The sequence below is a fragment of the Muscardinus avellanarius genome (genome assembly GCF_963383645.1).
Source record: "Muscardinus avellanarius genome assembly, chromosome: 16".
In the NCBI taxonomy this organism is placed as follows: domain Eukaryota; kingdom Metazoa; phylum Chordata; class Mammalia; order Rodentia; family Gliridae; genus Muscardinus; species Muscardinus avellanarius.
In genome coordinates this window covers 61129893-61190840 of record NC_137802.1, presented here as the reverse complement: position 1 = coordinate 61190840, position 60948 = coordinate 61129893, and the positions used below count along the sequence as shown (strand labels likewise).

Below are 60948 nucleotides of genomic sequence, written 5' to 3'. Positions count from 1 at the left end.
CACCGTGTATGTACACACGACCATAGCACTTAGCAACAAAAAGGAATGGATACTGATGGACAAGGACAACATGAGTCAACCACAAGGTTCCCCCCAACGCAGGGAGCCATTCCCAAAAGGCTCTAGATGAATCCCATGTGTATGACATTCTAGGAGAGGCCAAAAAATTTCGGCATAGAGAACAGGTCCAGGGCTCAGGGGGTCACCAGCGGGAGAGAGGACAAATACAGAACAGGGACCAGAGGAAAGTCCTGTGGACACTGAACTGTCCTGGAGGCCGCCTGTGGAGAATGCAGAACCTATCTACATATGTACAAAAACTTGTCAAGCCATGTATCAAAAGATGAATCGGCCGTAACTTAAAATTCTGAACTCCCTTTAAAAATCTTAAATCATTCATCTTCATATTTCTTCCAATTAACAAAACAAACAAGAAAATACTGAATATAAAGAGGGTGAATCATAAATATCAGAAACATGGCTGGATGTGGTGGCGCACGCTTGTAATTCCCGCCCTTGGCAGGCGAGACAGGAGGATCACGCAGGTTCAAAGCCAGCAGCACTGGCTTAAGAGACCCTGTTTCCAAATAAAAAAGTATAAAAATAGGTCTGGGAGTGTAGCCCCAAGGTAGAAGGGCTTCCAGGAACCCCAGTACCACACACACACACAAAAAAAAAAAAAAAAAAAAAAACAGAGGTTATGAAGCCGGGCGTGGTGGCACACACTTGTAATCCCAGCATTCAGGAGGCTGAGACCAGAGGATCGCGGTTTGCGGACAGCCTCAGCTACTTAGCGAGGCCCTTCACAACTCAATGAGACCCTGTTTCAAAAATAAAAAAAGACTAAAATATAGGGCTGGGGGTATAGCTCAGAGGTACAATGCTCCTGGGTTCCACCCCCAATACTGCAAAAGAAAGAAAGAAAGAAAGAAAGAAAGAAAGAAAGAAAGGTAGGTAGGTTATGGCAAAATTTCTTATGTTCAAAATATATCTATCTTCTACATGTTCCTTTAAGTTGTGAAAAGTCTCGGTAGGGGTGTGAACTATCTCTACATGATATGCAATGCCTAATTTGTCAAGCATTCAGTTTACAAATTGGTGACATGGGGAAGCTCTGTTCTACCTCACAGCTGTCTTGTCCACAGTGCCCTCTACCTGCTTGTTATGGTTCGGATTTAGAAAGTCCCCCAAGGCCTCCCCTAGACCAGGCAGCCCCCTTGGATGTGGGGCTTGGTTGCTAAGGAGGGGATCCCTGGAGGCTACTTATGGCCTCTCCTCCCTTGGCATTCTGCTTCCAGCTTCTGTGACGAGAGCAGAGCCCGCACACTCTTCTCTGTTCCCTGCGCCATTCCCTGAGCTCCGCAGAATTCATCCAGCCTGACATGGACCAACCCCTGAAATTACAGAACTCTGAGAAAGTAAACCTTCCTCTAAGGCGCTGTTGTCAGGCCCGGGGGCTCACAGGCAGCGGCGGTGCTGAGTGAAACACTGCTAAGCCAGCTCTAGCACGGACCACAGTGTCCAGCGGGCATTATCAACAGCCTCTTCTGGAAACGTCTCTCTACGCTGTCTCATAGGGAGGCTCCAGCTCTCACTGACTTTACTTCATGCTTAGCCATGAGAGATCCAGTGTGTATGCCTTTCTCACACACGTGCTATCTGAGGCCTCTCATTCCCTCCGTCCAACCTTGCCCAGGGAAGAAGACACTGCCCGAGACCCGTGAGGCCACTTCCCAACTGCTGCTCTCCCAACCCTCACCCCAGAGGTCCACTCTTAGGAGGCTTCACTCATCCCACTCTATCATGCACTCAACCATGTCATCTCCAAAGCAACCGCCCCACCGATCAGTCCTTCAGCGTATTAGGCCTTCCCTCTCTCTTTTTCTCTCTCCTTCCCTTCCTCCCTCCTTATTCCACTAGATTTTTCTTTCTATTGAGCAAGACGACAGCCCCTTGATTCCTCCCTACCATGTCCCATCTTTAACAAAGGGCTGGAGACAGACGGCACTGCCTTCAGGTCTGCTGATGCCACCTGAACCCTCGAGAATCCTTTTCTACTTCCTTCTCCACAAGCAGCTTTTGAAGATTTTACCAGTTATCTTCAAGTCCCTTAGACAACGCCAGCCTCTCCTCACTCTCGGTTCTAACCATCTTAACTCCTGCATCACGAAAAAGTAACAGGAGGCAACCAACACCCTACAAAAATGGTACTCCTCCACCTCCCAAATTACTCCTTGGAGAAGACATGCCCACCCCCCGATTCAGAAGCAGCAGCAACTATCCCCTCTGCCTCAGGTCCCTTCATCTATCAATCACCAGGCTCCTCCTTCCTGTTCCAAATCCTCCATTATCTGCTGACTCCTCTGCCAGCCTGTACTCTACCCGGTCCACTTTCCCTCCTTCCCTTCACCGACTTTCACCCAGGCCTCCTCCCCTATCAACCACCTCTCCCCTCCCCATCTTGCTACTCAGAATCTTTTCTCACAGTTCAAGGACCCACCAGTCACCAAGTCCAAAGGGCTGGCTTCAGTCTACATCCTCTTCCAGGTCTCCGCAGACTCTCGCCCTGACGTCAGCAGTTCCATCCACTCCCAGTCCCCGCTGTCTCTCTGATCTTTCCTTCTCAGTCTCTCAAGCTTCTCCCGCTCTCTCCTTGGCCCCCTCTTGATCCGACTTGACACACTCCCCCGGGGCTACCACTCTCAGCCCTGTATCTTCAAGTGTTCTCTTCATGTCATTCACTCTTATATTTTATTTTTAGCTGGATGTGGTGGTGCACACCTGTAATCCCGCTACTTGTGAGGCTGAGACAGGAAGATAGAAAGTTCAAGGCCAGCCTCAGCAATTTAGTGAGGCTCTCTGCAACTTAGTGAGATGTCGTTTCAACTTAAAAACTAAAAGAGGGCCAGGCGTGGTGGCACACACTTGTAATCTTAGTACTTATGAGGTGGAGGCAGGAAGAGCGCAGGTTCGAGGACAGCCTCAGCAAGTAGTGAGACTCTCATCAAGCTAGTGAGACCCTGTTTCCACACAAGAAATAAAATTGATCTGGGGGTGTAGCTCAGAGGTAGAATGCCACTGGGTCCAATTCTCAGTACCACAAAAAAATAAATAAATAAATAAGAGCTGAAGGTGTAGCTCAGAGTTTGAATGCCCCTCAGTCCAGTCCCTAGTACCACAAAATATATATAATAAGTTATATATGTATAATAAATTTATATATAATAATAAATCTATATAGTTTTTCCTCACTCTCTCTTTGCAACAGCGATATTTACATCAGTCTCCTGGACTTATTCAATAATATCTTTGTTAACCTGGATTAATGTGTCCCAAAGAAAATTTTTTCGTGATTTTCCCCATACACCTGTTCTACCTATGACATCCTCATCTTCATCTCCCACACAAGAAGCTGCAGTGCTCCCACTCTCTGAACTCCACAAACCCACACACTGACAAATACTCAGTCTCAAAATGTCAGCTTCTCTGGTACACTTTCTCTACTTGGTTTTGCTTTCTTTCTTTCTTTCTTTTCTTTTCTTTTTTTTTTTTTTTTTTTTTGTTGTTGTTGTTGTACTGGGGAGTGGAACCTCCGGGCTATACTCCCAGACCTATTTTATACTTTATTTGGAAACAGGGTCTCACTAAGTTGCTGAGAGCCTCACTCAGTAGCTGAGGCTGGCTTCGAACCTACGGGATCCTCCTGTCTCAGCCTCCCAAGCGCGGGGATTACAAGCGTGTGCCACCAACGCCCGGCTACACCTTCTTTCCTCAGGATAAAAGCTAACCTTAGCACTGACTTTGCCTGCCTGCTGCAATAACATACTGTACAAGCCAAAAGTTAGGTATACAAGTGCCTATACATTTCGGTCTTGCCACACACAATCTTTACCCACTGCACCACCCAACACTGACACTTTCCTCTCGACTCAATGAGCTCCTCACCCTTCTTCAGTATCTGATTCCACTTCCTTCTGCGTGGAGTCAGGTAAATGCAGCCCCAGTGTCACCTGAGTGGCGCCAGCCCCACTCACCTAGACTGCTGGCTGACGCTAGGCGGCTGCTGCATTCTGTGTTGACTGTTCACATCTGTGTCATTATTTATCGGGCTGTGATTTTTTTTACACATTTGTGTATTATTTACATATCTTCTACCATCTAAGATGCTCCCGGAAGGTAGGGATCGTGATTTACTCACCTCAGTAAGTACCCGGCGTGTTATCCGATACATATTGGGAACTGAAGAAATGCTAGCTAAGCAAATGCTAATTAAACAGACTGGTGTCCACTTTTAGATGACTGACTGTTTTACTTGGTACTGGGGATTAAACCCAGAAGCATTCTCCCTCAGAGCTACACCCTCAGTCTTTTTCAAATGTTTTGTTTCAAAGCAAGGTCTTACTAAGTTGCTGACACTCTCCTCAAACCTGTGACCTTCCTGTCTCTGCCTCCCACCACGCCCGGTCCAACTGCTCTTGAGTGCTATTCTGAGTACCAAGTAGTTCTTCCAGAATAGGAATACTATATACCCCTAATTCCACTGATCAAAATTGGTCATCCTACCTAAATGTATTAGAAGTACATTTTCAAATTCAAAATTGGTTTAAAATTTTTTATTTCGGTCTGGGGATATAGCTCAGTCATAGAATTACTTGCCTAGCCATATGCAAGGCCCTGGGTTTTATCCCCAGCGCTGCATAAATAAATAAATAAATTTGATTTAAATAATTTAAATAATTTAAATTTGATTTGATTCTGATTAGCTGATGGGAGGAGCTTTTCTGTGTATATTTGGTTGTTGATTTCATTCTAAATTCCTACAATATATTCCATCAGTTATGCACTTGGCAAAAGAAAGGTGTAATACTGCTGCTGTTCTATCATAAAGCTGAAAAGCAACTATTCAAATGAATAAACAAATGAATAGACACTCAAAAGCCCAGAATTTTAAACATCACTCTGGCCTAGATGGACTTTCACACTTAAACAGTGCATCCTACCCATATCCTCAAACATCTGCCTAAGAGCAGCGTTACCCACAGCCAAAGTAGAAGGATGCCTCATCATCACTAATTCTCAATAAATCCTTTGACACTGGCAGGAAATGTTAGTGTTTAATGTTAAAGGAAACTAAAACATAATAGTTAGATGGCTTACCAAAATCATGAAGTTAAACACAAAGCTCAGATTTAAATTCTAAAATCCCTGGCTCTCAGATCCATTATATCTGACCACCTGGCCATTTACATAGAAGCCAGCAGTATCTCCAACTGATAAGAGTATTTTGAAAAATAGAAAGGCAATCTGAATTGCTGTAATGACACGCAATACCAGAATACATATTTGTTTAAAAAAACAAGATCAAAGCATCTGAGGGGTATTTAGTAAAAGCTAAAAATCTGCTTTCCCTTATCCCTTATTCATTCTCCAACAAAATTAATGGAAAAAAATTAACATTTCAAACCTTCAAAGAATTCCTGGTACACAGATTGCCTGTTACACATAAATTATATCCAGCTAACCAAAAGGATTTATGCGATTTACCAGAATTGCATAAATTGTTAAAAACTGCAAAATAAATAAAACGACATCTTGGTCTTAAAGTATACGATTTACCATAATTGCATATTTAACTTGTTAAAAACTGCAAAATAACTAAAACTACATCGTGGTCACACTATAGTGTGCCACTAGCTATATAAACTATTTGAAAGTAAAAAAGAAGCAAATTGAGTGGCCCTCGTTTATATCTATAATCTTTAGTATGTATATTTTATATGGGCTACACTCCCAGACCTTTTTTTTTATATTTTTATTTGGAAACAGGGTCTCCTAAGCCAGCGCGCGTGGCTGGCTTCGAACCTGCGATCCTCCTGTCTCCGCCTCCCAAGCGCGGGGATTACAAGCGTGCGCCACCACGCCCGGGTATAATCTATATTTGTATTGTCTCTTTCATTAAGCTCACTCGCATGGTCTTTTTTTTTTACACCTGTTTCTCTGTGAATAGCTACAAAATGGGCTAAGACCTATTCAAGGTGCTTAGCTAGCACAGGAGTGAGCAAAACGTAAGCAAGCCACAAATATTAAACGTCCTGAGAGAAAGGTTAAGCCAAGAATACACCTGACACTTCTCAAACCTCTTGCCAAACACAACAAACATGTTCCTGAACGCTGTGTAAAATCCACTTAGCTCCGTCAAGTCGTATTTTAAGTATATCGTGGGTCAGTACACTTGAAATGTAAGTCAAAAGGTTTACAGGTGCACGTTTTATCTGCCTTAGTCTGCATGCTCTGACAGTAGCCCCCCCCCGTCCTGCGCACCCCACCAGATGCGCACCGTTTGCACCCCCACTTTCTGGGATTAGGAAGCTGAGGCTTAGGGGGTTAACTGACCCAGGGTCCTACGGAAAAGTCAACTGGACCTGCACGCTGCGCACAAACCATCTGCGCCCCACGGCTGCGGGGAGGCTCCGGGCTCCCCACCCCCCGCATCCCGACTTAGCGACGCCAAATAAAAACAACCCCGCACTGATCAGAATCAAAGTCGGACGGTGACTCTCGAGCACTTTAAAACTCAGAAACACCGCCTTCCAACAGGCCGGACGGCGGGGGACAGGGCCTTTCCTAGCGGGCGGCTTTCGTAGGATTGTTTCTGCAAACAACCGCACTCCGGTCCTGCCCCAAGTCCAGCATCCACGGACGCGGATGCAGGAAGCCGACACTGATTTGAAAAGTCCTGCGACCGGGTTCCCGGCGCCCTCCCCGGCCCGCGGCCGCTCTCCGCCCTCCGCCTGTCCCCGCGCTGGCCCCGGGTCCTCTGCTGGGCCCCGCCAGCTGACCAGCACCCCCAGCCCAAACCCGGCTGATGGAACGCTCCTGGGACCTCGGGGCCCGGCCTGGACGCCCCCTGCAGGTGGCGCTCGCGGGCCTGGAGCCCCGGCCGCCGGGCCCGCACGAGCCGCTCTGCCGCCCCCCGCCCGCGACACTTGCACTGAGAACCCGGGGAGAGGGGCGGGACGGGGGGATCGCGGAGAAACCAGGACCCGGCGCCCCTACACGCACGCTCTCCGCCCGGCAGCCAACGCCCGAGCCGCCGCCGCCAACGCCGACGCCGCCAAACGGTTTCAAATCCGTGCGGGCCGCCGCCTCGCAGGCCGGGGGCGGGGACTACCGGCCTCGCCTTTCCCCGCCCCCGGCCCCACCCTTCGGGTGGCGGCCCGTGCGCCTGCGCCGTTGCCGTGGCGACGCCTGGGTAGCGTCTCCTACCGCCCTCTCCTTTCCCCGCCTTCCTGACGTCGCCGTCGTCATGGCGACGCGCGGGGCGGTGGCTACTTCTGCCTGACTGGCTGAGGGCGGAGAGCTATTTTGCATTTCGCCGCCCTCCCGACGGCGACGTGCGTGCGTAGAGCGCTGTTGCCAAGGCGACGCTCCAGCCCGCCCCGCCGAGGTCAGGCTCGCCTTTTAGAAGTGCTGTCTCCCCAGTAACTAGACTGCTTGTATAAACTCTTCTGCTCTCGAGCATCTGACTCGGAGAGGAGCTTGCGAGCATTTTAGGGGCCGTGGAGAAATAACAATAGGAAGAAAATGAGATTGCTGGTGAACGTTCACAGAACGTTGTGTTCATTATTTTGACAGACATCACACTTCTGTGAGTCGAAAAAAGTGAGAATATATCCCTAATAGCTCACAGCTCAGAGGTGACTGAGGGTGGATTATACAGAAAAAAAATGATTGTTTTTAAAGAGGGGGCTTTGGAGCTATCAGAAGTCTGAAAAAATGGCCTCAAGTTCTGAAAACCTTAAAATAAAATTAAAAGGCTTTGTGTTTACAACTTCTGTGCAGAATAGTAACATCAAGGGGAAATGTATTTTTGGTCTTCCCAGGAAGTCTCATTCACCTCAAGGCAGTGCCCGTGTCCGCACCACTATGTTGTGGTGTTCTTTGTTCTTTTACATCTCTTGAAGCTCTGAACTAGATATATTTTAAAAACCAAGCAGACGCAATTTAAATGGTGAAAACACTCAAATTCGGTTCACCACTGGTTTTCATCTAATTTCACAACAGGATTCCTTCTGCAGAATCTTAGCAATGCACTCAATGTGATGCTAAACCTAACATTAAGCACAGCTTGAAGCATCTTTTCAATTTTCCATAAAGCAAATAGAAGATCCATTCGTCTGTAAGCAGTGAAGTCGAGCTTCCAGAAGGAAGTCATATTCCTTTCGAAGTGCTCTTTCAAACCCATCTCACTGGAAGTAAACACCAACCAGTCTTCGTTGTTTCAGAGACACTTCATGCTAAGGAAAAGAACGGTACAGAATGCTTTCAGAAATCTTGTCTCCAAAAAACAAATTTGAGCATGTTTATAGTTAAGAAATAATCTATAATCCAGGTTGTTTGCCTTGAGAATCAAGATCCCAAGTGTGCGATGTCAAGAATGAGACCAGTGGCCCGCATTCAAGACGCATAAGGGTACGGGAGCTTATTCAAGATGCATTAAGGGGCTAGGGTCCTTATCTGTCAAAGGATACAAAATTTTAATTAGCTAGGAAGAAGAAATTCAAGAGTTCAACATAGTGACTATAGATCATCGCAATGCATATTATTCTAGAAAATCCCCACGAGATTCCTTTTTGAGTATTCTCATCACTAAATTGATAAGTACATTAAGGAACCTGTATGTTAACTAGCTTGAATTAGCCATGCAACAATATATAAAAATGCAAGATGCCGTGCCGTACAGAATACAGTGCAGTATTTTACCCGTTAAGAAATAGATGAGCGGCATAGTGCCCACCTGTATTTTCCGGACTCGAGAGGCTAAAACACGAGGATCACGGATGTGAAAACAGCCTCAACAACTTAGCAAGACTCTCGGCAGCTTAGCAATAGCCTACTTAAAAAAAAAAAAAAAAAAAAAAAAAAAAAAAAAAAAAACGAAATAGTGCTGAGGATGTAGCTCAAAGGTAGAATGCCCCTGGGTCTGTTAGAAACTGATTCTAGGGAAGACACATATAAGAACTCACTAAATCTAAAGTAACTCGGAAGGCAAATTACTTCCGCAGAAATATATAAAACCAGCAAAAGTCTGGTCAGCAAGCACACAGGGCAGGCAGTCTCTTTGGTTTTTACTTCTCAAGTCAGGGGTTGGGTCCACAACTCTGTGCAGTTGGCTACCTGTCTAAGACAGTTTAAAACAAAGGTTAACATTCTGAAAGTTATATAAGGCAAGATAGACTCAGGTCAAACAAAAGTCATCTGAGTTAAGATGGCTGACATTTTAGAAGACTCGTGTCAACCAAAAGTGATACGAGCTAAGATGCCTAAAAGATTGAGGGAATGGAGAACACAGATTCAAGTACTTTTACGAAACGAATGCCCAAGTTACAGTTGCACAATGGAAAGTAGTGTACTTCTATGTAATTTGCAACTTTGATAGAAAAGATTGTCTTTACCCCTCACCATTCCCCCATTTTAATATATTTTTACTCTTCTAACTTTTCAAATAAGTTGACTTTCTTCATCTGCACTTATAAGTAGAAAAAGGTTCTTTTTGTACCGGGTTTAAGCTGTTTGGTAATGGCTACCTCTGTAAGTCTCTGAACTAAACCTCATATGCAGAGGATTATGCAGCATCCTACTCAAAACATCACTTCAATAACAATGATAAGGGAGGTCAAGCTGATGTCATTATTCCTTTCAATTTACCAAAACTTTGTTCTTATTATATTAGTGAAAGGGTCATCTATTTCTAAATTTCCAGTGATTTCATTCAGTAGGGTTGCTAATACTTGTAAAGCTTTATTCTAATTTCATCTGAAGCCATATTATTGGGAACAAAAGTATAACATTGCTTTCCAATAATGACATACACAGCACCATTGTCAGCTAGGATCATATCTAACACATATTTTCCCATGACATTCAACTCGTGGCATATAATTGTCCAGCTATTTATTTTACAGTGTTCCTAGTATAGTTGATAAATCTTTGTTGGTTGTAATTGATGATTAGGAAAGGTTCAAATCCTGTTGCAAATGTGGTGTCTAGCTTTAAAACCATTAGGGACCTCTCATGGGACTTCAATGAAGCCGATACAGATGAGCCACCAGGAGATGAAACTGCTCTTTTAGTTCAAGAGAGGACTTGTGATGATGATGTGCCAGGATGAACGGAGTGGCCAAGTAGACCAAAGCACAGATGCCACCCCAGTTGGCAGGTAAGGCTTCAACTATCGGCCCCCTCCCACGGTGTACCACCAGATAGCAGCAGGGACCACCGCTGGAGTGGACTGATGAGCTGTCTCATTCCAACCGTGGCTCTCTGCAACCAGATACATTTCCCAAGAAGAACAAATCCCCTTCCTACCGTGTATCATGAGACACAGGATGTATAGCTGGTCTTAGAGTCTGACCAGTCCTAGGAGATTTTGGTCACTGCCCTTTTTATCTGAGAAAAATAATAAGATCTGGCAGGACTCATCTTCCCAAGTCGTTTTGCTCTGGAAGAGAGCTATCCTGTAGTTCAGGCCTGTGGGGTCCGATGTCCAACCCAAGAGAAAGCACACCACTTGAAACCTCTGGCCGCCCTGCTGGAAAAGCAAAACACTCGCTTTTATTTAAACTACCGGACTGACTATTTAACCCATTCCAGCCAGGCATCCCCCCCACCCTCCAACTGCAAGAGTCTATTGTGGATCCTTAACATCTACAAACTTAATTTCTTACAGTATGAAGATGGGGCTGCTATATTAATTGTAATCATTTAGTTATATCGATTACAAAGTTGCCAGAAGTCCCTTGAATCAAGGAAATAACCCATGTGGTGAGAACACTTAATGCCTTTCTTTTAAACTTCACTTTGTTTATTATATCTATTTATGTATCTATGTGTCTATCTATCTCATGTCAAAAAAATGAACAAAGGGCAAAGGGGTATTACAGGAGAATAAAAAGAAAGGGCTAAGAAGGATATTCAACAATTTCTAATTAGAATGATATGTTACTTTTAAAAATACAGTTAACACAGATCTAAAAAGTTGTTCATGTGAGCCAGCCACTTTCACACACTATTGAGAGGGATCAGAGATTTTTCTTTTTCTTTAAACATTCTCATACTTTTATTGCAATTATTTGCATTATAATGATACATCGCAGTTCAATTTCTTCACTGTTAAAAAGAGCCACTGCCTTTAGCAGTGATGCTGATCCCTTCCTCATGCCAGAGCTAAGCAATATTCCTACTTCTGTTTATCTTTCCTTCTCGAGGAAATGCATGCTAAAGGTTATTATCTGAGACAAGCAGGCTCTTCTCTTTCTCCTTTAATAATATCCAGTTTCCCCAGCCAGTGTCCCTACAAACCAAGAACCAATTACTGGAGCACTTCCCAGTCTTATCTATACAGCGATCTCCCCTACCAGCCGGTTCAAAAACTAGGCTGTAAAAACTCAACTTTATAGTGCAGTTATTTCCTGCAAGCCACTGGCGAACATCTTTGCTTATTAGCCGTGTGAGAATGGTACAGGAGACATGGGTCTCACATTTGGTGTTGTCATTTCTTAGCGGTGTGATGTGGACGTGCCACGTTATATAACTTCTCTGAGTTTCCATTTCTTTATCTTCTTTATGAGACAACTGAGGAGACTGAATTAACATAGGCGAGGTACTTGCCTGACATCAGATTTCAGTATTCATATGCAATAACTGCCACTAGGGGGCAGCAATAACACACAAAGAACCAATTGTCCTAGCATGGAGGGGCACCTCTGTAATTGCTTAACTGGGGAAGCCAAGAGGTTGAGGCCAGCCTTAGCAACTTAGCGAGTCCCTCAGCAATTCAGTGAGACCCTGTTTCAAAATAAAAAATAGAAAGTAGGTCTGGGGGTGTAGCTTGGAGGTAGAAAGCCCCAGTATCATCCCCCCTCCAAATTCATTGGCTTTTATAATTTACTGTTAATATCCTAAACATTTTTTTTGGAAATTTTCTATATCTCTTGCAGAAGGAAAAACACAGAAGTTTATTCAGTTGCCCATTACCAGGCACAATTTGTCTTATACAATTTCATTCTTCATATAACTAAAACCATATGCCCAGTGTGTGAAAAGCTCATGGCTCAACAGAGCCCATTTGCAACTATTAACACATTTTAGGTGCTGGGTACATTTCTCCTTAATAAAACATAAAAATACAATACCTGTGCCATTTCTATTTAGTGTTGGCTTTAGTAGGTGTGCTTTATTTTGATGTTATACGTGCCCTTTCGACATGAAGTGTGTCACTCAGCTCTCTTAAACCTTGAGAAAATACCTGAAGTAGATCAATTTCTGAGCCCTGGCCACATGGTCCCATCACTGTGGGCCTGTGGTAAGGCATAATGTCCCAGTAGGGAGCATGCAGTGAAGCAAAGCTGGTCTCCTCATGGCATCCAGGAAGAAGAGAGAGAGAGGAGAGAGAGGTTCCCATATCCCCTTCAAGGGCAAGCCCCCAGTGACCTCCTTCTTCCAGCTAAGTACACTTCCTAGGGTTCTCACCAGCTAGGGACCAAGACCTTTACCCCATGGTCCTTGGGAGACATTTAAAAGCCAAACCATAACATTAAGCTTTTCCACATCTTTTTAAAAAGAAGACATGGTGGGTGTTACAGTTAGATATAAAATAAAATAACCCCTAAAGAGCTTGTTTATTGATGTTTGGAGCTGATATGAGTCATGAGGGTTGCAATCCCGGAAGTGGATAACGGCTTTACCTGAGTGGTACCCAGTAAACTGACAGGGTGTGGTTGGAGGAAGTGGTGCTTAGGAGTGTGGCCTTGAGGATTATATATGATTCTCCCCCCTCCCCACCCAGCTCTGTCTCTTCCCATCCCCATGATGTGAGTACAGCCCATGCATTCTCCCCATCTCTGCTTCCTGCCACCATGCCTAGAAATCCATGATCCCAGGCCTTACATGGACTGAACTCAAAGCCATAAGAAAATAAGTATTCTTTCCTCTAAGTTACACGGTCGGGTCTTTAGACTATAGCTGTAGGAATGCTGGCCAGAACAGTAAGGCATACCAATAAGACCATCCAGGCTATTACAGTGTTGAAAAGCTCCTATTCCAGCTGGTAAATAGCTGTTGCCCAAGAGTTGGGGGAACCAACTACCAGACCACCAACTCTCTCATGAGACTCCTCCCTCACTTTCTCATGGTCTAGCAAATAAAGGAGAACCCTGTCAGGCAGGCACATCAGGGGACTTTCAGCCCTGATCCTTCATTACCAACCCCCAACCCAATGGCTATCCATTCTGAATGGTACATGCCAGACTAGTTATAGCCTTGAGATAGATCATAAATAATAATTTTTAAATCCTCCATCCAGTATGTCCTTCATCGGCTGTGAGCTGGGATAGAGGACTTTAAAAATTCTATTTAAGCATTTGGGAGGCTGAGACAATAGGAGCACAGTTCGAGGACAGCCTCAGCTATTTACTGAGGCCCTTTGCAACTCAATGAGACCCTGTTTCAAAACAAAGAATAGAGCCAGGCGTGGTGGCGCATGCTTGTAATCCCAGAGCTTGGGAGGCGGAGACAGGAGGATCACACAGGTTCGAAGCCAGCCGCACTGGCTTAAGAGACCCTGTTTCAAAATAAAAAGGTATAAAAATGACTCTGTGAGTGTAGCCCAGAGGTAGAAGGGTTTCCAGGAATCCTGGTACCACCAAAAAAAAAAAAAAAAAATAGAAAATAGGGCTTGGGGTGTAGCTTGGTGGTAGAATGCCCCTGGGTTTCATCCCCAGTATGGCAAAAAATAAATAAATAAATAAATCTGAATTAATATGTCTTGGCTGATCCAAGTGGAAGATGGTCATTGCCAAGGAAGAGAAAAATCTGGTCAAGAGAGATTTATTTGTTGAGAGGACCTCGGAGATTAAGCAGAAAGTCTGGAGCTCAGGTGTGTAGTAGACAGCTCCAGTAATCACCCACAAGGTGCCAAAGAAAAGCCTCAGTATATATCTTTACTGCCTCACAGTTCAGCCTGTGGCTAGCCTGGTCAATTCCCTCCCGGTGAGTGAGGAGCCAGCAGGTAGGCAGCTGCTGAAGGAGGGCTGAGAAGAGAAAACAGCCACTTTGGAGAGTGGAGGGAGTGAGCAAACTGGACGAGTGTGATGGACTTGCTGGACAGAGCTGAAGGCCCATGTAAGGTTTGTGTTCACGAATTTAAAGTAAGACCTAGGCTAGGCGTGGGGACACAGGCCTATGACGCCAGTACTTGGGAGGCTGAGACAGGAGGATGGCAGGTTCAAGAACAGCCGCAGCAACTTAGTGAGAACTTCAGCCACCCAGTGAGACTCTGTTTCAAAAGAAACAATTTAAAAAGGGCTGGGATTGTATCTTGAAGGTAGAATGCCCCTGGGTCCAATCCCAAGAACCACAAGAAATAAATAAACAAACAAATGAGACCCAGAAGCATGAGTATGAGTTTTTCCTTCTCTTTCAGCAACATTCAGCTCCTCTGGTTCAGGAATGAGGAAGCCAGGCGGAGCCTTGGGAGGGCTGGGTCAACACATACTACAAAAGGGGAGAGGAGAGAGGGAGCTAAAGCTGCGTAGAGAATCTTGGGACCTCAGAAAGTAAAAGAGGAATTTTTTGGAATTGTATAAATTCAACATTAAGAATTCCAGTTTGGTTCTCTTGACCTGGAAGCCCAGGCCTGTTCTTTTATTGTGGCTCACGTCACACTTGAAGAAGCACAAGCATTATCACGGCATCTGTGGCACGAATGAGGATTTCGTCGGTATGGAGCTTCAAAGTACTGGGAATGGAACCGCCATCCGATTCAGCGATACCACTCCTTGGTATTTTACCAAGAGAATTAAAGCCAGCATACTATAGGGATACATGCCGGCCCATGTATTTATTTGTGGGGTTTTGTTGTCAGTTGGGTTTGGGTTTTGTTTTGGGACTGGAGGTTGAATCCACAGGGGGAATCTATCAATGACATCCCGAGTCCTTTTTATTTTTTATTTTGAGACAGAGTCTTGCTAAATTACCCAGGTTGGCAGAGTAAAGTAAAGCAATCAGAGGAGGGAAGAGGGAAAGAAAAAAAAGAAGCACTGGGGAACAAAATGGACCAAATTATGTTATGCATGTACACAAATATATAACAGCAAATCCCGCTTTTATGTATAATTATAACGTACCAATGGCATTTTTAAAATAATTAATAAAATAATGCAGATCTCTGGGACCTCAGAAATTCTGGGACACAGAATTTTTCCTTTGCAGTCAGCTGACAGGTAATGCCAATTTGGGGGGGGGGGGGTTTGTGAACCAGTCCATAAAAAATATTGTATCGCAGATGTTTCAGGTGAACGTGTACAGGAGTAGGATCAGGCAGGCAGGAACTGGGTTACCCAGGTAATTGTTAGCACTTTCCTCTATCACAGTCATGAAATAATGATGCTCCTAAGGTTAGGGTTTCTTAACCAGATTATATAACTAAAAGCTGCAATGAGCAGTAACATTACAATGACGGAGGCAAAACACTCTGTGACTTTATTTCCCCACGTCCATCAGGTTCCTTGAAAAACACAGATACAAGTGGAACGTGCCATTTGGGCTCTGAAGAGGATGTCAGCAAGGCTTGACCTCTGACGCATCTGTTTTCCAGAAAGCCAAAGAACTGTGTTCTGTTAGGGAGAAAAAGATAGACATTCTAAGAGGAATGGCTAATTTCTTGAATTTGTTAAATAGCTCAGCCAAATCAAATACATTTTTAAATGGGTAGAAGAGACTTAATTATAGGTATAAATCCATTGAGTGTGAGGTTTAAGTGATGGGGGCGAACTTAGAAGAAATGATAAGGCACTCGTTTCCAAGAGAGAAAATAAAAGGTTTTATATAACTCTGACAGTCAAGATTAAAAGGGAAAAAAAAAAAAACTCCAACAGTATCAGCCCTTTATTTATTCTCTGGTGCACTAATAGCGCCGCATCTATCTTAAGATCGTAAGAAAGAACGGCCTGAAGAAATACCTCAACAAAGCTCTGAATTATTTTTTAATTATCCTCTTCCAGTCTTTTTTTCTACCGACTTGCCCTAGCCTTGTTTTAGAATTTGCACTTTGTCAGTTTTAGAATTTAACACTTCACTGGGTCTCTGTTTACTTTTGAACAATAGCAATTTATTTGGTTCAGATCTAACCATTTGTAGTTATATTATGTCATGCATAATATTTCCGGGGATTGTACTAGGGAGTGTATCCAGGGGCCTTCTCCCTCTGATCTACACCTCCAAACCTCCTCTTTATTTTTATTTTGAAACAGTCTCACTTGCTAAATTGCTAGGGCTGGCCTCAAACCTGTGATCTTCCTGTCTCAGCCTCTCAAGTACTGGGATTACAGGAGTGTGCCACCACTCCTGGATGCATAATATTTCTTGTAATCAAACCAACCCTACGAGGTAGTATTAGTTATCATTTCCTTTTCTTCCTCTAACTGGCCACTTCACAGATCCTACTTTTCTTATTTCCGCCTGCCCCCACGTCCTCTCCCAGCTGCCAATATAGGGTTAGAAACATTCCTGGAACCTTTCTAAATCCAGACCTAGAACAGCTTCAGTCTCTGGCTGGATCTTTCTTCTTAGCAACAAAGATACTTACGCCCTACACCTGAAAACTTATAAGGTGGCATTTAGTTCAAGATGCTATCTGTTATACACTTCCCTATCTCAAACAAATATCTTCCTTAAAATAAAATGTCTTGCTCCCTCATTTTCAAAGGAGGCATTGTTGAATGAAGGGGGAACTTTTTTTTAGAAGCGCCATAGTCCAGTAACTATCACCATGAGTTCTTCAATGTTCAGGACCAAGAGTTATTCGATATTTGATTTGATATTGCTATTTAGGGTCAACTCAGAATCCTGCAACGTAGGATAATTCACTTCCACATTTAGCGAATAAAACTACAACCTTGAATTTTAAAAAACTACAACCTTGAATTTTAAAAAAGAGAATTACAAAGGAAAATGTTTGTGTGCACGGGGACACTATAAGCAGCTCCCTGCCTTATCTGATTATTTCTCCCTGTCATCCCTCTTTTTAAAATATCCAGCAGCCAAATGGATATGGTTTCATCCATTCGTTAAGCAACAAAAGTGCCCACTGAGGCGAGGGCCAGGTGAAGTCCTAGCCGACCGTTCCAGTGTGAACTCACCCTTGAAGCATTTTGGGATGTCGATGGCGCCATCGACACACTGGGTCTCTTCTGTGTAGCTGCATTTCTTTTCCTTATTTTTGCAGAAGAAAGAAATCTTTTCGCCATGCAGCATTCCGTTCTTAAATCTTTCCTGCAGCTTTACTCTCTCCCCTTGGTAGAGCACAGTGGCTTTTTTGACAGATAATGTACAAGATGCTGAAAGAGAATATTCCTAGTCAAGACTCAGAGAAAATAGCATTTGAACCAGTAGTTGAGTATACCTGGAACAAATGGGTCAAGACAGGAGGGTTCCAGGAAGGTACGAACTGTTTCATGTAAATCTATGCTGCCCCACTCACATCTCATTGGCCGATTGGTGCATCCATTGGCCAGCCACTAAGTGTGGGCTACAACAGCTCATAGATGACTCTTTCTCTCAAAAACAAACAAAAATCAAACCTGCCTGCAGACATAGGAGAACCACCTCTCCAAAAAGGTTATGCAGCCACCCCCAGAGTCAGGAAAAGGAGCAGCCCATGGCCAACAACTAACAGATCAGGGCATACACAAAGCAGGTTCCTTTGCCTCTTGACAGGCTTAGCTCCAGGGTTTCATGTTTCAGAGTCCCTAGTGAAATCAATATAAAGCTATACTCTAGCTGAAAGTACATTCTTGTTTTTGTCTGTTTGGGTTGTTGTTGTTGTTGTTGTTGTTGTTGTTGTTGTTGTTGTTATTGTTGTTGTTTTGGTTGTTTTGTACTGGGGATTGAATCCAGAGGCATTCTACCCCCGAGCTTTCTAGTTCCTTTTTAAATATTTTTTCAGTACTGGGGATTGAAACCCCCATAACCTTCTATCATATTATCAATGCTTCCAAAAGAGTTGTCCATTTTCTGCGGCTTTATCTCAAGCAAGCTTCGTAGGAAGGACGATCTCCCATGGCCACCAGTCTTTCATGCCCAAGCTGCCAAGCAAGTCTAAGCAACAGGTAGCAAATGAGTAAACAAGCAAAGGGGAAGTCGTGGCGATCCACTGGACAGGTTCCCACCCGTCAGACCTCACCCACGCCTGCATACCTTTACAGCTGGGCTGCGCAGACCAGTTTCCCAGTTTGGTACACTCAACTTCTTCTGGGCCATCCAGGGTATATGTATCATGGCACCCATACGTGGCTTTATCCTTGTACATAAGGGCTTGCTTTGCAGGATAGTTCACAAATCCATTGTCTGGTCTTGTTGGGAATGGACATTTTACTTCTGAAAAGTTTATTCAATAAGACATATTAGTAATAAGTAGTGGTGTTGTCCAGGAGTTATGGAATGGTTACATTCCTGTCTCCCACACACCATTGAATCACTGGGTATTCCGTGACCGGAACATAATTTCTAGTCACCTGTTGCTTAATTCTGTCTCTATTCTCTTATGCTTATGGAGCCCTGGGTATTTAAAAAAATAAACAATGGCCGGGTGTGGTGGCACATGCTTGTAATCCCCGCGCTTGGGAGGCGGAAACAGGAGGATTGCGCAGGTTCGATGCCAGCCACGCTGGCTTAAAAGACCCCGTTTCCAAATTTAAGAAAGTATAAAAATAGGTCTGGGAGTGTAGCCCAGAGGCAGAAGTGTTTCCAGGAACCCCAGTACCACCAAAAATAATAATAATAAAAAAAACAATGCTTTGTACATAAAATAATGACATTCTACTAAGTTCTTTGGGCTTTCACATATAATCATAAGGTATTTATCTCTTGCACATTCCCACATAGTCTTCTAAGATGGCAGGTTTGAAAGAAGAGGGAAAGAATCTCTCTTTCAATCAGCAAACCATGCGAGTAAAAACACAAAGACCCCATGCACGTTTCACACACCATTTGTTTTGACATAGTAAACGCCATTGTTATTATTGTCTTCAGACTATGGAAGATGGCAGTGTGAAGTGTGTCCAGGAAAGCAGTGCTACTTGCTGGTTGACTGAAGATCCTCCACGGTGAGGCCCCAGCCCATCCCCCGAGTGGGGCAGCACAGTGGGGCAGGAGCACAGTGTTTTGGGGAGGCAGGTAAATGAGTCAGTAAGAGTGCAGACTCCAGAGACCGACCACTCAGCTCCATGTTGGCTTTGCCACACATTGAATAAAAATAGGACCCACGAGTCTATAAGAATACTGCAAATACAGTGGGCACAAGAGAGTGCCTCTCTACAGAGGAAAGCCAGGTAATACATGGAGAAGACAAGAGAATTAGAGTCACCATTTTACAGCCACCAGTGTCTTAACTGATCGAGTCAAGGATCATCAGTGGATTCAGCAAGGACTGCTAGCGAGTGACCCGTGACACAGTCTCAAAGCATCACCCACTGGCGGCTTACTAATTTCAAAGAATAAGACTACGCATCACCTTAACCAAGGGTTCGGACTATCGTAGACTTTGAGATCCTTTTAGATTATTTATAACTATTCAAATCATTGTGAGTAACTCCAAACATATTGAATGGCTTGGGAACTTTGATAAGATAAAATGTCTTTTTTCTTAAGTGCATTCCAGCTGAGATATTTACGGGCAAGAGTCATGATGTATGCAATTTCTTTTCAGATGATTTGAGGGGTGGGGGGGGAAAGATAGATCTATGGAGAAAGAGGGAAGTAATGTCACACATGTTAACAGTGGGTCCATCTAGGGTTGAATCAAAGGGAATACAGACTCTACTGTTTAGAATTTTGAAAAATTAAAACGACATTTAATGTAGCAGGAAACCAGTGCCATGCCAGATCCATAGTTTAGTGTCCCCAGAAGTGCTAGTTTTTACTGTTATTGGTAATTCCCCCATACTAAAAACCATTTATGGGTTTTGGATCATTCAACAGTTACATGTGCTATCTACCACCAGAGAAGTTAATGGTCCTTAGAATAAATCTTCCATGGGCGATAAATTCTATAACTTGTCTATTTGTTTTGCAGGTGACAAACCCAAAGAGAGGATTACAGATCAAGTTCAAGGAAGAAGAATTTTCACAATTATTTTTTTTAAAAAGAACACCAAATATTTCTGCAATTCTTTAATGTAGGTAAAGATGGACAGGACATAACCACTGGACTGCAACTCTTGGGGTTTTTTGTTTTGTTTTATTTTGTTTTGTTGGTACTGGGGGTGGAACCCAGGGACTTTCTACCTCCAGGCTATACTCCCATACATATTTTATATTTTATATGGAAACAGGGTCCCACTAAGTTGCTGAGAGCCTCACTAAGTAGCTGAGGCTGGCTTCAAACCTGTGCGATCCTCCTGTCTCAGCCTCCGACGCGTGGGGATTACAAGCGTGCGCCAACACGCCCGGCAACTCTCGGATTTTATGTTCATCTCCATCCAGATTTCCCTTTGGTAGCCTCGGGAAATAGCTGTCGATGGCTACACCTGTCCTTGCATGCCTCTGACGTCACGGCGCTGTGTTCTGCACCACATGCCTGTTCCCCATTTCCCACTCCTCCTCTAAGACCCATATCAAGCATCGCCGCCTCTAGGAGGCTTTTCCAGGCAGCTCTAGATACTCGGTTGCATGGTATTTAATTCGCTTCAGGTCAAAAGTAGATCTCATTCACCTGGCATCCCTGGCGCATGGTAAATGCTCAATAAACATTTGTCCAAGGACATAAATTGAAATACTCCATCCGAGTTGGAATTTTCAGTCCTTTTCAGTCTTGGGATCCTAGACTCCCATCCCACTGTTACCATATCATTCACTTACCCTTGCATTCTGGTAATTCAGTCCAATTTCCATGCGCTGTGCAGGTAATTGTGTTATTTCCAAACATGGCATGGTGTGGCAAACATTCAAAGGCTGCCGTGTCCCGATACAGGGAGTTGTTTCCTGCCGATGGCTTATGAACACTGAGTTTTGCAAATTTAGGTACTGGGGGTGGAGGGCAGGTTATGGCTGGGAAAAGAAACAACCATTATTTCTATGAAAATAATTGAAGTTCTTAAATGCACTCTTTCCAGGGGAAAAAAATAAAGAAAATCCAAAAATGAATTTGAGCAGATGCAAAATTTGATACAATAATAGTGCAATAGTAATTATAGAGGCTAAATAAGAAAACATGATTCCCGAACCAGATATCCATATAAGTCAAAAAACTAAAAAATGAGCTGGGCGTGGCGGTGCACACTTGTAATCCCAGTATGTGGGAGGCTGAGACAGAAGGATCACAGGTTCGTGGCCAGCCTCAGCAACTTAGCGAGGCCCTCTGCAATATAGTGAGACCCTGTTTCAAAAATAAAATAAAATAAACTGAAATAAGGATGGGCTCTTAGTTTACTGTGAAAGTGACTTATCAAGACTCTCTTATGGGGTACAGCGCTGTCTCCCTCAGCCTTACAGAGCTGAAAGCAGGATTTGGAATATCCTAGACCCTCAACTTATGTGTATAAAAGGTGGAAATAAATGCATGAATGATCAAGATTCCAGATTGGGAAGGAGATGTTGGAGCTCATTGCTTACAGAAGTTCTTCTGACCCCATGGTGGCAGTCCCTCATAGACCCATGCCAAAGAGACCCAAGGCCTTGCCAAAACACTGTGGGAGCTTTGGGGCCAACAAACCCAGCAATTACTGGCTCCACCAGGTAGAGGGTCCAAAATGGTGTTCATGAGTAAAACACTTCCCTCCTGTCTTCCCAGAGTGGTTGGTCATTCTCCAAAGCAGGACAATGCCAGGATAAGCATTCTCCATAAGGGAACAGCCAACCGTCTTGTTGAGACAGGAAGGAGGGATTTCCTGGAACCAAGGAGTTCCTGGGATGTGGAACTCTCAGTGCTAAAACCAAGAAATCTGAGGACAAACCAACTGGTCACCCTGCCCATACGTGGGACCCAGAGACTCACCAGCACAGTTAGGAAGCTGTGGACTCCAGTTTCCTTCTTCAGTGCATTTAGCAGAATTCGTTCCATTCAGGTAATACCTGCAAAAGGAAAATTTCATCTGTTGAGTGGCGAAATAAGCTATCAGTGGCATCTCAAGTGTTCTGGAGATCGAACCTAGAGGCTAGTGCCTGCTAAGCTTGCGTTCCATCGCTGAGCTACTGCCTGTTTCTCTATTGCTGTATTTGAGGTGGGGAGGCAGAGTCTATGTTACCCAGGCTGGCCTCAAACTCCTGGGCTCAAGTGATTTTCTTGTCCTAGCCTCCCAGGTAGCTGGGACTATAGGTTCATACCACCACACCCAGCAATTCTGTCAACCTCTTTCCCGGTGTTCTATGCTGTTTTTCTGGAGATCTTAATATTCATCTTAGGGCTTAAGGAGTGTCCAGCCAACGTGGCAGGTGAATTATTGGAGGTTTCCATACCTGGTGAGTGAAGAAGCCATACCCCTAAGTCTCTCATCCCCAACCATTCATCTAAGTTGGGTGCTTCTTGCAAAAGCCAAAACAAAAATAAAAACAACCATCTTTTTTTTTCAGGATGACAAAATTCAATCAAATTGAGTGATCTCCACTATTCCTTATCTTAGAGTGTACTGGACACAAATGTATAAAAGCAATGTAATATATTTCCTATAAAAAGGTAACATTCTGTCCCTGCCGCCAATTATATTCAAAGGTCATTTATCCTCAGACTCACCAGTATATTGGTGTTTCTGATAAAGTAACTATTTCTCTTTCATACACTGTGTGTGTGTGTGTGTGTGTGTGTGTGTGTTACTGGGGATTGAACCAGAGGCATTCTATCTTTGAGCTATACCTCTGGCCCGACTTTACTTCTTATTTGGAAACAGGGCCTCGCTACGTTGATTGAGTCTCACTACTTGCTGAGGCTGTCCTCGAACCTACAATCCTCCTGTCTCAGTCTCCAAAGTGCTGGGATTACAGGAATGCGCCACCATGCCCGGCCAAGTTCAGTCATTTTAATGTACCTCCTCAGAGAAGTAAATCATCAGGCCAAATAACTAGATACAGAGATGATTTCATTAGTGAATTTGCTCTCATCCCTGACCACACCCTCAACATCATTGTAGTACACATTAAACGGAGGACTAAAATTGACTGGTGTTCAGCAGGGACATCTAACATCTAGAGATAAAGTACAGACTACTCTTGATGTTTAGCTCAAGAACACAGAAAGTTCTGGGTCAGCCCCTCAACGCCATGCAAGTCCTTACCCTGTGTTACAGGTAAAACTGATCGTGTTGGGATATTCAAAAGTTGTATAGCGTACAGCTCCATTTTCTAAGATTCCAGCAAACGGACAAACTCTGGCTGTGGATTAAAGAGACGAAGTTAGCCGGGAGTGGTGGTGCACGCTTGTAATCCCCACGCTTGGGGGCCGAGATAGGAGGATCACACGGGTTTGAAGCCAGCCTCAGCTACTTAGTGAGACCCTGTTTCCAAATAAAATATATTTTTTAAAAAAGGTCTGGGAGTATAGCCCGGAGGTAGAAAGCCTCTGGGTTCCACCCCCAGTACCACCAAAAAAAAAAAAAAAGAGACGAAGTTAAATTTCTCTTGGCAGAACTTTCCGTTAAAATAAGTATATGCAAAGTCATTTTCATCCTTTGATCCAAGACGTCTACTAATAACTCTCCCAAGGAAGCAATTCAGTGAAGACAAATTATATATAATAACGTCAGCATCAAGGTGCTCGTGACGCTGCTAACAAAAGAATTTGGATGGTCTAAATGCTCGCTGCGGAGTTGGTCAGCCAAGGTAAACAGCTGGACTGTTACGCAGCTAATAAGACATAAATTGTGAAGGCTATAGAGACCGTCGATTTTTAGGATATGCTGATGAAAATAGAAAAATTCAAAATGGTATGTGTTCTATGTAAAATACACACATGGAACATAACTTGGAAAGTGACACTGTTAGTGCTCCAGAGTTGCTGACTAAAAGCAAAAATTTTCCCAATGTTGGTATAGTGGTTTTTCATTAAAAAGCATGGGAGAGGCTAGGGGTGTAGCTCTGTGGCATATCAGCATACTCAAGGCCGGGATTCAATCCTCAGCACACACAAGGAAAGTTTTTTTGTTGTGGTGGTTTGGGGATACTTGGGAATAAACCCAGGGCATTCTACCTCTGAGCCACACCCCCAGCCATTTTTATTTTTTGTGTTGAAACAGGGTCTTGCTGTTTTGCTGAGGCTGGCCTTGAACCTGCAATCCTCCAGTCTTAGCCTCCCAAATATAGGGATTATAGGCATGTGCCACCACACCCAACTAAGTTTATTTTTTCTGAATAAAAAAAATACTAAAATTACTCGTGTGGATTTATGTAATTATTGCAAAGGTCATGTCTATATAACAAAAATAATTAGAGCTCAGATAGCTCCATATAGCCATTTTATTGCTTAACTTTTATATGTAGTTGCCAGAAATTCAGTGCTTCATTGCTTAATTTTGACTATAAAGAATAAGGTTAGCATAATATAAAAAAGCCATATTCCGAAGAATAAAGCGATGATTACAATAAAATGATTGTGAGATAGATAATTTATACTAATTATATAATATATAATTTAGTGTATAACATTGTGTATATATTAGATACGTAGACATAATTTAATGGAATTTATATTAATTTCAATAGCTATTAACCCTGCTTTTATTTTGAGGAAAAAAAAATCTAAAGGCACAAATTCCCCAGGTTGCCCGGGTGTCTTGTTTTTTAACTTCTGTAACGTTGCCCTCTCCTCTGATCAGTCCAGGTCCTTCTCTTAAGCTCCCTTGGTCCCGGGCTACCTATGACCTTCTTGCCTCCCTCAACAGCATGTATGGTCCTGGCTCTCTTCTCCCATGGAGAACCTTCCAGAAGCCTCTTGCATCCCCACGGTCCTCCATTCCACAGGCTCTCGTGGCTCCTCACTCTCTCAACACGATGAAGCAGGTTATCCCCCCGTATGTCCAGAACCCAGATGGGGGCCGAGCTCGTGAGCGGTGCCAACTTACGTATACACTTCAGAGTGTTGATGGGCCACATCCCCGTTAGAGGACAGGTAAACCGTCTCATCCCTCCCCGGGACACGTAGCCCGGCTTGCAGGAGTACACGATCTGCTCCCCTGGCTCGTAGGATGTTTTTAATGGAACAACTATGGCAAATGGCAGGTCATCTGGCTGGGGACAGGCTGAAACAGAGCCCAGAGCAGGTGGTTAGGAACCTATTCACAATCGTTCCTGTGTGTGAGTGGCACTGGGGATTCTACCTCCGAGCTACACCCCCAGCTCTATTTTATTTTTTATTTTGAAGCAGGGTCTCGCTGGGTTGATGAGAATCTTACTGTTTGCTGAGGCTGTGCTGGAAGTTGCGATCCTCCTGTCTCAGTCTCCTGCATATTGGGATTACAAGCATGAGCCGCCATGCCTGGCTTCTCTTCTCAAGTTCAGCTAGTGCATGAATGGAAATATTTGCTGCTGCCAATAAAGAGTATTCCAAATCCCACACCAAGTACTTCATATGAACCATCTCATCTGATCTTCTCAAAAATGGTTTGAATTAGGTGCTACGTGTCTTCATATTACAGGACAGTGCAATGAGGCTTAAATTCTCTAAGTATCTTATGGAGTAACTGTAAGAATGTCGGTATTAAAGAGTATCAGCCGGGCCGTGGTGGCGCACGCTTGTAATCCCAGCGCTTGAGAGGCTGAGACAGGAGGATCGCACAGGTTCGAAGCCAGCCTCAGCTACTTAGTGAGGCTCTCAGCAACTTAGTGAGACCCTGTTTCCAAATAAAGTATAAAATAGGTCTGGGAGTATAGCCCGGAGGTAAAAAAAAAAAAAAAAAAACACCCTGGGTTCCACCCCTAGTACCACAAAAATAAAATAAAATTAAATTAAATTAAAAAATAAAATAAAATAAAATAAAATAAAGCCGGGTGTGGTGGCGCACGCTTGTAATCCCCGCGCTTGGGAGGCAGAGACAGGAGGATCGCGCAGGTTCGAAGCCAGCCGCGCGCGCTGGCTTAGGAGACCCTGTTTCCAAATAAAAATATAAAAATAGGTCTGGGAGTGTACCCCGGAGGTAGAAGGGCTTCCAGGAACCCCAGTACCACCAAATAAATAAATAAATAAATAAATAAATAAATAAATAAATAAAATAAAGAGTCAGCTGGACATGGTGACGCAAGACTATAGTATCAGTACTTGCAAGGCTGAGACAGGAGGATCACAAGTTTGAGGCCAGCCCCAGCAGCTTAGAGAGACCCTCGTCAACTTAGCAAGAGCCTGTTTCAAAATAAAAACAATAAGGATGGGGTGTCACTTGGAGGTAGAATGCTCCTGAGTTCAATTCTCAGTACCCCCCCCCAAAAGTAAGCTAGGCATGGTGGTACACACTTTTAATCCCAGTTCATGGGAGGCTGAAACAGGAAGATCACAGGTTCAAGACTAGCCTCAGCAACTTAATGAGGCTGTCAGCAACCTAGCAAGACCCTGTATCAAAATAAAAACATAAAAAGGGCTACAAGTATACCCCAGAGATAGAATGCCCTTGAGTTCAATCTTTAGGGCCAATAAAAACAAAACAAAAAGAGTTATCAGTTCAGTGTTTCCAGCATCCACTCTGAATTTACATCTATTTATTTATTTATTTATTCATTTATTTATTTATTGCCGTACTGGGGGTTAAACTCAGAGGTATTCTGCCTCCAAGCTACATCTCCAGCAATATTTTTTATCCTTTATTTTTGAAACAAGGGCTCACTGAGTTGCAAAGGGCCTCATTAAGTAGCTGAGGCTGGCCATTAACCTTCGATTTTGTCTCAGCCTCCCATGTACTAGGATTCCAAGCCCGTGCCACCACTTCCTGTCACTCTGAATTTAAAGCTGTCATTAATTGATCCCAGAAATATCCTAGGACGTTGGCTGTATTAATTATTTTTTTCCTAAAGTAGAAAGTACTCACTCCGTCCTGCAGTGGCCACATGGCAGAGCCACACAGATAATAGGATGAGTGCTGGGTACATCGTCGCTGATGGTTCTCACAGGCCCTTCCAAAGCGGGCTTCCTCTGCTCAAAAGAGAAGCAAACATGAGAGTGCTTAAATATTAAACCACTTTTGGGGTGTACTTTTATCTCTGTAAATAGAAGGTAAAATGCCATGTGAGAGGCTCTCTGAGACCTGCTTTCTTTAATCATTTACCCCACATCTGTGAGCCTATTGTGAAACCTCTGGTAGATAGTTTCTTTGGTACATGACATTTTTCCTAATGGCACAAAATGGTTCATTATTCCCTCTGGTGGATAATTGCCAAATTGCCTGACCTCTCATCCTTTATCTTTTTATTTTGTGTACGTTGTAGATGGGTTGCCAAAAGGTTGAAGCTTCGATTTTACCCACATCCTTGTTATATAAATTCAGGTCAAGCCAGAGATTACATGGTTGTGATTCCACAGACTCAGCAGGCTGAGGCTGGAGGATTTCAAGTTTGAGGCCAGCCTCGGCAATTTCACACGACCCTATCTCAAAATAAAAGTCAAGAGGGAGTCTGGGCACGGTGATGCATACCTGTAATCTCAGTCATTAGGAGGCTGAAATTAGAGGCTTGCAAAGTTGAAGCTCAGTCTCAGCAACAATAGTGAGTCTCGGCAATTTAGACAGATTCTATTTCCAAACAAAAATAAAAAGGGTAGGTGTAGCTCAGATATATAGTGCCCTGGGTTCAATCCCCAGTGTCATAAAAATAAAATAAATTCAGGACAACTTGTCTCCATATGGAATTAATTATTTATTCCAAGGGGAAAAGAAGGAATTTATTTGAGAAGAACCTGGCAGATACCATCTCAATTAAGTAATCAGAATTAATGCCGTCGTTAATGGGACAAATTAGCATGGGTACTTCCCCTCGTAGGAAGTGTTAAGGAGAACGCTGTCATTTCCGCAGTATTTCTTCTAAACTCTAATAACCCTATACCCAAGATAAGGGACATTGTACAAAATCATTGTTCAGTGATCTTTAAGGGCAAAACCTACAAAAAGCAAATAAAAGGCTGAGGGAATTTACAGACACATAATAAGTGAGTGTGCTTCTTTCTTCCTTTCTTCCTTTCTTCCTTTCTTTTTCTTTTCTTTTCTTTTCTTTCTTTCTTTTTTTTTTTTTTTTTTGTGTGTGTGGTCCTGGGGATTGAATCCAGAGGCATTCTCTGAGCTACACCCCCAACCATATTTTAATTTTCTTTAGAGACAGGATCTCACTAGGTTGATGAGAGTCTCACTACTTGCGGAGACTGTCCTGGAACCTGCGACCCTCCTGTCTCAGCCTCCCAAGCACTGGGGTTACCATCCGGTGCCACCGTGCCTGGCTATGTAATCCCTTTTCTACTAGAGCCTGAGGGGACATTTGGTGAGGTTTGAAAGGGAATCTCTGGGTTAAGAGTACATGGGAACTCAGTGTGGTCAAGCACATCTGTAATCTCAGTACTTGGGAGGCTGAGACAGGAGGATCCCAGGTTCAAGGCCAGCCCCAGTGAGACTGAGCAACTCAGTAAGATCCTGTTTCAAAACAAACAAACAAACAAACAAACAAACAAACGGGCATGTAGCTGGATACAGAATGCCCCAGGGTCAATCCTTAGTACCATCATAAACAAACAAACAATAAACCTTTTATTATTCTATTTCTGCAATTTTTCTGTATGTTTGAGACTGAAATTATTTTAAGATGCAACTAAAAAAAGCAAAAAGAATGTGTGCCCTTTGTGCGGTTATCTTGAGGATGACGAGATACTATTTGGGTTTTAGTGTGTGTGTGTGTGTGTGTGTGTGTGTGTGTGTGTGTGTGCGCGCATGTGTGCGTGCTTTTTATTCTGCCTTGGTTCTGAAGATGAAACCCAAGGCTTTGCTAAGCACACACTCTACTACTGAGCTACACCCAGCCCCAACATACTACTGGAGGCCCAAGGTTTTATTTGCGTTACCCACCCCCTAAAAATCGATGTAATAGGCAGAATTTTCTGAATTTTCAGCGCACTCCACCTGCCCGGTCTCTCTCAGCATTGACACTCTGCTCCTGTTTTCCAGCAACTGAACTTTGGAAAAATTGTGCAAAATAACTAGAAGAGAAAAATGAATAAATAACTAGATCAAACTTAGTCCAACAGAGAATCCCATGTGGCAGTTATTTTTATTTTTGATGGTCTGCGGAATTAATAAGTGATGATTATTCTTAGCCCTGTGTGCTTTGCCGCTTGGATACGTCTGAGGACGACAAATTGTTCTCAGAACGCTTCCAAGACCACACATGGGTCTAACGAAAAGCCTTTTGGGGAGGTGAGATTAAATCGTACCAATTATTTTCATCTTTCTATTTGGGAGACATTGTTCTGTATAACTTTGGCCTCGTGTAGTTGATCTCTGGGACTGATCTACTTTCTTCTCCATAGAGTTTAACTTACACTTGAAAAACTAACCTGGGATAATAAACAAGAGCTGGCCAGTAATCGACATGAAATAACCTTTTTTTTTTCTTCTTTTTTCTTGGTATTGGAGTTTGAACACAGGGGCATTCTACCTCTGAACCACACCTGTAGCCCGTTTGAAACAGGTTCTTGCTATGTTGCTGAGGCTGGCCTCAAGTCTGTAATCCTCCTGTGTCAACAATCCCAAGTACTGGGATTACAGGTACGAGCCACCATGCCTGGCTCCATGCTAAATAAACTTTTTTTTTTTTTTTTTTTTGGTGGTACTGGGGTTCCTGGAAGCCCTTCTATCTCCGGGCTATATTCCCAGACCTATTTTTATACTTTTTTAAAATTTGGAAACAGGGTCTCTTAAGCCAGCACGGCCGGCTTCGAACCTGCGCCATCCTCCTGTCTCTGCCTTCCAAGCGCGGGGATTACAAGCGTGCGCCACCATGCCTGGCCCTAAATCAACTTTTTAAAGACATGTTTAAACTTATCATTAAAGCTTAAATTAGTAGATCAAATGGGAAAGATGTTTTTAAAAAATATTCAAGGGATTTTAGCAATTCAGGTGACTAATTCGTATTGTTGGGTTTATGCTCACCAGTAAAAAATAGCACCCTTAGATTTACTGTTAGACTTATTATGCTGTATTTTATAGGTCATAAGCAGGAACAGATATACACAGAGACACTTGGGCTGAAGACCACACAGCAATATTTGTTTTGCAAAAAACACAGGACCTCACGCTTGAAATTCCTAACGACTCTATAGCCTTTCCCATTCTAATTTGTAAACTAAACCATAGAGACCCGGACTTAAGAGTCCAAAGTTTTGTATTTGAAAACTGCATTGCTTCACATGTTCAAAACTGTCTTATTTACTTCACAAATAGAGACTTTGACCATAACAAAAACATTTAGCAACAGTTTCGATTGTGTGTGGGGGTGGGGGGTGGAGTAAAGGGGTGCTAGGGATTGAACCCAGGGGCGTTCTACCTCCAACTTATACCCCTGACCCCCTATTTTATTTTTTTTTGTTTGGAAATAGGGTCTCGCTGAGGGCCTTGTTAAGTTGCTGAGGCTGGCTTTGAACCTATGCCCGGCCTCAATTTTTTTTTTAACTTCTTTCAATCTTGTCTCCTTCTGAGTTGGAATCCTAGCCAAAATTCACCAACAGCGTCTCAGTGGAAAGGCCCAAACACGAGTCACTCCTACGATAATAAAAGCTACTGGGGATTACGTACACATTTGCAAAGAGGATAAGGAAACCTGTCCCAGGGCTTAGGGAGAATGATTAATTATGTCCAGAAATGTTCACCTAAGTCAGTACCTTGTCATCATTGTGTGGATACTAGGATCTTCTGCACAGTAATAGCTTTTACCTTGAAAAAGCAATATCATACAATTTCTTTCCTTATCTGGGACAATTATTCTTAACCTTGGTTGCACATTAGAATCTTGTGATTCTTAAAAAAAACATGCTAAGGCTTGGGGGCCTAATCTAGAACAACTGAAGCAATTTCTGGGAGTAAGGCCTTTTTTACAAAAATGTCCAGGTAATTACTGACCTCAGTGAGTCAAGCCCCACTGATCCAACATGTCAATGTCACCCACGTCAAGCTCAATTCTTAGGGCTTCGCCACCCACCCAGCAGAATGTGGTCCTCACAAAGAATTAAGGCCCAATTCAGAAACTGGAGGCAATTTTGCTGGACAGATTCGCCAGTCCAGATGTTTAGGTCTGAGACTGGCTTTGGAGAAAAATGTCAGAAGTAGTTGTGAAATCAAGACCAAGGGGGAGAAAGTGGACCGGATGGCAAAGGCGGAGCACAGTGCCTGGTCCTCTGTAGGATGACTCCACTGAGAAAGAAGACAAGCCCGCCATCGTGAGGGAGGGCGGACTGAGGTTAGGGACACGGAATTCAATTATGGTGCCCTTGAGGGGAATGGTACCTTACTAGCTGTGTTGTCTTGAAAAAAGGAACATTCTAGGGTCGTTTTCACCTTTAATACGAGGTTAAGACTCTCTGCGGGCGGTTGTTGTCAGGATTAAGTTAGAATGCGCACAGAATCCCCACGAAGTGTTTGCTCTCATTAATATTCTTCTTATTGATATAAATGACGAAGATAGATGTCTTGCACCAAAGTACTTAAAATTCCAGCACATATCATATAGTCTAATAGATTTGAAAAAGACTCCGTGAACTGGTACTCGTTACTAAAAAACACAGAAGAACAAACAACAACAACAACAACAACAAAAAGTTATGTTCCCTTCTCTACTGCAAAATGTCAGTGGGCGTGATCTCTAAGCAATGGAATATGGGGGAAAAATCCTTTTTCAGTAAATTGGATCTTGAGTTTGCTTTTTACTGTTTTTTTTTAAAAAATATTACCAATGAATAATACAGAACAGCCATTTCTTGATTTGGGGAAAACTATAATATGCCTATATGGAAATCCACAGCCAAAAAAAGTGAGTGTGTAGCTTATTGGTGTGGAGTGAGCGCCACATACTGATGCTGTTTACTCGACCTGAGTGGCCCTGGGTAGCTCTCCAGGGCTTCCCTGTTCTAGAAACTCATCTCTCCATAGAAAATACTACGGATTCTTGCTTCCAATTCAGTGGGATCATTATATCACCCAGCCAGCAGCCAGCGTCCATCAGAAACCCGAGGCCTGTCCATCCAGAGCCAGCCTCTCCACCAGCTGGACCTTCTCAGCCCTCTGGCCAGTTCCAGCGTGCAGGCTTGGAACTGGCCAGAACAACTGAAAAAGGGTTTTGGGGGTACAACTCAGTGGTAGAGTACTTGCCCGGCACAGGTAAGGTCCTGAATCTCATCCCCAGCATTGCAAAAACAGAAAAAGAGACATCATCCTTCCGTTTCTGCTTCACATAAATCTCTAGTTAGGGACAAATTGCAGACAAAAAGACCATGGTACTTTGGAACAGGAGGGAGAGAGCGCTGAGGCAGTGCATGCAGCTGCTAGGCGCTGTTTGAGAAGCATCGAGAGAAATCTAGAGAAAAGTGTGAGCTCAAGAGTAGAGACCCCGAGAGGGGTGAGACTCAGCTGCAGGAGCTCGAGAAGAAAGTGCTGACAACAGAAACGTGCTCACTGATGATCCGAGGTTCAAGAAGAGGCGGCCAGAGAAACGAACCCGGCTTCCCAGTTCTCCGGTGAGCCCGGGTCAAAGAGGACGGAAAGAAAAAGCAAACAGGCAGGTGTTGTAAGAAAAAGAAAAGGGAAGGATGGAGAAAGGAATTCATTGCACACGGTGAATTCAAAGTGTGATATGAACCAAGTCCCCCAAAGTCGGGAACTCCACTGACTAAATCCAGGATGAGATAAAAAAGATTACAGAAGATCCAGGGACAAGAAAGAGGGCGGGACAAGAGGAGAAGAGGCAGGAGGGAGCACTGTGCTTGGTGAGGAGGGAGCTTCACGTGGACAGAAGTTATTCTTGTCATTAGGAAAGTAATATGGTATCGTGTGTGTGTGTGTGTGTGTGTGTGTGTGTGTGTGTGTGTGTGTTATTACTGAGCATTGAACCCAGGGGCATTCTATTTCTGGGCTACACCCACAGCTCTTTTTATTTTATTTTATTTTATTTTTTATCTTTAAACAGGGTCTCGCTAAGTTGCTAAAATTGGCCTCAAAACTAAGAGCCTCCTGTTTCAGCCTTCTCAAGTCCTGGATTTACAGGTGTGTGTCACCACGCCTGACTGAAGGTAATATAGTATCATTTAAATCAACCTGGAGAACAAATAGAGAAAACACACAAAAATCTTTTAATATTACCACCTTGAGCTATTTCTTTTCAGCATTTTTTGAACATGAAAATCAGGATCATTTTTCAGTCCAAATTTTGCATTTTATTTTCCTATGGCCAGAACTTTCCCAGGTCATTGTGTGTGTGTGTTTTCAAAGCCCACTCCTTTTTCAATGACTACCTAATCTTCCATCATGTAGATGGTTCTAAATTTAAACCATATCTCTATTTTTAGAGATTTAGCTGCTCTCTTTCACCAGTATGAATAAATGCTGTTTAACTGTCTCCTTTTCTGTTTTTGCAATGCTGGGGATGGAATTCAGGACCGTGCCTGTGCCGGGCAAGTACTACTCTACCACTGAGTTGTATCCCCAAAGCCTTTTACAATTTATTATTATTATTATTATTATTATTATTATTATTATTAATACACATACATACATACATGTATATTTTTATTTTATTTTTTTGGTGCTGGGAATTGAACCCAGGGTATTCTAACATCAGTTTTTTCTTTTTTGAAACAAGGTTTCTCCAAGTTGCTGAGGATTACAGGCATGCACCACCACACCTTCCAAAAATTTTTTCTTTTTCTTAAATACATTACTTCCTTCAGCTAGCGTCCTGGATGTGGAATTATTTCAACAAAACGAAAACCATCTCTAAGGATCTTTTGTTGCAAGGTTTGCCAAATTTATGTTTCTACTTTACAGTGTAAAAAGATTCTGAGCATAGTATAAGGTTAGTTGATAAAAGCCTTAATTACTTAATGTTTACTTTTCTTCTATTTTATCTAGAAAATTATATACACACACTGAAAAGAGTAAAATGGACATTGTAAGCTGGGACTGAGGCCCAACTAGAAATAATATAAGCAACTAGCTGTCCAAAATGAATTTAGAGACTATCCAGGAAAATAAATCCCAAATTGCAGGATCTTGTAATTGTGACCCCCATGAACATCAGTGTCCATAATCTTCATAACAGAGGATGTTGTAAAGAAGACAGTCTAATAACATTAGAGGGAGGGATTTTTTTCTTTTTTTCTCTATTTCCAAATTTTATGTAATGCATTTTATCATTTTATGGTAAAGAAAAAAATGGGCTCTCTCCAATTCTGCCTGTAACAAACACTCAAACATTCTAAAATATAAATTATAAGACAGATAAGTTGAAAGTCAAACTCTGGAAAACATGAAATAAAAAAATGTCCATGCATCTGCTCTTCAATGATTTTCTAAACTATGTTAAAATTAAAAAAAACACAGTCTCAGTCTCTTCACAAGGAGTAATTTATATTCTCTGGATTTTTTTTTCAGCCACCACAACTGGATTCTCTTTTCTGGTTTTTGCGGCAATTTCTGTTCCTTTTTAATCATAAGGACAGTTGTGCTTATCAGAGTAACAGTGAAGTCCACAAAAACAACAACAACAACAAAAAAACCTCCACATCAGTAGCCAAACCCTGTAAGACCACCTTTCTTTCTACACATGAAACATCCGTCCTTCTTTGGTTTGGGCAACTCAGGGGCTCTTTTCCCACTTCGAGAAGTACTAGGCTGAGAAACTGAGGGATTGGGCTTCGTGACAACCAGATACAGCCCTACACAATGTAGATGCCCTCCCCTCAATAAAATTGGGTGAAAACCTGCACAACAAATTGAAATACACAGATAATAGGGACAAAATTTAGTTCCCATGTGCCAAGCAAAATAAATGAACCCCTGCATGTCTGCAGCATATCTGCCTTTTGGGAATATAATCCAGGCATAATCTTTGGCTAGCATTATGTGCCAGTATTTTTTAGGAAATGGTCCACCAGAAAAGGATGGGCGGTCTTCTTTTACCATGGTTAAACTTCACCCTTCTAATTTCCACATGTTCCTTGGAAGCAGAAAGAAAGCTATAAAGAGAATCAGAACTTCCTTTCCAGGAAACCAGTATTTGGTGCCATATGTAAGTCAGGTTAAATTTGTCTCCTTAAAAGCGGTTGAATAAGACATTCTGTGAAGGGGAAACATCACAACTGGTTATAAGTAAAACCATCAAGCCAATCACAGGGACTTGAGATGACCTTTGAAGCTCATTGTGCTGGCCTGCATTGGAAAATGCTTGCCTTATTCTCATTATGAAAATTCATAGCACAGAATTACATTAGGGTTAATTTGTTTCCAAGAAGATATTAAAGCTCTACCTTTGGTTTCTGTCTATAGCAGCTTTCTTGAATAACATGCATTTGAATTTTTTTTTTTTTTTTTGCAGGTCAGGGGGCTAGAACCCAGGGGCATTTGACCTTCGAGCTACACCCCCTGCCCTATTTACATATATATATATATATATATATATATATATATATATATATATATATATTCTTTACTTTGAAACTGGGTCTCCCTGAGTTGCAGAGGGCCTCACTAAGTAGCTGAGGCGGTCCACAAACTGCGATCCTCTGGTCTCAGCCTCCCAAATGCTGGGATTACAAGCGTGCGCCACCACGCCCAGCTTGCACCTGAATTTTAAGTTGCTAAGGTAATCGGAACAGTTAACTTTTGCATGTGCACCTTTTGTTGAATGTTTTGGTTCAAGAAGGAATTTTTTTTGGTTTTTTTATTTTTTTATTGGTGCACTGTATTCATACATCATAATGGGATAAAAACTTGTGTAGACATACATGCACACATCGCCCAGTTAGCCCCTACCCAATCCCCACTTCCTCCCCTTCCCTCCTTCCCGTGCTTGGCTTAGTGGTTGACATCTAATATTATAGCAATTTATCCAAAATTAACAATGATAATCTCACATAACAAATTCATTTGTCTGATATCAAACTTTTGATCACTTAGAGATAACATTTCAGTATTTCTTTTTGCTTTCTTTCTTACCAGAGGATATTTTTTCTTTCTTTTTTTTTAAGGTAAAACTATCGCACATTTTTTTTTTCAGAAAAAAAACTATCCTAACATGAAATATGAACTCTAAACACCCAAAACAATCTCGAAAAAGAACAAAGCTAGAAGATGTACATTTTCTTATTTCCAACTTCATAGAGCTACAAGAATTGAAACAGTGTAGTACTGCTGTAAAGTCAAGAAAGAATATTTAAAACTTTTTAAAGACTTCATGGCTCTCGTAAACTCAGTGGTAGTCAGAACCATTTGCAGAGAGCTGCTTTATCATTTTATATTTGGGTATAAGACTCTAGTGTTCTTGGGTATATTGCTTGGGCTGCATTATCTACAGCATTGTACAATAACAACTAGAAAAGGCAGTATACGTTACTCATGCTGGTAATATCACTTCTATGTTAAAATGGAAGGTTTGGGGTATTTATGAAACTTGTTTTTTTCATATATAGGAGTCTAGTTACACTAGTGTTGTAGTAATGCCTATTTTCATCTGTAAATCTAAGTATGTACACGAGGCACTACTTCACTACTTCTGATTGATTAGTGTTCTGCTACCGAGTCTTTTGCGGATCTTGAGAAAGCTCGATCAGGGGATCCGCAATGGCGTAGATCCCCCATGAAGTGTGTCTAGCATTCCTTTCTTCATAAAAATTATTTTAGGATTATTTGGATTCATATGTATAATTGGAATTTTATTTATAAGCATTATAACTAAAACTGATGGGCAGCGGCTTGTGAGAGACTCAGGCAGCAAAGATTTTTTTCCCAAGGATAAAGTTATTGGGCCAAACATTAAGTTCAAACTGACCTTAGTTAGAGCCACTGTATAAGATTAAGTTTGAGTCAGCCTTGTGAAGTGAGACAAAGCATACTATGATTGTTTAAATGTCTGACACCCTTGCCCTAAACTTTATAGAAAATAATAACTTTTACTGTCCTTGGCAATCCTGCTTGCATGGCAATGTCCTTGTTTTTCTGCCAAAAAAATAAAGTATAAAAATTATAACAAATCCTGAATAAAATGGAGAAAGATTGATCTCGTGTGGCATTCTTCTCTTATCGGCCTCGGTTTCCCCCTCATCAACACACGAACCCCGACTCTGCTAGGGCTGGACCCCAGCAGTGTTCAGCCCTAGTTTTTACTTTTATTCTTAAATCATTCAGTTTTGCTTTCAAATATATATATATATATATATATATATATATATATATATATATATACCTTAGTTCTGAGTTAGATCGGCAGATGTGTACAGATAGCTCATATTTATGCATTGCACGTTTTAACACAATGGTGCTATTCAGCATTGATATTATGTTGTATTGTGTAAATAATAAAATCCATGTACAGAGAGCAAAAGATAGAATTTTTAAAAATAACGAGGTGAGATGCTTGAGTACACACGAGTAAAAGCAACAGACTCTGACAATCAAGCATTGGTAAGTTTGACATAAATTTACAACTCAGTAGTGTGAACTAATGGTTAAATAGATGGTTCATTAGCATTTATGAATATGGAATGCTTACTAAAAAACACACAGGCCCTCTTCACCCATGCTGATATTTTCAACAAATGTAGTTCAATTTTGTTTTTACATAGTCATTAGGTTAGTATATGTTCTAATTAAGTATAGAATGTTCCCTGGAAAAAAAAGCTCACGTATTAATGTTCAGAGTGGAAATAATTAAGCCATGGGGGTTGTACTCTCATCCGTGGATAGACCTCTCATGGTGCATTTACAGGGTGGTAACCCAGGCAGGTGGGTGTGGTTGACAGAGGTGCATCCCAGGGGGTGTGACATTGAGACTGTGCTCGCGTCTTTGAATCCCCTTGCTTGTTCTCTTGCGTCTGGCCTCTGTGATGTGAGAACAGAGCCTTTGCTCTCTCCTCTGTTTCCTGTGTCATACCCTGAGCTCCACAGACCTGGCCTGACATGGACTGAACCCCTGAAATCTCCAGAACCGTGAGCAAATACATCTTCCTTCGTCTAAGTTGTGTGGTCCCTTGTTTCTGGATTAGCGGAGTGAAAATGCTTACTGAAACAGTAGATAAAGGGAAAGACTTTAGCGTTTCTCTTTTGTGTCACTATGACCAAAATACCCGACAAGAACAACTTAGAGAAGGGAATGTTTATTTGGGTTCATGATTTCAGAGGTTCACCCGGAGGAAGAGCAGAGAGAGGGAGGGACCAAGGGCTGATACAGTCCCCAAGGCCACACTCCCAGCCACACTCTACCAACCTACAGTTACCACCCAGTAAGCCCACTCAAATTATTAATCTATTGAAACATTTATCCACTAATGAGATTAAAGCTGTTTCTATTATTTCACCTCTAACTAGTGTTGTATTGCCAATACACGAGCTTTTCCAAGGGGATGTTCTATATCCTAACCATAACATATTTGATAATTTACCTACTGGTGTCCTTGGGAGTAAAATCCTGAAATGAGCATGAGCATATAATGTTACTAGTTGATTTGGCAGTTGCTGTACAAAGTCTACGTGAAAAGCTCTGTCCAATATGGGTTTCAGTAACTGTACTTAGACTAGATTGTATAAAAATAAAAGGAGGGCTTGGAGACTAATTTACTATTTTTAAGAGAGAAGAGGCACAAATTTCTCTGATGAATGTGACTGATTGCTTCTTGTTTTAACTATTTAAATTTAAAGTGATTATGGACACCCAACAATGTTGATTTATACTAACCTCTAAAGAGGATCATGGATCTTAGGAAGCATTCTTTTTTTTTTTTTTCTCAGCACTGAGCATGTAACCCAGGGGGATTCTACATCTGAGCTATACCCCCAGCCCTATTTTTTTGTGTGTGGTAGTGGGGTTCCTGGAAACCCTTCTACCTCCAGGTTACACTCCCAGACACCTATTTTTTATATTTTTATTTGGAAACAGGGTCTCTTAAGCCAGTGAGGCTGGCTTTGAACCTGCATGATCCTCCTGTCTCCACCTCCCAAGCGCGAGGATTACAAGTGTGTGCCACCACGCCTGGCCCTATTTTTTTAATTCTTTATTCTGAAACAGAGTCTCACTGAGTTGCAAAGGGCTTCACTAAGTGATAGCTAATGCTGGCCATGAACCACGATCCTCCTGTCTCAGCCTCCCAAATGCTGGGATTACAAGCGTGAGCCACCACGCCCAGGTAGGAAGCATTTTTATAATACCTATATTTAACTTGCCAAAAATATTTGTGACACACACACACACACACACACACACACACACACACACGAGGCAGGCAGGGGAAGCCTCTCAGAAGAGGTCGTATTAGAGTGGGGAGATTCAAGGACAAAGCTGGAAGGTGGAGGATGTTTCCAAGCAAGAGGCCAGTGGGGCTGGAGAAGAGCAAGTGCAGAGAGGCCAAGGTCAGAGCTGTGGGAAGTGAGGGGGTCAGATCTTAACTAAAGATCATCAGCAGTGAAAATGGTCATGGTCATAGAATGTGCATTGCACCGGGTGACATGGGAAACTCGGAAGGTTTAGAAAAGTAACATGATCACTGCTGAACAGTGTTTTAAAAGGCCTACTCAGCAGCCCTGTGGGGGAACATTCTGTCCACCAGTAGTGCTATGGTTGGATTCACGGTGTCCCCCAAACCTCATTTGTTAGACAAGGCAGCCATGTTGGAGGCGGGACTTGGTTGCCAAGGAGAGGTTCCTGGGGACGTGGCTGGGGGCAGTTTCCTGGGCAGGCTGTTGTGGCTTCAGGTTTTCTCTCTCTCTCTCTCTCTCTCTCTCTCTCTCTCTCTCTCTCTCTCTCTCTCTCGCTCTCTCCTTCTCTTCTTCTCTCTCTCTCTCTCTGCTGCCCTGAGCTGATAACAATCTCTCTCCTTCTGCTTCCTGTGGTCATGCCCTAAAGCCTATAGCTCCAGCTCCTGCTGAGCAGCTGGAGTAAGAGGGATATAAGTCTCCAGACATGTAAGCAAACAAACCTTTCTTCCTCTAAGTGTTGTGTGTCAGGGGTAAAGGTCAGAGCAGGGAGAATGCTGACTGAAACAGGTAGAATCAGGGGGACCCAGACCTTGAGTTTTCCAGAAGCGTTTGCTGAGAGAGAGTTTGGGGTGGGAGAGGTTTATTATGAATCAATGCTTTGAAAGAAAGGCAAGGGTAAACTGTAACACTGAAATCGAGTCTGGGGTCACAAGGGAAGCATGATTCGGCAAAGGAGTGTGAAACCAGGCACTTGATTGTGCTCCTAGGCGAGGTCTGTCAATTGAGCAGCCTACTGGTCAGCAGAGTCTGGTGAGGGTTTTTTTTTTACAGCTGGGCATGTGGCCAGGACCAGCTTGGTGGGCAAACGAGAGGAGGGAGACTTGCCACATCTACAGTTTTGGCTCGTGAAACTACTGGGGTCTCCCACCCCCACTGCAGGGGCCCAAAGGGGAAGAGGAAGGGACCCAACCTTTCATAAACAAGTTTGGTCAGAGCAAGAAATTGAACCAAAAAGGCTAGGCAACCCAGAGGGGGACTCTGAGGAGTGGTGCTCTTCAGAGTGTCCTGAAATGGTAGGTTCTTGGTGGTACCGATGCACTGTTATGGGTGCAGGTTGCCCTCGAAGGACCTGACCTCAGGCAAGGCATCTCTGTAGGAAGTGCCTGCCTCAGGTGGCCAGCAAGTCTCCCCCTGAGGGATGGCCTGGGTGGTTCATAGCTTGACTACCACAGCAGTGCACACAGAGGCTCTGGAGTTTTTCCTTCATTTTGGTCTACAAACATCACCCAGATTTATCATCACTGCCTCAGCCAGCTTGAGCCTCCATTTTCCAGACTCTCTTGCAGCTAGGAATGGCCATGTGACCACTTTCTGAAAAAGGAGATATGAGTAGAAGTGACATGTTCAACTTCAAGGTTATACCCTCAGAAAAAAATTTCCCCTCCTCTATCCACATTCTCTTAGCCTCTTCTGCTGCGGAATTCAGAAGGATGGTAGTGAGCCTGTTTTGACCATGAAGGAAAAAACACAATAACTAAACGATATTGGGAACACAAACTGGGCAAGACTCTGGCTCTCTGGGTAACCTCACAATGCAAGGCTTTCTGTCTTTGGCTGTTGGGTAAGAGAGAAATCAACAGCAGTCCTTGAGCTGCTGTATTCTTTGTTCAGCTTTTTGCTGGGATGACTTATTTGTCACAGCATTTTCGTGGACACACTAACGACAGCAGAGGTGATTGTAATTGTTCTTGTCTGCACCAGGATGATAGCAATGGAAGCGGCGAACAGGGACCAGATTCAATTTCACTGGGAAGTATGAATGGAGTTGGATTTAATGTGAGATTCTAGAAAAAAACATCTGTAAGGGTCTCTTCTTTCTGCACCAGAGAGATAGATCACTAAGTTACTGGAGGCTTTTTTTTTTTGGGGGGGGTACTAGAGATTGAACCCAGGGATATTATACTCCCAAGCAACACCCCCAGCCCTATTTTATATTTAACTTTGAAATAGGGATTCACTAAGTTGCAGAGGACCTCGTTAAATTGCTGAGGCTAGCCTCAAACCTAGCATCCTCCTGTCACAGCTTCCAAAGTACTGGAATTCCATGCGTGGGCCACCAGACCAACCTAAGTCACTAGAGCCCCTTAAACAATGGCAAAGCCACCCACCAAATCCAAGCGACACACCTGAGCTGTTTTACGATGCTTTTCCTGGCTGTCTATCTCAGCTGGGCCTTGCCACGCTCTTTCCTGCAGTAAATATAATACTTCAGCTTGAAGCTTAAACTTTTTCTTTTGAGATTTACTCTCGAGATGTATTTATGTCTCTGAATTTTCCTTCCACATGTTCGCAGGGTACATGGTAATAGACTTGTGTTCGTTTTTCTTTTGTGACAATCTATGGAGACCCAGTTAAGAATGATGAAGGGTAGAGACGAATTTTTTTTTTTCCTTTCGACATGACCACAGCTAATTTTGTGGTCTTATCTCTTGCAAACCCAGCAACAGCTGAGTACTAAACCTGAATTAAAAGATCCTGATAGCCACTGAATAGTGCTTCTTCACTTTTTCACACCCAGATTTTAAAACAATTCAGTGTGGCTGGGCGTGGTGTTGCACGCTTGTAATTCCAGTATTCAGGAGGCGAGACTGGAGGATGTTGGTTCAGGGACAGTCTCAGATACTTAGGCCCTTCGCAACTCAGCGAGACCCTATTTCAAAAATAATAAAAAAAAAGCCGGGCGTGGTGGCGCACGCTTGTAATCCCCGCGCTTGGGAGGCAGAGACAGGAGGATCGCGCAGGTTCGAAGCCAGCCGCGCGCGCTGGTTTAGGAGACCCTGTTTCCAAAATGAAATTTTAAAAAATAGGTCTGGGAGTGTAGCCCGGAGGTAGAAGGGCTTCCAAGAACCCCAGTACCACCAAAATAATAATAATAATAATAATAATAATAATAATAATAAAGACTAAAAACCCCAAAAAACAAACAAACAAAAAACCAAGTCAATGCAGTTTATTATTGTCTCCAGCTAGGAGTAAGATAGAAGAGTTTCATGTAATGGGCAGAGATGGCTACACCTCTCGATCTTTCCTTCCACACATAGAGGTTGGTCCTTGAGCAGGATTTTGCAAATTCATTATTTGACACACATGCTCTCATTTTATGTTATTGGAACATAACCAATAGTCAAAATAGAAAAATATATTTTTGAAATATACATATTTTGAATTTTGGCCATATTGATATTATTGATCAATAATAAAACCCACATAGACAAGAACAAAGAGAATTGCATCTTTTGGGGACCAGTTAGGATAGAATCTGGGAAAATACAGGTGTAAGCAGGCATCAAAATGTGCTCAAGCCGGGTGTGGTGGCGCACGCTTGTAAACCCAGCATTCGGGAGGCCGAGACCGGAGGATCACGGTTCACAAACAGCCTCAGCCACTTAGTGAGGCCCTCTGCAACTCAGTGAGACCCGATTTCAAAATAAAGAATATAAAATAGGGCAAGGGGTGTAGCTTGGAGGTCGAATGCCCCTGGGTTCCATCCCCAGACCCACCCCCTCCAAAAAAAAATGTGCTCCAAGGTTCTACAAAATTGTAGCTTTATTTACAGTTTTAAATGTGCACAGGGGTTGACAATGACTTGTTAGGACTTCTGATTGATATTGGCAAGAATTAAGCTTTCTTGTAAGAAAGGGATTTCATATGGTCTCTGACTCTGCATAGTTTGGGGGAAGGGGTTTATTATCCAGAAGGTCAACAGGAATTAAGAATATCTCAAAGGTCAGTTTGCACGGGCCGGGGAGAGTCTGCAACCCAGCTCAGAGATTCAGCTGTCGATGTAACTGAGCTCTGATTAACAATGGCCTCCTGATTCCAGTGTGTGTGTGTGTGTGTGTGTGTGTGTGTGTGTGTGGCACTGGGGATTGCACCCGGGGGTATTATGCCTCCGAGCTACACCCCTAGCCCTGTGTTATATTTTTATTTTCAAACAAGATTTCACTAGATCGCTGAGAGTCTATGTTGCTGAGGCTGTCCTCAAACCTGTTCTCCTCCTATCTCATCCTCCCAAGGTCTGGGATTACCGGCATATGATGCTACCTCACCCTGCCAGACTCCAAACCAATGACCTGAACCAGTGGTACTCCAATGTGAGTTTTCTCCTTGACAGTTTCAACTTGAGCTTTGTACTGGCCTGCTTACTATAATGACTGTTTTCTGGTTTTGTGTAATAGAAAATGGAGAGAGGATGGTATAGACTACCTTCAGTGGAAATCATACAGGGCAGTTTTGCAAACCCTTCTAAACACAAGTGCCCCAAACCTCTCACTAAGTTGCTAAGAGCCTCACTAAACTGCTCAGGCTGGCTTCGAACCTGCAATTCTCCTGTCTCAGCCTTCCAAGTACTGGGATTACAAGGGCGTGCCGCCATGCCTGGCCGACCCACTGCCTTCAGAGCATCAGTGTGGAAGAACCTCAGAGTTCTCTAAAACCTTGATTCCAATTAGCACAGCCACTGCTGGTCCGATTGAACCTCTCTGGTTCAGCCCTCTGCCTCTCTCCTAGCTGGAAGGGGATGAGATAAAGTGGCGAAAGAGAATGAAAAGGGATTTGCATATGCATTTTCTCTCATTCTCTGTTGTACCCGGGAATAGCCACATAGTAGGAAGCTCTATCTGTGGACTTTCCAAGCCCAACAACTTCAGATGTTCACATCTAATCTAAGAGAGCATTGCACAGTCATACAACCTCAGAAGGATGCAAGTGTTTAAAATATATTTGCGTAGGGAATACATCCTATAGTGCAAAACAGTAAATAGTGAGATTCAAGGTACTTTATCATCGCTGACCAACCTGGTTCGCATTTTCAAGGGCAATCACTGTTACCACGCTCCTGGGTGCCCTCCTAGAGATATCTGGTGCTCACATGAACGTTTTTATAGCAGCATGAGTGAATCATCCTTTTTTCCAGCTGATGTTTATCTCACTTAATAATGTCTTGGTGATCAGCTCATATCTGAGATGTAGTTTGCCTTATTTTTCAAACTCATCGTATGGGCATTCCACAGGGCTCCTGGAAACCCTTCTACTTCCGGGCAACACTCCCAGACCTATTTATTTATATTTGTATTTGGAAACAGGGTCTCTTAAGCCAGCGCGGCTGGCTTCAAACCTGCACAATTTCGATCTTCCTGTCTCCGCCTCCCAAGCGCGGGGATTACAAGCGTCCGTCACCAGGCCCGGCTCCACAGTTAATTTAACCTGTACTCTCTTAATAAACAGGGACCTTGTTTCCAGTCTTCCCTATTACAAAAACAGTGCTGCCAGAAATATTTTTACATACATTTTTTGCCCACATGTATAAATACATCAGAGGATAAATTCATAAAAGCAAAAAGCATTCACTTGCGTGTGTACATTTTTTATTTTGAGATAGTTTTGGAATGTGGCCAAGATTCCAGCGTTGCCTTTCGCTGCGAATAGGACAATATCACACCCATCGCAAATGCATAAGGGAAACACTGGCTACTTAACTCACAATGAGTGGATGTTTCCTACCATGAACACCAGATGGCAGAACAGACCCTAATATATACGCCATGGGTGACTTGCGCAAGAACTTAAGACTCAAAGCCTCATTGGTTTATACAGATTCAGTAGGTGCAGTTGGCGAGCCAGTTGAACATTAACGAATCTCTATAGATGGGCATGTTTCATGTTATCAGTAATAGCAGATGGCAGTCTATTCCCCCCCCTCGCCTTGAAAGAACACTGAAACAATCCTACTCTTTCGCTTTGTAATTCTGCTCTATTCCCCCAACGCTACCTTTTCTTCAGCTAAATGGAAAATGTGTGAACGTTACAGAGAACACAAGACAGTGATAATAACTCTTGGAGTTTCATTTATGTGTGAAAGTGACTTATTTAGTTCATGTTGCTACAACAAGGATATGTATGAACATATGTAACTCACATAAGAACATTTCTTTGAGCAAATAGAAATGAATAATTAAAGTTGATGTATTTACTAGGATAAGGCTCCCGTTTGGCAGAACATCAGCACAGCAATTTCAGAGCAGAAAGGCATAATGTTTTTCCTGGAGAGTGTGTCATTGGTTGGGATAAACACAATCAAAGTTGTACCTGTTCTGGAACTTATGAATATACTTTTAGAGGTGAGTGTAGACAGCTGTCCTATACACCCAGCTGAGGAGAGGACGCTTTGGTTTGTACATACTCACACCAAAAATCCTTTCTAACCTGCAGGGGGAGTGTCTTCAGTGAATTCATCATTTCTCCAAATGGTACCCAGGTGGTAAGTTGATAAAATTCATTCTCTAAGCCACCTAACCAGGATCAATATTTAATTTCGACTATAGAGTCTATGGTTACTCTTCCTGAGCAAATGATAAGTGATATCTTTTTTTTTTTCTTTCTGGCACTAGGAATTGAATCCAGGGGCGTTTTTACCACTGAGCCACATCTTCACAATTTTTTATTTCGAGATAGGATCTCATTAAATTGCCGAGGCTGGCCTTGAACTTGCAATCCTCCTGCCTCAACCTCCAAAGTACCTGGAATTACAGGCATGTACCACTGGGCCTGAACAGATTGTGTGTGTGTGTGTGTGTGTGTGTGTGTGTGTGTGTGTGTTTAATTGGGAATTGAATCCAGGAGCATTCTGCCTCCAAGCTATACCTCTAACACTTTCTTATTTTTGTTCTGAAACAGGGTCTTGCTGGATTGCTAAGTTTCACTACATTGCTGAGGCTGTCCTTGAACCAGTGATCCTCCTGACTCAGCCTCCCAAGTACTAGGATTACAGGTTTGTACCACCACGCCCAGCTCAGATATCTTATTTTAGTTTATTTATTTTTAAAATTATTATTATTATTATTATTATTATTATTATTATTATTATTATTAGCGGTGGTGGTACTGGGGTTCCTGTAAGCCCTTCTACCTCCAGGCTACACTCCCAGACCTATTTTATATTTTTTATTTATTTGGAAACAGGGTCTCTTAAGCCAGCGAGGCTGACTATGAAACTGCGTGATCCTCCTGTCTCCGCCTCCCAAGCCCGGGGATGACAAGCGTGCGCCACCACGCCCGGCACAGATATCTTATTTTAAAGTATCAACAGCACTGAGTGTGGCAGTGCAATCTTGAAATCACAGTACTTGGCAGGCTGAGACAGGAGGATCACACAGGTTCACAGCCAGGCTCAGCTACCTAATGAGGCTCTCAGCAACTTGGTGAGACCCTGTTTCCAAATAAAATATTAAATATGTCTGGAGTATAGCTCAGAGGTAGAAAGCCCCTGGGTTCCATTCCTAGTTACACACACACACACACACACACACACACACAAAAGTAAGGCAAGATGTACATAGTTCCTTGGGACCTTGTCTCAAAGAGGGGGAAAATAAGATTTATGAAGACCTTTCTTTCCCAACTGCCATCTCACTTAATGTTTATTATGACTTTAAGAGAAATAAGTTATTCCCATGTTTCAGATAAGGAAATTATGTCTCAGAGAAGTAAATACCCTCAAATTAATACAACCTGTTGAGTGATGTTGGAGGGATTGGACCCCAAATTGATCTTATCTCCTGGACCAGTGATTATCCACTTGCAGCCCCAAGACCAGCCTCACCAGCATAGCCTGGATGGAGGTTTCTTTGAGATGCCAGTTCTCAGGACTCAACCTATGCCTATTGAACACCTGCCTGGGTGGGACCCGGCAACCTGTTTCAGGAAACTCATGCTGGAGATTCTGATGCAAGTTCAAATTTGAGAACCACTGTCCTAGACACAGTCTTCCACAATATCCTAATTCCGGGGGGTTGGAGGGATGGTGGGAGATGCAGGAAAGAAGACGATGCTTCCATGGCGCCATCATGAGCCTTAACTCTTTTAATCCTCATGGCAGCCATGCAAGTTAGGCATTATTGTTGTTGTTTTGCATCGAGGTAACGGAAGTTGGGGATAATCAGGTCATTGATGAAATTCCCAATGCCACTAACTGAAGTTGTGATAATTTGATAATCAGGTCATTTGTTAAAATTTGCAGTGCCACTAACAGGCAATTTATACTTGAGTGTGATTCCATAGCGTACACTTCCATAATCCACTAGGAAATTCTATCCTAATAGCAATATTGACTGGCTAAGTATTTGTCTATCCTGAGGGCCCTCCCCATGCACAATTGTAATAAGCTAGATGGTATTGCTTCCTAGCCTAAATCTAGAGGAATGATAACAAACGAGAGGGCTGCTACTAGAAGCATGCTAGAAAGAGATAAAAATGAGCTGGGTGTGGTGGCGCACGCCTGTAATCCCAGTACTTGGGAGGATGAGACAGGAGGATTGTGGGTTCAAGACCAGCCTCAGCAACTTAGACTCTCAGCAACTTAAAGTGAGCCTGTTTCAAGCTGGGCATGGTGGTGCACGCCTGTAATCCCAGTACTTAGGAGGTTGAGAGAGGAGAATTGCAGGTTCAAGACCAGCCTCAGCAACTTAGCGAGATTCTTAGCAACTTAAAGTGACCCTGTTTCAAGCCGGGCATGGTAGTACATGCTTGTAATCCCAGTGCTTGGGAGGCTGAGATAGAAAGATGCCAGGTTCTTGGACACCTCAGCTACTCAGCCTCAGTGAGGTCCTCTGCTACTCAGTGAGACCCTGTTTCAAAATAAAGAAAAAATAGGACTGGGAATGTAGCTCAGAGGTAGGATGCCCGGGGGTTCAATCCCCAGTAGTGCAAAATTAATTAATTAACTAATTAATTAATAAAATACAGTGACCCTGTTTCCAAGCAAAAACATCTGGGTGTGGTGGTGAATGTCTGTAACCCCAGTACTTGGGAAGCTGAGACAGAAACATCACAGGTTCAAGGCCAGTCTCGGCAACTCAGCAAGGCCCTGTTTCAAAATAAAAAAGTATAGCTTGGAAGTAGAATATCCCTGGGTTTGATCCCCAATAAAACGCACACACACCACACACACACACACACACACACACACACACACACACTTTCTCAATCCTCAATGCAATAGTGTTAAGAGGCAGGGCCTAGATAGGCCACACCCTCCCATGTGGTCTTTATGTCTTTATTCAAGGGCTTGAGAGAGCGCGCTTAGCCCCTCCCTGCCTTTCCACCATGTGAGGACACAGCATCCTTCTTGCCCCCACGTGAAGATGCACCCACATGATCTGCCATCTTGGAAGCAGAGCCCAACCCTGCACCGACACTGAGCCTGCTGCCACTGGGTCTTGGACTTCCCAGCCTCCAGATCCGTGAGAAGTAAGTTTCTGAAGCCAGGCATAATGGCGCACACCTGTAATCCCAGTACGTGGGAGGCTGAGATGGGAGGATGGAAGGCTCCAGGCCAGCCTCAGCAACTTAGACTAAAAACGAAGAGGGGTTCAGCTTGGAGCTAGGATGCCCCTAGTTTCAATCCCCAACACCAAAATAACTAAGTAAATACACAAATAATTTTCTTTTGTTCATAAATCATACGGTTTGTGGTGTGTTGGAGGAGCAGGAATGGGCTAAGGCACCTACTTAATCTGCTGCCACTGTTAGATGGACGTCAAGTGCGTGCGGTCATAGCAGTCACGCTTCTGAACTCAAAGGTGGGAACTGGAGAGTCCAAGGTCCTGAACCAGATGTAATTTCATGAAAAAGATCGGAAGCTCCCAGGACTTGGGAGGCTGTGACAGGAGTATCACAGGTTTGCCGCCAGCCTCAGCAATGTAGCCAGACCCTCAGCAACTTAATGAGACCCAGTTTCAAAATAAAAAAAATAAAATAGGGTTTGGGGTGTAACTCAGATGTAGAATGCTCCTGAGTTCGATCTCCAGTACCTCCAAAAAAATACAAAATAAAGAAATCCCACAGCTTGGATTTAAGTTATTAAGGTTCCTGAAATAACAGATAAGAATCCGACTTTTCCCTTCATCCTTCTGATACAGTAAAGGAGGCCTGCGAGGCGGCTGTACAGACTTCGAATACCTCCTGCGTCATTATTGCTACCGCAGGTTTGGTCACTCATCGGAGAAATCTTTTTATCTTTCCTTCAACATTCCTATCCATGATTCCCCTCACCCTCCCCCAAGTTACACTAGGCTTGGATAGTTACAAAACAAAATAAATAAATAAATAAAGTCTAGTTCTTGGGGGGCTGAGGCAGGAGGATTGCAGGTTCAAGGCCAGCCTCAGCAACTTAGCAAGACCTTGTTTCAAAATAAAACAGGGTTAGGGGAGTAGCTGAGACGTAGAATGCCCCCGGGTTAAATCCCTAGTTCTGCTAAAAAAAAAAAAAAAAAAAGAAAAGAAGAAAAAAAAATCAGCAAGCCAATCAATTATCAGAGCCTTGGGTGTCTCAGTAGTTGTGTTAGCTTTGTGTGGCTGTAGCAAAATACCTGAGATAGATCAATTTAAAGGCAGAAGGGTTTGTTTGGGTCCATGGTCCATGGGTGACCCTTTCAGGCATAGGATGAGGCGGAGCATCACGGGTGCAGGAAGGAGTGGCAGACAAGGCTGCCCACCTCAGGTGGAAAGCAGGGGGTGGGGATCTAAGCTTCAGGGCCACACCCCCAAGGACCCGCTTCCTCCTCTCAACAGCCCATTAAACCATGAATCCATACGTGGGCTAGCCACCGATGGGCTCAGAACCCTCATGCGCCAATCACCTGCAAAGGCTCCACCTTTGAACACTGCTGTGTTCCATACCGATTCTTCAGCTCATGAGCTTCTGGGGACATTTCAAATAAAACCGTGACAGCGGTCCAAGACGGCTCTGCTTTGCCGCCAGCATCCCTGGGCACCCGCGGCAGGTGCCCAGCCAATGGAGAGCGGTCGCTGCTAACGAGAGGGAGACCATGGCTGTCCCCAGTGCCTGCTGGGTCTCGCCGGGGTAGTCAATGAAGTCTCACCTGGAGAAGAAAAGAGGATTCCTTCCTGAGTCTCTGAGTTGGCCTGGACTCATTACTGGCTTCTCTACATTTGGGCCGAAGCAACAGGGTGGCAATTTAGAGATGGCTGATCTAAAGCTCATGGAGGCAGGCGAGCAGCTGAGCGGGGGCAGGGCACCAAATTCAAGGGAAGCCTGCGCCCGTTCCTGCTGGCAAGGCGAGTTTCAGGCTTTCTACCAGGCCGTCTGCCCGAGACCATGGAAAGTGCCCATCAGGGAGCAGCGGCGTTTCCCAGGTGGGCTAACCTGGGGGGTGGTAGCAAAGGAACAGGAAAAAAGAAGAGGCTGTAGGAGAGGGCCTGCTCCAGAAGTCTCTCTGCTCCCAGCTCTGGACCCCTGGGGAGCTCCTCTGCACGTTCTGTGGCTGATACGGTGTGGATCTGAAACATCCCCTGAGGCCATGTGTTGAAGGTTTGGTCACCAGCCCGTGGCACACTGGGGGGTAGCTAGACCTTCAAGATGGAGCCATGTGCGAGGAGGTCAGGGAACTGGGGTGTGCCCCTGAAGGGTGTGGGTCTCCTCCTCTCCTCTCCTCTCCCTTCCTCTGTAGTCATCCTCCTCCTCCTCCTCCTCCTCCCCTCCTCCTCCTCCTCTTCCTCTTCTTCTTCTTCTTCTTCTTCTTCTTCTTCTTCTTCTTCTTCTTCTTCTCTCCTCCTCCTCCTCCTCCTCCTCCTCCTCCTCCTCCTCCTCTTCTTCTTCTTCTTCTTCTTCTTCTTCTTCTTCTTCTTCTTCTTCTTCTTCTCTCCTCCTCCCCTCCTCCTCCTCCTCCTCCTCCTCCTCCTCCTCTTCTTCTTCTTCTTCTTCTTCTTCTTCTTCTTCTTCTTCTTCTTCTTCTTCTCTCCTCCTCCCCTCCTCCTCCTCCTCCTCTTCTTCTTCTCCTTATTCTTCTCCTTCTTCTTCTCCTTCTCCTCCTCCTCCTCCTCCTCCTCCTCCTCTCCTCCTCCTCCTCCTCCTCCTCCTCCTCTTCTTCTTCTTCTTCTTCTTCTTCTTCTCTTCCTCCTCCTCCTCCTCCTCCTCCTCCTCCTCCTCCTCTTCTTCTTCTTCTTCTTCTTCTTCTTCTTCTTCTTCTTCTTCTTCTTCTCCTCCTCCTCCTCCTCCTCTCCTCCTCCTCTCCTCCTCCTCCCCTCCTCCTCCTCCTCTTCTTCTTCTTCTTCTTCTTCTTCTTCTTCTTCTTCTTCTTCTTCTTCTTCTTCTTCTCCTCCTCCTCCTCTCCTCCTCCTCCCCTCCTCCTCCTCCTCCTCTTCTTCTTTCTCTCCCCCCAGGGGATTAAACTCAGATGTATTCTATCTCTGAGCTACACCTCCAGTCCCTTTTTATTGTTTTTAAACATTATCTCACTAAGTTGCTGAAGGTCTTTCCAGGTTGCTGAGGCTAGCCTCAATCTTGCAATCCTCCTTTCTCAGCCTCCCAAGGCAATACCCTCCCCTCTCTCCTCCTCAGCCACCATGAGGTAAGCATCTCTGCTCCACGACACCTCTCTGCCTCTCTGCCATGATTTTCTACCTCACGATAGGCCCCAAACAACAGAGTGAGCCAACCATGAAATCTCCCAAACTGTGGACCAAAGTAAATCTTCCCTCCTTTTAAGTTGGGTTTTTCCCAAGTATTTTATAACAGCAACAGAAAACCGACCATCACTGTGGCCAAACAAAATAAATTTAATTCGTCCTCTACCTGAAAGCCATGTTAATATTTGGAGGCAAAATGGACAGCAAAAAGGATATAGGCTTAGGAATATGTTCAGACTGTGCGCCAACCATAGCCTATCTGACTGACACACGTGACAACAGAGACGTGCGGTGAAGACAGAATGCTAAATGAAGCGGGCCAGTTGCAAAAGGGCAAGCACCGCGCTGAGTCCTCTCAGATGAGTTTCCCGGAGTTGTCACATTCATAGACAGAGCTGCAGTGGTTTCACGCTGGAAGTGCGGGGACAACTTCTTTTCTGGATAAGGATAAGAACTGGAGAACGGTGATAGATACACAACGTTGCAAATGTACTGGGTACCACTACATTTTCCACTTAAACAGGGGCAAATTTTATGTAATGTGTATTTTCCCATAATACTTAAAAAAAAAAAAAACTAAGTGCAAGCCAGGCGTGGTGGCGCACGCTTGTAATCCCTGCGCTTGGGAGGCGGAGACAGGAGGATCGCGCAGGTTCGAAGCCAGCCGTGCTGGCTTAGGAGACCCTGTTTCCAAATTTTTTTTAAAAAGTATAAAAATAGGTCTGGGAGTATAGCCCGGAGGTAGAAGGGCTTCCAGGAACCCCAGTACCACACACACACACACAAAAAAAAAAAACCCAAAGTGCAGCTCTATCATTTGCTAGCTATGTTTTTCTCGGACGACAGTTTCCTCTTCTGTTAAATGGGTATAATATCTACCACATATATTCTTGTGAGGGTCTGATAACTTTAGCTAAATGAAGTATCACTTACGTCTTTTCCTGGAAACTTGGAGAGCAGAAATGTTGGTGTGTGATGACAGGTAGGAAATTGGGGTTGATAATAGCTAGTGGTGTTAACATGGAGATCAAATAAACATGAACAGTCGGGCAGAGAGGGCAGAATAGATGCGCTAAGATGTCAGAATAAGCTGGGCGTGGTGGTGCGCTCTTGTAATCCCAGTACCTGGGAGGCTGATACAGGAGGATTGCATGTTCAAAGTCAGCCTGAGCAATTTAGCGAGACCTCAGCAACTTAGACTCTGTTTCAAAATGTAAAAAAAGGACTGGGCGTAGAGTTCAACAGTAGAACATCCCTGGGTTCAATTTCCAGTACTAAAAAGAAAAGAAAAAACACATCAGAACAGAGAGTTTTAAGATAAAACACTGAACTCCAAAGACATTTCAGCTTTCAGTGGCACTTGAACTGGCCCCGGGGGCTGGCGGCTGACTCTGTGTTTGGGAAGGGACGGCTTGGGAAGTTCTCGTCAGAACACTGCTCCCCACCCTCGCTGCGCCTCAGAACCACCTGAGAAGTTTACGGAACTGCAGGTCCCTGGAGCCGAGTTTAGTCAGAGGTTACTTCAGGGTCCAGAGGGATTTTCACACCATCCAGGGCACCAGCAGGACCCAGGACTAGTGTGTGAGGGACTTTTGGCTGCGTCTAGGAGGAGTTCAAGTGACCGGGTGAGGAGGAGTTTTGTCCTGAGGCCTGGAAGATGTCCTCACTTCCCGGAAGGTCCCCAGGGGGCTAAGAAAGAGAGGCAGGCTTGACACTGAAGAGTTTTAGGGGTGTTCTCCAGAGAAGCAGAAAAATAGGATAGCTATCTCTCTCCCTTTCTCTCTCTCTCTTTGTGTGTGTATGTATGTATGTATATATATATATATATATATATATTCACATACATATACACATATATGCCTATATATGTATGTATGTATTTGTCTATACAGAGAGACATATATACATACATTTATAATTGACATATTTAAAATATATCTCTATATATTACTATATAATATCATATATATGTATATATATGTATACACACACACACACACACACACACACACACACACATATATATATATAAATATATAAATTATGGGGACTGAGGAACTCATGAATTACTGTCTGTAAGCTGGAGACCCAAAAAACCAGCAATGTAATTCAGTCCGGGTCTGAAGGTTTGAAAACCAGGGAAGGTGATGTTGTAAAACCCAGTCGGGGGCAGGGTGTGGTGATGTTCAACTCTAATCCCAGTACTTGGGAGGCTGAGGCCGGATGATCTTGTGTTGGAAGCCAGCCTTAGCAATTTACCAAGAAATTCAGCAGGACCCTGTTTCAAAATTAAAAAGTAAAAGTAGGCCGGAAGTATAGCTCAGAGGTAGAATGCCACTGGGTTCAATCCTCTGTACCACAAACAAATAACAAAAAAAAAAACAGTCAAGGACAGAAGAAGATGGGGTGGGGTGTCCCATCTCAAGTAGTGAGGCAGGAAGAGAGGGGCGAGTTCCTCCTGCTGCCCTTTGTTCCGTGAAAGCCCTCAAGGACTGGGGGCCAGTGTCCATCTACACTGGGCATGCGTCCTTTACTGAGTGCCAGCCTCACCCAGGACGCCCTTGGGGGGAGCTTTCCAAGGCAGTGTTTACTCTGGAACCCCCATGTCCAGTCAAGTAGACACGTAAAATAAGCCACCACCAGAATCTAGGGTGGAAAGCCGGTCTACCGCCAGGAAGCGCTGAGAACGAGAATCCCGTACCCGGCGTGAGACCCTCGTCGGATTTAGACAGGGCTCCGAGCAAGACGCTCTGCCCGAGCTCCACCCTGCTGGGCCCGCTTCCCAAGGCTGCTTCTGCAAGAAGAATCCTACTGCCTCTGACTCGACCTTATCATTCCTGACCACAGGAAACGGAAAGTCTAAAATCGGGAACATCAAAGGTCCCATTACTTCACTTAAATTGCAAAATCAAATTTAAATTGCTTCGGGTGCTTACTCAATAACTGGCTAAAAAGGCAATCCCAAGCTCCCCAGGGTTCGTGAGGGTCTCACCCCTCCTCCCCTGGGTCACAAAGTCCTTAGGTTTTGTTGGCTTTCAGAAGTGGGTCAGGCCTTGGTGCAGATCTCCACCAGGCCTCACGTGGCTCCTTGGGCTTCAAGATGCTGTAGGTAGCCACGACTCCTGTTTCAAGGGATGGCCCCTGCCTGCTAGGCTTGCCGCCCTGGGGGTCTTAGCGGGCCCACGAGGTCCGCCTGGTTGGCAGCATGTTCAAAGGGGCAATCACTTCCCTTCCTCCCTCCCTCCCTCCCTCCTTCCAGTTTCCCATTCCCACTCTTCTGCCACCAGGCTCTGGACAGACCATGCTGGCCTCTCCTTCTTAGAGGTGGAGTGGGGAGAGAGACAGGGTCTTGCTTAATTGCTGAAGCTGACCTCAAAGCTGTGATCCTCCAGTCTCAGCCTCCCAAGCGCTGGGATCCCGGGTGTGCGCTCCTACGCTTGGCTTCCGTTTCCTTTCATTACCCTTATGATGGCTAAGGCAGCCCAACAATTATAGAGGTTGTATCTCCTGGATGACATATGGAGGGGAAGTGGTCCCACCGACTCCCAGCCCCCTCCCCAAGGATGGGCCACTTCACAGAGCTCACTTCTGTCACCAGGTGGACCCTTTCGCTTTTGCTGAGCAGAAAGGTCAGTGTTGTTCTGCAGTATTGTCTGGCCTCAGGATTTGTGTTAATGCCTCTCCATATAAAACTCCTGTACCTTCTGCCTTGCTGGTTTTATTCTAGAGGCGTATGAAGCATAGGTCAGGGCTGCAAGTAACAGCAAATAGGTGGTACCTGTGAGCCCAGGGGGATGCACCAAGAGGGCTTCGTGAGGGAGGGGAGGCAGCAGGCAGGCCCAGCAACAGTGCTCCCACTCAGCACTGGGTCCCAGTGTGACCCCTTTAATCATTCCCCCTCCCCGCTGTGAGTGTTTTGTTTTGTGTTTTGGAGTACTGGGGATTGAACCTGAGACCTTCTACCTCTAAGCTACACCCCCAGCCCTTTTTGTTTGGAAACAGAATCTCACGAGGTTGCTGAAGGGCTCTCTAAATTGCTGAGGCTGGTCTCAAACCTGTGATCCTCTTGTCCTTGCCTCCTGAGTACTGGGATTACAAATGTATGCCACCATGCCCTGCTGTCTTCTTTCTTTATTTTTTTTAAATATAGAGAGTTCTTCTATTTGTGCAGAAAACCATTAACTTTTAAAGAAACCACCTAACCACATTTAAGTGCACAATCTATGGAATTGTATTAAGTACACTTGAGTTGTGCAACCATCACCACCATCCAGCTCCAGGACTATGTTCCTAAAATAAAACTCTGTAGCCACGAAACATTGATTCCCTATTTGCTCCTGCATCCAACCCTCAGCACCCACTGCTCTACTTTCTGTCTCTGAGTTTGGTGAGCCTAGTTTCCTCCTATAGGTGGGGACAGGCAGTCTCTGTCCTTTTGTGATTGTCTTATTTCACTGGCACAATGTCTCTAAGTCTCACCCATATTATAGCAAGTGTCAGCTCTTCGTTCTGTTTATGGCTGAACAACTATAGAGGAACTGTGTTTTAATTATTCAATCACCAGTTGGTGGATATTTGACTTATTTCTATCTTTTGGCAATTATAAATAGTTCTGCTGTAAATATTCATGTATAGGCTATGTGTGTGTGTGTGTGTGTGTGTGTGTGTGTGTGTGTGTGTGTGTTGCTGGGGATTGAACCCAGGGGCATTCTACCTCTGAGCTACACCCCTGGCCCTATTTTTTTTAGTCTTTTTTATTCTTTGAAACAGGGTCTCACTGAGTTGCAAAGGGCCTTGCTTGCTAAGTAGCTGAGGCTGTCCACGAACCATGATCCTCTGGTCTCCACCTCCCAAATGCTGGGATTACAAGTGTGTGCCTCCATGCCCTGCCCTCTGTTTTTGATTTTTTATTTTGAAACAAGGTCTCACTAAGTTGCAGAGAGCCTCACAAAGTAGCTGAGGCTGGCCTTGAACCTGCACTCTTCCTGTCTCAATCTCCCAAGTACTGGGATTACAAACGCGCACCACTACCACACCCAGCTTGTTTCAATTAAAAAAAAAAAAAAAAGATAAAATAGGGTTAGAGGTGTGGCTCAGAAGTAGAGTGACCCTGGGTTCAAGCTCCAGTATCAAAAGAAAAGAAAAGGAAATAAAGACAGATAGAGAAAAGGAAAATGAAGAAAAAAGAAAGAAAAAAGTAAAAGAGAAAGCCTGTGCTTATTCAGGTCAATTTACCCACTTGCTTTCCTGGTGTGAGGAAGAAGGGGGATAAGGTCTTGGCACCTTCTCTACGGGGAGGCACAGCCTGCTGCCCAAGGGCTCATGTAAGGTAGGAAAAACCAAATAACAACAGCCTCCCCTAAAAAAGAAAGTCATGCATGTATTGTGCTAACAGAAGCCCTTTCCCACCACAGCCCTGAGAGGGAGGGCGTTGGTCAGAGAGGCTGGCACTTGCCTGGGCTGCCGGGAAGCAGAGGAGTGGGGATCAGCAGCCAGGGTGACTAGTTCCAGCCCCTTCCTCTTTCACCTCCTTTTGCTCAGGAATTGAGAGCAGTGCTCCTCCCAGCAAGACATTAATTCCTAAAAGCTGTAATGGCACTGAATTGAGAGTATCTTTTTGGCTCCACATGCTACTGCAAATGAAGCCAGTGCACTCTTGTTCTCTCTCTTTTCCGCTCCCGTGAACTCCCATTCCTGGCAAGTTGGTTCTTTTTCCCTGGATAGAATACAGTTTTCATCTGCTTTTCAGCAATCATCGATCGAACACAGTTCTTCATGGTTTCATCCCTGAAACACTGCCTCTGGTGCGGTTGTTCAGGGCAGGGGCCATCCCTGCTGAAGAAGAAAGTCCAGAGGCAGGCATGTCCTGCGTAATGAGCTGCTTATTTTGTTCCTTGGTGAGACTTGCGCTAAACAACCACCACACCTACTGTGTGTGTGCTGCTCCAGCTCTAGGTATCACCTGCTTTATTACTTACAGTTGATAAAGCCATTTTACTTATGGACTTTGCAATGGGTCATTTGTTTTGTTAAAGACCTTTGAGATGTATGATAGCAGAAAAATCTAGGCTATCAGAACAAGGGAAGAAGATACAGAGAGAGAAGCTAACCCATGTCTTTATAGTCAACTGATCTTGAACACGGGGACCAAACACACACGCTGGAGAAAAGCCAGCCTTTTCAATAAATGGTGCTGAAAAAAAAAAAAAAACACCTGGCTATTCACTTGTAGAAAAATAAAACTAAATCCTTACCTCTCCCCCTGCACATGAATCTACTCCAGAATAATCAAAGACCTGCAAATTAGACCAGAGTCTATGAAGCTGTTAGAGGAGGGCAGAGGTTCAACACTTCAACATATAGGTGCAGGTAGAAACTTCCTCAACAAGACCCCCAAAGCTCAGGAAATTAAAACAAGAATTAATAAGTGGGATGGCATCAAATGAAAAAGTTTCTGCTCATCAAAGGAAATAATCGAGAGTCTAAAGAGAAGCCGGGCGTGGTGGTGCACACTTGTAATCTCAACATTTGGGAGGCTGCGATAGGAGGATCACGGTTCATAGACAGCCTCAGCTACTTAGTAAGGGCCTTTACAACTCAGTGAGACCCTCCTGTTTCAAAATAAAGAATAAAAAATAGGGCTGGGAGTATAGCTCAAGGTAGAATTCCCCTGTGTTCCATCCCCAGTGCCACACACACACACACAAATCAGGAGATCTTTACCAGCTATCCCTCTGACTGAGGTCTAATATCTAGAATATACAAAGAGCTTAAAATAACTTCTTTTGTGGTATTGGGATTCCTGGAAGTCCTTCAACCTTTGGGCTATACTCCTAGACCTATTTTTTAAATATATTTTTATTTGGAAACAGGGTCTCTGAAGCCAGCGCGGCTGGCTTCGAACCTGCCACAATCCTCCTGTCTCCGCCTCCCAAGTGTGGGGATTACAAGCGTGCGCCACCACGCCCAACAAACTTAAAATAACTTTACACCAGAAAAAAAAAAATAACCCAATCAAGAAATGGGCAACTGAATTGAACAGACATTTCACAAAAGAGGAGATACAAATGGTCAAAAGGTACATAAAAAAATGTTCAACATCATTAGCAATCAGGGAGATTCAAATCAAAACTACACTGAGATCCTATCTAACCCCAATCAGAAAAATAAATGCTGGTGAGGCTGTGGGGAAATAGGCAGTCTTCTGCACTGATGGTGGGAGTGCAAACTAGTTCAGCCACTAAGGAGATCAGTGTGGAGATTCCTTAGAAAACTGGGAATGGATCCACCATGTGATCTGGCCATATCACTCCTGGGTATCTTTCCACAGGGGTTGAAACCAGAGAACTACAGTAATATATGCATATATATGTTCATAGCAGCACAATTAACAATAGCCAAACTACGGAACCAACCTAGGTCTCCATCAACAGATGAATGGATGAAAAAATTACGGGAAATACACACAATGGAATTCTACTCAGCTATAAAGAAGAACAAAACTATGTCATTTGCAAGAAAGTGGAAGGACCTGGGGAACATTGTTAAATGAGATTAGATAATCACAGAAAACGAAAAGTCAAACGTTTTCTTTAATATGTATAGGATAGAGAGTAATTGGGATATAGACTCCAAATGATGAGGAGAAACCTCGTGGAACCAGGGAGGAGAAAGACCTAAGTTCATTAATAGAAATACTACCATAGACTATGTGTATACATGTGAACATATACCAACATCCATCTGAGTACTCCATATTGGGGAGGGGAATGGGGAGGGGGCACCAAGGGCATGTGCATTATGTCATTGTCAACATGACTTATATTATAATGTGAGACTATAATGTGCCAATAAAATCACAAAGAGAGAAAAAATAATAATAACAAGAGAAGCCAGGCATGCCTGTAATTTCAGTACTTGCGAGGCAGAGACAGGAGGATCACAGGTTCAAAAACAGCCTCAGCAATTTAGCGAGATCTTCAGTAACTTACTAAGACCCTGTTTCAAAACAAAATAATACAAAGAGCTAAGGGTAGAGCTTGGAGGTAGGACGCCCTCAGTACCTACACACAAACAAATGAAAACAAAGCAAATTTTAAAAAAGGAAAAATGAAGGCATAGATAATTGCTGGGGGGAAAAAATAGCAGAATGGATCAGAAAATGTAAATTTGAGTCCAGGCAGATCCTGTTACTTTCCAGTTGTCGAGTTGGACCAAATCGCTTAACCTCTCTGGACTGCAATGTCTTCATCTCAAAAATGAGATTTTGGTGAAGATCACATGAACTTATATTTGTGAATGCTTTGTGCATCTATTTTCTTGTTACTGCTATCTCTGCAAATTAAGATCATAATAGAGATGGCTACTCTCTTGAAGAGCAGGCTGATATCTGAAGTATGCAACAATCCTTAACAGTATCTTTGCAAAATAGTTATTCAGAAGCCTAGGATTGTAGTGCACACCTGTGATCCTAGTACTTGGGAGGCTGAGACAGGAGGATTGCAGGTTTGAGGCCAGTCCCAGCAACTTAGCAAGACCTCATTACCAAAAAATAAATACAAATATAAAGGGCTGAGGGGTGTAGTTTAGAGGTAAAATGCCCCTGGACTCAACCCCCAGTATATAAAAAAAAAAAGTATAATGCCTGGGCTATAGATGCCCATTGCATGCATAGGATGAACTGGTGAATATCATGTTTAAGTCTTATGACCTGAATACTTTAAAGCGGTGGTTCTCAAATTCTGGTCCCAGGACCAGCATTAGCAACAATTATTTAGAACAC

At 43.6% G+C, this 60948-nt stretch overlaps 1 protein-coding gene across 1 annotated transcript; it reads right to left on the bottom strand.

Moving 5' to 3' along the window:
- Positions 1-15618: 15618 nt before the first annotated feature.
- APOH (apolipoprotein H) lies at positions 15619-27120 on the bottom strand (the record flags this gene model as incomplete). The annotated part of the gene is made up of 8 exons (XM_080714111.1): positions 15619-15674; positions 17199-17396; positions 18256-18435; positions 20917-21105; positions 22052-22128; positions 23325-23421; positions 25107-25283; positions 27060-27120. 8 exons carry the CDS (start codon positions 27118-27120, stop codon positions 15619-15621), a joined length of 1035 nt encoding a protein of 344 aa, XP_080570237.1.
- Between the last annotated feature and the right edge of the window lie 33828 nt (positions 27121-60948).